This window comes from Procambarus clarkii, chromosome 35, assembly GCF_040958095.1.
Source record: "Procambarus clarkii isolate CNS0578487 chromosome 35, FALCON_Pclarkii_2.0, whole genome shotgun sequence".
Taxonomy (NCBI): Eukaryota; Metazoa; Arthropoda; class Malacostraca; order Decapoda; family Cambaridae; genus Procambarus; species Procambarus clarkii.
In genome coordinates, this window is record NC_091184.1 from 23380799 (window position 1) to 23451343 (window position 70545).

At 42.9% G+C, this 70545-nt stretch overlaps 1 protein-coding gene across 1 annotated transcript; it reads right to left on the bottom strand.

Annotated features, from left to right (window-relative positions):
- Window positions 1-13184: 13184 nt before the first annotated feature.
- On the bottom strand, window positions 13185-53097 carry LOC138371145 (tripartite motif-containing protein 59-like). Its single transcript, XM_069335979.1, has 2 exons — window positions 52967-53097; window positions 13185-13868 (listed from the first exon to the last, which is right to left on the bottom strand). Exons 1-2 carry the CDS (start codon window positions 52997-52999, stop codon window positions 13185-13187), a joined length of 717 nt encoding a protein of 238 aa, XP_069192080.1. The 5' UTR covers window positions 53000-53097.
- Window positions 53098-70545: the final 17448 nt, after the last annotated feature.

The following is a 70545-nucleotide window of genomic DNA, read 5'->3' on the forward strand; positions in this document are numbered from 1 at the left end:
TGGCAGCACAACACCACAGTAGTGATGGTGGTGGTACAATGAACTAGAGTGGTAGCACAACACGACAGTAGTGATGGTGGTGATACAGTGAACTAGAGTGGCAGCACAACACCACAGTAGTGATGGTGGTGGTACAGTGAACTAGAGTGGCAGCACAACACCACAGTAGTGATGGTGGTGGTACAGTGAACTAGAGTGGCAGCACAACACCACAGTAGTGATGGTGGTGGTACAGTGAACTAGAGTGGTAGCACAACACCACAGTAGTGATGGTGGTGGTACAGTGAACTAGAGTGGCAGCACAACACCACAGTAGTGATGGTGGTGGTACAGTGAACTAGAGTGGCAGCACAACACCACAGTAGAGATGGTACAGTGAACTAGAGTGGCAGCACAACACCACGGTAGTGATGATGGTGCTACAGTGAACTAGAGTGGCAGCACAACACCACAGTAGAGATGGTACAGTGAACTAGAGTGGCAGCACAACACCACAGTAGTGATGGTGATGGTACAGTGAACTAGAGTGGCAGCACAACACCACAGAAGTGATGGTGGTGGTACAGTGAACTAGAGTGGCAGCACAGCAGCACAGTAGTGATGGGGATGGTACAGTGAACTAGAGTGGCAGCACAACACCACAGTAGTGATGGTGATGCTACAGTGAACTAGAGTGGCAGCACAACACCACAGTAGAGATGGTACAGTGAACTAGAGTGGCAGCACAACACCACAGTAGTGATGGTGGTGGTACAGTGAACTAGAGTGGCAGCACAACACCACAGTAGTGATGGTACAGTGAACTAGAGTGGCAGCACAACACCACAGTAGTGATGGTGGTGGTACAGTGAACTAGAGTGGCAGCACAACACCACAGTAGTGATGGTGGTGGTACAGTGAACTAGAGTGGCAGCAAAACCCCACAGTAGTGATGGTGGTGGTACAGTGAACTAGAGTGGCAGCAAAACCCCACAGTAGTGATGGTGATGGTACAGTGAACTAGAGTGGCAGCAAAACCCCACAGTAGTGATGGTGATGGTACAGTGAACTAGAGTGGCAGCACAGCACCACAGTAGTGATGGTGGTGGTACAGTGAACTAGAGTGGCAGCAAAACCCCACAGTAGTGATGGTGATGGTACAGTGAACTAGAGTGGCAGCGCAGCACCACAGTAGTGATGGTGGTGGTACAGTGAACTAGAGTGGCAGCACAACACCACAGTAGTGATGGTGATGGTACAGTGAACTAGAGTGGCAGCACAACACCACAGTAGTGATTTTGGTGGTACAGTGAACTATAGCGGCAGCACAACACCACAGTAGTGATGATGGTGCTACAGTGAACTAGAGTGGCAGCACAACACCACAGTAGTGATAGTGATGATACAGTGAACTAGAGTGGCAGCACAACACCACAGTAGTGATTGTGGTGCTACAGTGAAGTAGAGTGGCAGCACAACACCACAGTAGTGATGGTACAGTGAACTAGAGTGGCAGCACAACACCGCAGTAGTGATGGTTGTGGTACAGTGAACTAGAGTGACAGCACAACACCACAGTAGTGATGGTGATGGTACAGTGAACTAGAGTGGCAGCACAGCACCACAGTAGTGATGGTGGTGGTACAGTGAACTAGAGTGGAAGCACAACACCACAGTAGTGATGGTACAGTGAACTAGAGTGGCAGCACACCACCACAGTAGTGATGGTACAGTGAACTAGAGTGGCAGCACAACACCACAGTAGTGATGGTGATGGTACAGTGAACTAGAGTGGCAGCACAGCACCACAGTAGTGATGGTGGTGGTACAGTGAACTAGAGTGGAAGCACAACACCACAGTAGTGATGGTACAGTGAACTAGAGTGGCAGCACACCACCACAGTAGTGATGGTACAGTGAACTAGAGTGGCAGCACAACACCACAGTAGTGATGGTGATGGTACAGTAAACTAGAGTGGCAGCACAACACCACAGTAGTGATGGTGATGGTACAGTGAACTAGAGTGTCAGCACAACACCACAGTAGTGATGGTGGTGGTACAGTGAACTAGAGTGGCAGCACAACACCACAGTAGTGATGGTGATGGTACAGTGAACTAGAGTGGCAGCACAACACCACAGTAGTGATGGTGATGGTACAGTGAACTAGAGTGGCAGCACAACACCACAGTAGTGATGGTGGTGGTACAGTGAACTAGAGTGGCAGTACAACATCACAGTAGTGATGGTGGTGGTACAGTGAACTAGAGTGGCAGCACAACACCACAGTAGTGATGGTGGTGGTACAGTGAACTAGAGTAACAGCACAACACCACAGTAGTGATGGTGGTGGTACAGTGAACTAAAGTGGCAGTACAACACCATAGTAGTGATAATGGTGGTACAGTGAACTAGAGTGGCAGCACAACACCACAGTAGTGATGGTGGTGGTACAGTGAACTAGAGTGGCAGCACAACACCACAGTAGTGATGGTGGTGGTACAGTGAACTAGAGTGGCAGCACAACACCACAGTAGTGATGGTGGTGGTACTGTGAACTAGAGTGGCAGCACATCACAGTAGTGATGGTGGTGGTACAGTGAACTAGAGTGGCAGCACAACACCACAGTAGTGATGGTGGTGGTACAATGAACTAGAGTGGTAGCACAACACGACAGTAGTGATGGTGGTGATACAGTGAACTAGAGTGGCAGCACAACACCACAGTAGTGATGGTGGTGGTACAGTGAACTAGAGTGGCAGCACAACACCACAGTAGTGATGGTGGTGGTACAGTGAACTAGAGTGGCAGCACAACACCACAGTAGTGATGGTGGTGGTACAGTGAACTAGAGTGGTAGCACAACACCACAGTAGTGATGGTGGTGGTACAGTGAACTAGAGTGGCAGCACAACACCACAGTAGTGATGGTGGTGGTACAGTGAACTAGAGTGGCAGCACAACACCACAGTAGTGATGGTGATGCTACAGTGAACTAGAGTGGCAGCACAACACCACAGTAGTGATGGTGGTGGTACAGTGAACTAGAGTGGCAGCACAACACCACAGTAGTGATGGTGGTGGTACAATGAACTAGAGTGGTAGCACAACACGACAGTAGTGATGGTGGTGATACAGTGAACTAGAGTGGCAGCACAACACCACAGTAGTGATGGTGGTGGTACAGTGAACTAGAGTGGCAGCACAACACCACAGTAGTGATGGTGGTGGTACAGTGAACTAGAGTGGCAGCACAACACCACAGTAGTGATGGTGGTGGTACAGTGAACTAGAGTGGCAGCACAACACCACAGTAGTGATGGTGATGCTACAGTGAACTAGAGTGGCAGCACAACACCACAGTAGTGATGGTGATGCTACAGTGAACTAGAGTGGCAGCACAACACCACAGTAGTGATGGTGGTGGTACAGTGAACTAGAGTGGCAGCACAACACCACAGTCACTTCCCTAATGTTACTGTGGTTGACTGCTGCCCTCACCACATCCAGGCCGCTCACCACATCACCGAAGACACTTGACAACTGGGCACCACCCGGGCGGTCCCTGGTGATGATGGAGAACTGGGCACTCCTGGGACCCCCCGGCCCACACAGCTCCTGCCCGGGCTGACCCCCGGTACTGCCCCTGGAGGTCAGGCAGCAGTGGGGCTCCTCCCTCACCATCATTACTCTCATAGTCTCCGCCCTCCACCCACTCCCCCGGGAGACCCTTGTCCTCCACCCACAACAGTTTAGTGTTGCGGTAGGTGTGGCCCCGCTGGCCCGTACACAACAACACAAACTGTCTGGCCAGCGGAGTGTCAGGGGTCAGCCGGATGGTGACCCGCCCTCTTGTTGACCCCGCCCACCCGAGGTCAAGGAACGCCAGGGTGCAGGAGGGCTCCAGCACGCCCACAACCTCACTCTCCTGCAGAAAATGAAATAAATCATGCTGATAACTGTGTAACAAAAAGTTTTCATATTAGTTATCATAACTCAGTAAGTCAGTAATGTCAGTAAGACTAGTGGGTGTAATAAAGTAACCTGGAGGGTGTGGGAATGGGTGGGCGTGGGCTGACGCAGGAGTGGGTAGAGGTACAGCTGTCCGTCTTGTAGAGTTATCCTGGCGGAGCGGCGGCCATCTTGGTCTTCCTGGACGGCCAACACCCGGCCAGCCTCCACCAGCCTCTTGACGGGCTCCCTCATCCTGCGGAGGTCCTCAACCTGTGGACAGTGTCAGCCCCATTATCACCTGTGGTTAGTGTCAGCCCCATTATCACCTGTGGACAGTGTCAGCCCCATTTTCACCTGTGGTCATTGTCAGCCCCATTATCACCTGTGGTCAGTGTCAGTCCCATTATCTCCTGTGGTTAGTGTCAGCCCCATTATCACCTGTGGTCAGTTTCAGCTCCATTATCACCTGTGGACAGTGTCAGCCCCATTATCACCTGTTGTCAGTGTCAGCCCCATTATCTCCTGTGGTTAGTGTCAGCCACATTATCACCTGTGGTCAGTGTCAGCCCCATTATCACCTGTTGTCAGTGTCAGCCCCATTATCACCTGTTGTCAGTTTCAGTCCCATTATAGCTTGTTGTCAGTGTCAGCCCCATTATCACTTGTAGTCAGTATCAGCCCCATTATCACCTGTGGTCAGAGTCAGCCCCAATATCACCTGTGGTCAGAGTCAGCCCCATTATCACCTGTGGACACTGTCAGCCCCATTATCACCTGTGGGCAGTGTCAGCCTCATTATCACCTGTGGGCAGTGTCAATCCCATTATCACCTGGGGACAGTGTCAGCCCCTTATCGCCTGTGGACAGTGTCAGCCCCATTATCACCAGTGGACTGTGTCAGCCCCATTATCACCTGTGGACAGTGTCAGCCCCATTATCACCTGTGGACAGTGTCAGCCCCATTATCACCTGTGGACAGTGTCAGCCCCATTATCACCTGTGGGTAGTGTCAGCCCCATTATCACCTGTGGACAGTGTCAGCCCCATTATCACCTGTGGACAGTGTCAGCCCCATTATCACCTGTGGGTAGTGTCAGCCCCATTATCACCTGTGGACAGTGTCAGCCCCATTATCACCTGTGGGTAGTGTCTGTCGGAAAATCCGACACCATTTAATATAACATACAGACAGATAATAATTGCTATATTGTATAAACAAGTTACCCATAGAAAACGTAACTTGTAGTGGAATTACCGTCTATAGAAAATGGGATATCATCACCACATACTATTATAAATTCACCTGCTATTCTGCTGGGAATTATTCTTAAATACATTAGTCTTTGGACTTTACCATCATAAAAACATCTCATATAAATTAACTTAATTATCAATATTAAAGTAGAGTAAATGTGACCCTTCTATCACTTTCTGTCATCTGGACAATGTAAGCCAGGCGTCAGGAGTGAGGAAGGAGGGGCAGCCATTGTTTATACTAGACCACAGAGGCTCACGGGAGCAAATACGGCTCCTGTTAATTTTACTTGGACGAAGTGTTATGGAAACCAAAGGTGTACCATTATTACACGCTGTCAACAAATTCAAGTTAAGTGTTCTTCCGAAACCCATTTATCTTTCATTTGTGGCCATTAATGTCAGTGTATATAGGGTTAGCCGGTTAGAGCACGAGATAGCCTCAAACTATAGGTAATTAAGCCAGGTCTTCATTGTTACATGTACAGTGTTCTCTGATATACCTGTCATATATAGGATTCTGGCTTTACAGCTAGTGCCTTTTTAACAGGTCAAGACGAGGAAGTATGCTTTGTGCATCAGTTACCAGGGTGATGGAAGCTACATCAAAGAGGGAAAATGTGGTGTCTACATCCTGGTTATACCTGGTGGACTAAGGCCTGCTGTACAAATAAGATAAGGAACCTCTTCAATGTATGTAGTCTAATACTGTAGTTTGATTGGCTGCATATATATAAATAATATAAACCCCCCTAATGTGTAGAGGTTCGATTTGTGAGATTATGAGATTATTGCAGAAATACAGTCCACTTAACATTATACAAATTGCTATCGAAGTATACAAATTAACGTAAATATAAATTCATATAAATTAAATAAATATAAATCTCACAGGTCGGTTCCCACATATTTTGGTCATCTTCGAACCGGATGACGGATTATTTGATCCTTTGAACCCACATTTGGTCATCTTAGTACCGGATGAACCAGTTAACCAGTGGATTCAATAAATAAACTAGTGCAGTGTGATTTAAACAAAGGCCAGCAGTCAAAGACGACGGCGGCGTGGCCTCGAGCGAGTCAAGCGAGCCCCGCTCAGTTCAGATCAGCCTTAGTCAGCGGTTTCATGCACACCCACAGATATTTGGTGGCGTGTTATTTCGTGAAATGACAGCGCTAATATTGAAGCCAGCCAAATTAGTGGCTGTGTCGCGAGATTGTTCACGGATTTCGTGGTGTTAAATTTCGCGAGAGATTATCTACGAATTTTGTGGACTTTATTTCGCGAGGTCACTAATAATATTTAATACTTCTAGATAATATTAGAAGTTTCATAGAGGCTAATTAAGAGGCTGTTGACCAGACCACACACTAGAAATTGAAGGGACGACGACGTTTCGGTCCGTCCTGGACCATTCTCAATCGACTTGAGAATGGTCCAAGATGGACCGAAACGTCGTCGTCCCTTCAATTTCTAGTGTGTGGTCTGGTCAACATACTTCAGCCACGTTATTGTGACTCATCGCCTGCATTAAGAGGCTATTATCAATAATTGAGTATATTATTTCTCCAAAATAGAGAATTATTTAATATATATTGCACTAGTGATCACAGTATAATATTTACTAATTGCCAACCCACAACAGGGTAGGATATTAACATTGACTAGTTGAACTATTATTGTTCATCCTAGTCCCATTATTACCATAGTCAGTTGTACTATATTCAACAACCTAACACCATTAATGAATGGTCCAGACCCTATTTTGGGTGTAATTTTTATCAACTCGAGTTGAGTTGTGTATATATAATAATTTACTTATGATCATTACACCTTTGAGTGATTAATTAGTGTCTCTACCATCCTAGGGTGATATAGAAGAGCTAACCTAAAGGTACTACCAGTGACACTGGTTTATCACTCAAATCATTAGTGTGTATGATTGTATATATATACTGTGTATTAATTTTAAGTGCTAACCTCTAGTAGAGGTAGGATTACAGCCTAGCGAGTGCAGAAATTTACCCTAGGCTACCATTAGTGCTTGTTCAGTATTATGAGCGACCCAAGTACAAGCCCCACAAGGCTTCACCAACTAGCCAGTATGGATAATGCAGGGAGAATGAAAAGAACCCTTACAGGTCTTAAAGGCCACTTAACAAGACAGATCAAGAAATGTGAAGATTTGTCACAACAATCTCAAGTTAATTATACTGACCTGGAAAGCTATTATCAAGCAGCTGCAGGTAAATTTGAGCAAATCAAATGCCAAATAGCAACATTTGTGGCTGAACTTGCCAACACCAATTTATCAGAAACAGAAATAGACGACATTATGGTTGATCTTGCGAATTATGAAGATCACACTCAGGCCACATTACAGCCTTATGTCAAATTAATTGCCCAGAACAAGGCAACAACAACAACAGTTGCATCTAATACGAGTCAAGCAGAAGCTCAACTCCCTCCAATTAATTTACCCACTTTCTCAGGAAAAGATGAGGAAGATTGGGATGAATTTTGGAACAAATTCGTTGACCTTGTAGACTCAAAACAATCTTTACCAAAGAGTAGTAAATTCTCTTATTTGCAAGGCCAATTATCAGGTGAGGCTAAAACAGTAGTATCCCATCTGAGATTAACTAATGACGGCTATGATCTGGCAGTAAAACTCCTCAAGGATAATTATGCTGATCCAGAAGTAAGAACATCACATTTAGTTCATGAGCTGTTGCATTTACCCCCACCGGAGACTTCAGCTGATTCACTCCAAGTCTTCAAGCTGGAGATAGAATCATTGATCAATGCCCTCAGCCTGACAGCAGATACAAACGGGGCTGAGTGGGTCTTGAAAATAATTGTCCAGGAGAAAATACCTAGGGACATATTGAGACAAATGAGTGCTCATTACAATAAAAGCATCTTATCCATGAATGAAATATCTGAAGGTTTAAAGTCAGTAGTTCATCAATTACGAACACATGACAAATTAAAACCACCAAGTAAACCCTCAGAAACCAATAATAGTAAATCACAGAGTACCAAAGGTACTCCAAATCAATCTAGACAATATAATTCAACACCAAAGTGGAACAGTAGCAGTGTGGGCGTATATGCAGTGGGACCCTCCAAGCCTATAGTTACTGTGTCACCCAAGAACGTGACACCAAAGGGTACTGGAAGCTATGGAACATGTTTGTTCTGCAATGAGAAACATTCAATGTACCACTGCCCTAATTTTCCTGATAGTGACGCCCGTGTTGAGCGACTCAAAGATTTGCAACATTGCACGAGGTGCCTCAGGAAACATAACATCAACGACTGTGATACCCAATTACACACCTGTAATAGGTGTAACAAAGGTCAGCACCATGCAGCATTGTGCAGAGACACCAAAACAACGTCTCCAAACCCCAAGGTGGAAGATAGCATTCCCACCACAGTACAGTACTGCAAGGTGCAACAAACAAAGAGTGTCCAATCGGCAAAGTCTAAAGGTAATACGACTTTGCCTACTGCCCAAATTACCATCCTGAATAAGAGGGCCAAGGTCCATACCCGTGGGTTGTTTGACCAAGGATCCCAGAGAACATATATCACTAAAAAGTTGGCAGATGAACTACAATTAAGGCCTGTAGCCCAGATGTCATTCAATATCTCAGGGTTTGTAACAGATGCAGGACCTCAAGTCTACCAGGTGGTACAACCATCAGTACGTTTAGGCAGGTACGTCTGTAGAGTACAAGCCATTGTGGTGGACAAAATACCAGTAGACCTACAAGTTCAAGGTCTGAGAGCAACAGCCAAATTTTTGAGAAATAGAGGAATAAAATTGGCAGATAATATTAAGTCTGATCACCTCACCGACTTCGGTCTCCTTGTAGGGACAGACTATTGTCATCGATTCATCGGTAGCCCTACTAAATATCAGGGTATAACCATGTTAAACTCTGCAGGAGGTAAATTACTCTCAGGCCCAGTATCAAACCTGAGGAGACCTATGCCTGCAGATAAACAATACCAATAGAAATCTAAATTTGTCAGCTGATTATATTTCTCCAGTAGCATTATACTAAGGAGATTACAGCTGACTATAGCAACAGAGGTTGATGTTAGTATCATCATTTAAAGCTGAAGATGATTTCATGATGCCTCAGTGGCAAATCAGTGAACAGTAACCTAAACAGCTACAAGTCACTGCGACCAATGTCACTGAACCCACTACAGTCTCAGAACCATACTTTACTTTAATGATGAGCTATTCAATCTTCTGAATCAATTAACTAAATTAAACCCCAATAAATCTGATGACTGATTTGATACATTTATTATTTAATCAAGATGTATTCCATGGGCCTCAGTGTTTATATATCAGTGACCAGTTACCTGAACAAACTTCAAGTTATATCTAATGTCACTGATCTCACTGCAGTCCCTGAATCATACTTGACTGTAGTACTTGATCACATTCAGTCTTCTGGGTTAAATAATATGTAATTAGGCTTGAATATTAGCCTTTCAAGAGTTAACAGGGAAATGAAATCGCATTAGACATCTAACCCCTGCAACTCTAGTACGGGACATCCATCCTGTACGAACAGACGCACAAATGTGTGATTACTAACTACTAACATCAAATTAATCTAATAATCCGAAGGAGGAGTATCGGTGTTCGTCTGTTCTAATTAGGACTTCGACCCTTGAGCAGCCCCTGGGGAATTATGTCGGAAAATCCACCACCATTTAATATAACATACAGACAGATAATAATTGCTATGTTGTATAAACAAGTTACCCATAGAAAACGTAACTTGTAGTGGAATTACCATCTATAGAAAACGGGATATCATCACCACATACTATTATAAATTCACCAGCTATTCTGCTGGGAATTATTCTTAAATACATTAGTCTTTGGACTTTACCATCATAAAAACATCTCATATAAATTAACTTAATTATCAATATTAAAGTAGAGTAAATGTGACCCTTCTATCACTTTCTGTCATCTGGACAATGTAAGCCAGGCATCAGGAGCGAGGAAGGAGGGGCAGCCATTGTTTATACTAGACCACAGAGGCTCACAGGAGCAAATACGGCTCCTGTTAATTTTACTTGGACGAAGTGTTATGGAAACCAAAGGTGTACCATTATCACACGCTGTCAACAAATTCAAGTTAAGTGTTCTTCCGAAACCCATTTATCTTTCATTTGTGGCCATTATTGTGAGTGTATATAGGGTTAGCCGGTTAGAGCACGAGATAGCCTCAAACTAAAGGTAATTAAGCCAGGTCTTCATTGTTACATGTACAGTGTTCTCTGATATACCTGTCATATATAGGATTCTGGCTTTACAGCTAGCGCCCTTTTAACAGGTCAAGACGAGGAAGTATGCTTTGTGCATCAGTTACCAGGGTGATGGAAGCTACCTCAAAGAGGGAAAATGTGCTGTCTACATCCTGGTTATACCTGGTGGACTAAGGCCTGCTGTACAAATAAGATAAGGAACCTCTTCAATGTATGTAGTCTAATACTGTAGTTTGATTGGCTGCATATATATAAATAATATAAACCCCCCTAATGTGTAGAGGTTCGATTTGTGAGATTATGAGATTATTGCAGAAATACAGTCCACTTAACATTATACAAATTGCTATCGAAGTATACAAATTAACGTAAATATAAATTCATATAAATTAAATAAATATAAATCTCACAGGTCGGTTCCCACAGTGTCAGCCCCATTATCACCTGTGGGCAGTGTCAGCCACATTATCACCTGTGGACAGTGTCAGCCCCATTATCACCTGTGGACAGTGTCAGCCCCATTATCACCTGAGATCAGAGTCAGCCCCATTATCACCTGTGGGCAGTGTCAGCCCCATTACCACCTGTGGACAGTGTCAGCCCCATTATGCTGGACCTGTAGCTCCAGACCCCTTCTACTGGCATGGAGTAGGTGCTGGACCTGTATCTTCAGTCACCCATCTTCTGGCAGGGGGGTTGGTGCTGGACCTGTAGCTCCAGCCCCCCTCTACTGGCAGGGGGTTGGTTCTGGACCTGTAGCTCCAGCCCCCTTCTACTGGCAGGGGGTTGGTGCTGGACCTGTAGCTCCAGCCCCCTCTACTGGCAGGGGGTTGGAGCTGGACGTGTAGCTCCACCCCTCCTCTCTACTGGCAGAGGGGTTGGTGCTGGACCGGTAGCTCCAGCCCCCTCTACTGGCAGGGGGGGTGGTGCTGGACCTGTAGCTCCAGCACCCCCTCTACTGTCAGGGGGTTGGTGCTGGACCTGTACCTCAACCCCTCCTCTCTACTGGAAGGAGGGTTGATGCTTAACCTGTAGCTGCAGCCCCCCCCCCCCCTCTACTGGAAGCGGGTTGATTCTGGACCTGTAGCTCCAGCCCCCGCCCTCTACTGGCAGGGGGTTGGTGCTGGACCTGTATCTCCAGCCCCCCTCTACAGGCCGGGAGTTGGTGCTGGACCTGCATCTCCAGCCCCCCCCCCCTCCTCTACTGGCAGGGGGTTGGTGTTGGACCTGTAGCTCCAGCCCCCCTCTACTGGCAGGGAGGTTGCTGCTGGCATTGTCTGGGAGTTTGTTGGCAATTTTAAGGCTTCAGTCTCTTCGAACCCAGCAGTGGTCTGTTTTGGTTCACTGTCTTCCTGATTGCTTTCCCGGTTGGTTGGTGGAGTGTCACCCACTCTTTGGGCCTCTGTGAGGGGGCCAGGATCCCGGGTTCAATAGAGGATCACAGGTTCAATCACCATGCAGGACAGAAATGGTTCACATGTTTCCTTTCACCTGTTGGGCCTGTTCACCTACCAGTAAATATTTATCCCAGAGGTAGGACACTATTGTAAATTGCAAGTTAAGGAAAGTCAGTAGTTGACCTTGGGGAACCCCGATAAACCTAAGAACAGGCTTCCTCTCCTCAAAACGCAACTCAATATCTTGTGATATGACCTATGAGAGAAAATAAAAAACTTACTGTTAATTGCTTCTGGGGGATCTGTCCAGTGATTTCCTGAACTTTATTCATGATGCTGGAGGCTGAGTCTCCCAGGTGTACGGGGTCAGCTGTGGCACCTGTCTCTGTGGTCGTCATCTCCAGGGCCTCCCTGATGGTCTCCTGCACCTGCCAATACCAACACAAACATTAATGGTGGAGGCTGAGTCTCCCAGGTGTACGGGGTCAGCTGTGGCACCTGTTTCTGTGGTCATCATCTCCCGGGCCTCCCTGATGGTCTCCTGCACCTGTCATTACCAACACAAACATTAATGGTGGAGGCTGAGTCTCCCAGGTGTACAGGGTCAGCTGTGGCACCTGTCTCTGTGGTCGTCATCTCCAGGGCCTCCCTGATGGTCTCCTGCACCTGTCGTTACCAACACAATCATTAATGGTGGAGGCTGAGTCTCCCAGGTGTACAGGGTCAGCTGTGGCACCTGTCTCTGTGGTCATCATCTCCAGGGCCTCCCTGATGGTCTCCTGCACCTGTCATTACCAACACAAACATTAATGGTGGAACCTGGACTATAATGAAGCATCAGGCTCTGAGTAAAGTAACTGGACTATAATGAAGCATCAGGCTCTGAGTAAAGTAACTGGACTATCATGAAGCATCAGGCTCTGAGTAAAGTAACTGGTCTACAATGAAGCATCAGGCTCTGAGTAAAATAACTGGATTTTAATGAAGCATCAGGCTGAGTAAAGTAACTGGACTATAATGAAACATCAGGCTCTGAGTAAAGTAACTGGACTATAATGAAGCATCAGAATGAGTAAAGTAATTTGACAACATAAGTAATTTTGTTTCTCTACACTGACCACAGAGTAGAGAAACACCAAGATGACAGTTTACTTTATTAATAACAATGTTTCAGGAGTTAGAGCAAAAATTTCCTATACATAAAGTCAACTCTCATCATGATGTGTCTCCATGTCAAAAGTGTTTATATAGAGGCAATACTACACTCAGTTGGGTGAGAACAATGTGAACTTCAGCAGCGTACCTTCACTGAGGTGTGGACAGTCCTGACATCTGGGAAGAGTTCCTGGCACTTCTCCAGCCAATCTTTTATTTTCGTGCTGCACTCATCAGCTGTGTCTATGGTTGTGTCAACCTCCTGTAGGGTGTTGACTGTGTCGAGGTTCCCCAACATGACCTGCAGCTGAGTCTTCCCTTCCTCTCCTTGTGTTGTCATATCCACCACACTGGTATCCTCCAGTTCCAAGAGCTTCATTGCTGACTTGTTCTGCTCTACCAGAGCATAGAGTCTGTCCTGGAGCTGGAGGTGATGAGTCTTCCAGTCCCCCAGCTGCCCCCGGTACTCCCCCAGCTGGGACAGTACCTCTTCACAGTTTTTAATGAGGCTGCTAATGCTGCTCTTCTGCTCCTGCAACATGGAACGAAACTTCTTTTTTGCGGGTACAGTTTTCTCTTGTGTTTGCTGGATATTTTTGAGTTTCCTAACAAAAGCCTCCACAGCATAGCTAATTGGGAACTGAGTAGCAGCTGTGGCAGCGTGCTGGCCACGGCAGCTAGGGCAGGTCAGCTGACCATTCTTGATAGCATTGTCAATACACTGGGAGCAGAATGTGTGGCCGCACGGCAGTGTGCGAGGCCGTAGCTGATTGTCGTCATAATCGTTATAACACACTGAACATTCCTCTGGCTTGTTATCCTGTGGAAAGAATATTTCGTTAAGCTAGATGTATTTACAACAAAAAGTAATATTACAGTACTTTATTTACTAATACAAATTATGTAATATTTACATACATTCTTTGTATTAGCTATTCTAGAGTTAATATTAGAGTTAGTTAATATTACTGACAGATTAACATATCCACAGCAAGGTCAATATTTTTTATAAACATATCCCAGAGTATGGGATATGTTTATATTATAATATTTTTTGTTATATAATTTTTTTTGGTAATAATATTTGATAATATTTTTTGGTAACATTTGCAGCAGCAGGGTTGCTTGTAAGTCATACCCAAGAGTATGACTAACAAAACCCGTCCTTACTTTCTTACTAATAATGGAAGGAAACAAACGTATTTCTTAGTCTAAGTTGGACAATAAGTGCACAGTGGGTTAAATCTTTACACATGGGTTTTATTGACCAACTCCGGATTATTCTACACTTATTAACTATGGGAAAACATGATTATGTTAATGGATTGTTGAGATTGAGTGATACTCTTCACCAAACATAAACATAATGGATGAACTGACTATTGGTCCCACACAAATCTGGGCTTAGTCATTATTTTACTGTAGACTCTCTTGGTAATATACAAATGTAGCATGGATTTTTACAATATAAGGTCTCTACACTTAATCACTTTACTAACGGGGACCAAGGTTGATGGAGTTTAAACCACGTATTACAGTACTCCTTAACCCCTTAACTGCGTTGCCTCCAAATGTGATACCCCCGCAGTGCGCAGGAAATAAATTCTCTGGAAAAAATTCTTTTTTCTTTTTAAAGTGTCAAAAACCCTTCCCTGAGTATGGGTATGTAAAAAAAAAAATCGAAATTGTACTTACTTTAGCTGCTATGGGGTCCGGAAGTTGGGGCGTGACGTCATCATTCCCCGTGCGCCCGTGGCGTAAGCTCTCGGAGGCGGTGGGGGGCTCGGGGCGGGGCGCGAGAGTTGCCGCGAATATATTTTCGTTCATTTATTGCGCACATTTCCTGATACATTTTCATTGTTTTTATGTGCCAATCCAATGTATAATGAACATGTACACTATAATATCGCAGTACAACGTCCGTACTGTCCGTAGACACTGTTTTACGTGCATTGCAAACAAGTTCACTTATCCTGCACAATTTCCAATGTATCATGCCAAATAAATTTATATTTACACTTTATATACACACTGTACAGTATCACTCACTATATACACACACCATAAACACACTCAGTACACCGCGAGTGTGTGATATGCTGCGAAACAGCCAACGGGGCAGAGTGGCACCTTGCACTCCACGCACCAGGTGCTGATACATCTTCGTTTCTGTTCTCTGCGGGTAGTGTTCCTGCATACTATACAGGCACGTTTACCCTTCTCCCGTGATGCTGTGTCTGGCATATACTCGAGCATATGTACTCCAAAGTTCTCATTACCCCTCAATCTGTCTGGAGCTGCATGTGGCATTGTTGCTTGCACTCCGCGCGGTACAACAGAACCCTCCTTGCCATACTTTACTAGCAGCTGTGACACAACATCAGCACTGAATGTACGTATAGACGGTCTCCTGCCAGATTTTACTAAGTACATATTGAAGCAGTTGAGCACTGCAACATCCATGAGGTGGAAGAACTTTTTAGTCCACTTCACAGACTTGCGCACGCACTCCACTCCACCAAGCATCATGTCACACTTATCGACGAGGCGCATGTTCACGTTATAGTCTATGACACAGTCTGGCTTATACACGGTGTTGCGTGTCTGAAAGTAGACCTTCCCACTGTCCAACATGGCACCGGTGTGAATCGTAGTCAGCATATTCACCTCGCGTCTGTCCTTCCACCGCACTGACAGCGTATTGTCACACTTGCACAGCTGGCACTCACCCACGGCTATAGCTATACCGAACACTGGCATTTCCTTCCTGTGGCTCTTCACAGTGCCACATACGCCGGTGTTGTGGGCAAGGAGGTATCTGGTCAATAAGGGGCTGGTGTAATAGTTGTCGGTGTACAGTACATGCCCCTTGTTCAGCAACGGTTCCATCAGGGTTTTTACAACACTGCCAGAGAACCCGTGTTCATCTTGAGCCGGTATGTCGACGTCTGTACCAGAATATAATATCATGTCCAAGACAATACCAGTCTCACAGTCGCATAGCACAAAAAACTTCAGTCCAAATCGGTGCCGCTTTGATGGAATGTACTGCTTGAATGCCAGTCGCCCCTTGAACAGTACAAGCGACTCGTCAATAACCACATTCTGTCCAGGTACAAAATAATCCCTGAACTTCCCTCTCATGTCACTGAACATCTTCCGTACTTTCCACAGTCTGTCGTGTCTGTCCTCATTTGCATTATTCTCGAAATGCAGGCACCTGAGAATCAAGAGAAACCTATCACGCGACATGTACCGGTTGAACACAGGCGATGGAACAAGGCTGTCTTTGCTTCAATAATCCTGGATGACAGCTTTCTCAGTGCTTCATCATCATACAGAGTGCCAGAAACACGTACATTTCGTCGATTGTCGTGTCCTTCCATCGTGTGAGCCGTGAGGCAGGTAAAATGCCTTCGTCTATGAGGCTGTGAGCGAACCTGTTTGTCTCAGTCACAAGATGCGTCATGAATACATTGTCAAAATATGCCTGAAAATATTCCATGTCTGCCATATCATCACCAGTATATGGGGATAATGGTGTAACATCAAAATCGCTATCATCAAATGTTGGTATTTGAGGGACAAATGTGGTGCAATCCTCCCACACAAGTACACCAGAGGGTTTGGTGTTGGCGCCAACACCACCACGAGCACCAAAACTACGGCTACGTCGTCCGCTGCTTCTGCTGGAGCTGCGTGAGGGTATGCTAGGCGCTGAGGCAGATTTACGTACTGTAGACCTACCACGAATAAATGATGTTGAGGAGCCACTGTCGTTAACCACATGCTGTGAGGCACGCTGCCGCCTGCCGCGGCGTGTTGCTGAGGTAGCAAAACCCTGCCTGGTAACACCACCACTGCTCGTACTCGGGTCGTCCACACTACTCGTATTGGAGCCAATGTCACTGAAGCCCGAGAAAGATTCGTCACATGTACTATCACTGAATAAACTACTAGCGTCTGGGGACATACATGATGGTGGTGATGATAACGGTGTTGACCCAGGGCGGCGAGGCAGGCCGGGCGAGGCACGAGTACCACACACACTCGCCACATCTTCCAATTCTGTCTCTTCCTCACTCGTATCAGATCTCTAAGTTAGGTCTTTCTCTGGATCATAGTCCAGGTCATCATCCAGAGCACCGTCATCATACAAAATATCGCGTATTTCCTCCTCAGAGAGTCGTTTTCCATGACCGCGGGTCACCGTGGAGCGGGAGCTCGTAGAGGATGCATCAGACATGGTTGCTGCCATGAAACTGAGGCTCCCCACGGCCGCAGGGCATGCTGAGATTTTTTTTTAAGATGGCAGACGATCACTGGGGCCCCCACCCACACATACCATACCCGCGTCACCGCGCGCCAGTTTTGAATGGAACGTGAAAAATCAAAATACCTGGAGGCGCGTTGCGCAAACCAGACGCGAGCCTGCAGGCGCGTTGCGCAGTTTATGGGTTAAAGTGGGAGAATGAGCCCAAAATAACACAAGACACACAGGGTTCTACAAACACACATTCCTAAAATTCCTATCCCTAAACTAACAAAGAAAAAAAGCACTAGTACAGTTAATGCACTTATCATTACTGTAGAAGACCACCCAAGCGTCACATTGACGTATACTGGACACTGGAGTAGTCGCCGCCTGAGTGGACAACTTGCTGCCGCTCTCCACTCTGTGTGCACTCCCTTGGTTCCAATAATGTTTCACACAAAACTCATATCCCAAAATTGGCCATTTGTATGTCTTATAGAGTTCCAGACTGTTTTCAACATTTAACACTGCTGTTTCTATATATATTTTCAACCAGTGAATGTCTTAAATAAGTGTTTCCTAAACTATTCCATTGCTTTGGGGAGGATATATAATTATTAATAATAATAATTTTCCTTTCTAAGTCACTGTGCTTTACATGTGCAGAACTGACTATTGTACTGGCAGAAATCATAAATTCATGTTTGTCCTGCCCTTCAAGAAGACCTGAACAAAATAAGTGTATGAGCACCACTTGGCAAATGGAATTTAATGTGAACAAATGCCATGTTATGGAATGTGGAATAGGAGAACATAGACCCCACACAACCTATAAACTATATAATTACCTAAGTGTAGTTACAGGATGAGAGCTATGCTCATGATGTCCCGTCTTCCAAGCACTCTGTCATATAACAATTTGAAATTACTGACGCTTTTGTCCTCCATCACCTTCTCACCTAACTTGTTCCAACCATCAACCCCACTTGTTTGCGAAAGTGAATTTTCTTATTCACTTCTAAAAAATTAAATTTTCTTTGGCACCTTTGTTTAGTTTAAATCTATGACCTCTTGTTCTTGAAGTTCCAGATCTCAGGAATTTTAGCCTATAAATTTTATCAATTCCCGTTAATATTTTGTACGTACTGATCATATTGCCTCTTTTTCTTCTATCTTTTAGTTTTGGAATATTTAACCCTTTAACTGTGCAACGCACCTGCTGGCCCATGCTTGGGGTGCACTACGCGCCTCCGGGTATTTGTATTTTTCACGTTCGATTTAAAAGTGACGTGCGGTGACGCAGGTATGGAATGGTTGGCTGGGGGCCCCAGTGATAGTCCGCCATCTTGAAAAAAAAATCCCAGCATGCCCCGTAGCCATGGAGAGCCCCCAGTTCCCAAGCAGCAACCATGTCTGATGCATCGTCAACGAGCTCCCGCTCCACAGTGACCCGCGGTCATGGAAAACGACTCTCTGAGGAGGAGATTCGCGATATTTTGTACAACGACGATGCTATGGATGATGACCTGGACTATGATCCAGAGAAAGATCTGACACAGAGGTCTGATACGAGTGAGGGAAAGACGCAAGTGGATGATGTGGCGAGTGCATATGGTATACGCTCCTCACCCGGCCTGTCTCACCGCCCTGGGTCAACACCGTTATCACCACCACCATCATGTATGTCCCCAGATGCTAGTTTATTCAGTGACAATACATGTGACAAATCTTTCTCGGGCTTCAGTGACATTGGCTCCGATACGAGTAGTGTGGACGACCCGAGTACTAGCAGCGAGGGTGGTACCAGGCGCAGCTTTGCTGCCTCAGCAACACGTCGAGGCAGGTGACAGCATGTCTCACAGCATGACGACAGTGGGCCCTCAACATCAGGTGATTGTGGTAGGCCTACGGTACGAAAATCTGCCTCGGCGCCAAGCATACCCTCACGCAGCTCCAGCAGCAGCAGCAGACGACGTAGCCGTGGTTTTGGTGCTCGTGGTGGTGTTGGCGCCGACATCAAACTCCCTGGTGTACTTGTGTGGGAGGATTGCACCACATCTGTCCCTCAAATACCAACGTTTGATGATACCGATGTTGTTGTTACAGCTTTATTCCCGAATAACGGTGATGATATGGCGGACATGGAATATTTCCAGGCATATTTTGACAATGTCTTCATGAGGCATCTTGTGACCGAGACAAACATGTACGCCCACACCCTCATAGACAGCGGCATATTACCTGCCTTACGCCTCACGCGATGGAAGGCAACGACAATCGACGAGATGTACGTGTTTCTGGCTCTATGCATGATGATGAAACACTCCGAGAAAGCTGTTGTCCAGGACTATTGGAACAAAGACAGCCTTGTTCCATCACCCGTCTTCAACCGGTATGTGTCGCGGGATAAGTTCCACTTGATTCTCAGGCGCCTGCATTTCGAGAACAATGCAAATGAGGACAGACGCGACAGACTGTGGAAGGTACGCAAGGTATTCAGCGACCTGCGAAGGAACTTCAGGGATTATTTTGTACCTGGACAGAATGTCGTTATCGACGAGTTACTTGTACTGTTCAAGGGCAGACTGGCTTTCAAGCAGTACATCCCTTCCAAGCGGCACCGTTTTGGACTAAAGTTTTTCATGCTGTGCGACTGTGAGACTGGTATCGTCCTGGACATGATCTTGTAGTCTGGTACAGACGTCGACATACCAGCTCAAGATGAACATGGGTTCTCTGGCAGTGTCGTAAAAACCCTGATGGAACCAGTGCTGAACAGGGGGCATATACTGTTCACTGACAACTATTACACCAGCCCCCTGTTGACCAGATACCTCCTTGCCCACAACACCAGCATATGTAGCACTGTGAAGGTCCTCAGGAAGGAAATGCCAGTGTTCGGTATAGGTATATCCATGGGCGAGTACCAGCTGCGCAAGTGTGACAATATGCTGTCAGTGCGGTGGGAGGACAGACACGAGGTGAATATGCTGACGACGATTCACACCAGTGCCATGTTGAACAATGGGAAGGTCCATTTTTATATGCGCAACCCCATGTATAAGCCGAACTGTGTCATAGACTATAACGTGAACATGCGCCTCGTCGATAAATGTGACATGATGCTTGGTGGTGTGGAGTGCGTGCACAGGTCTGTGAAGTGGACGAAAAAGTTCTTCTTCCACCACAAGGATGTTGCAGTGCTCAACTGCTTCAATATGTACTTAGTGAAGTCCGGCAGGAAACCGTCTGCTTGATACCTGCTTGATGGGGTTCTAGGAGTTCTTTTACTCCCCAAGCCTGGCCCGAGGCCAGGCTTGACTTGTGAAAGTTTGGTCCACTAGGCTGTTCCTTGGAGTGGGCCGCAGGCTTACATACCCACCACAGCCCAGCTGATCCGGAACTTCTCTTAGAAAACAGTCCAGTTTTCTCTTGAAGATGTCCACGGTTGTTCCGGCAATATTTATTATAGTCGCTGGGAGGACGTTGAACAACTGCGGACCTCTGATGTTTATACAGTGTTCTCTGATTGTGCCTATGGCATCTCTGCTCTTCACTGTCTACATGTACCTTCAGTGCCAGTGTTGTGTCACAGCTGCTAGTAAAGTATGGCAGGCAGGAGTCCGTAGTACCGCGCAAGGTGCAAGCAACAATGCCATACGCAGCTCCAGACAGATTGCGGGGTAATGAGAACTTCGAGGTACACATGCTGAAGTATATGCCAGGCACAGCATCACAGGAGAAGGGTAAACGTGTGTGCATAGTATGCAGGAACACTACACACAGATCACAAAAGCGAAGATGCATCAGCATCTGGTGCATGGAGTGCACGGTGCCACTCTGCCCCGTTGGCTGTTTCGCAGCATATCACACACTCGCAGAGTACTGTGTGTGTGCAACCCGTTCTCGCAAATTCGTATAGTCAATATTGACTTATTAACTACGTGCATAGGTGATATACTAAACATAATAGATACCCTTAAAAAGCTTCATAGAAAACACCAACCTTACCTAACCTTGTTAGTATCTTAAGATAAGCATTTTATAGCTTCGTAATTACAATTGTTACTTAACCTATTATAGGTATAGGTTAAGTAATAATTGTAATTACGAAGCAATAAGATGCTTATCTTAAGATACTAACAAGGTTAGGTAAGGTCGGTGTTTTCTATGAAGCTTTTTAAGGGTATCTATTATGTTTAGTATATCACCTATGCACGTAGTTAATAAGTCAATATTGACTATACGAATTTGCAAGAACGGGTTGGTGTGTGTATATAGTGTGTGATACTGTACAGTGTGTGTGTATATATAATGTAAATATAAATATATCAGAGTGATAAATTGGAAATAAGTGTACTTGTTTGTGATGCACGTAACACAGTGTCTACAGACGGTACGGATGTTCTACTGCCATAATATAGTGTACGTGTTCACCATACATTGGATCAGCACGTAAAATCTAATAAATTGTATTTGGAACTGTGCGCAAAAAATGAGCAAAAATATATTCGCGGCAGCGCGCGCATCCCGCCCCGGGCGCCCCACCGGTCCCGGGAGCTTACGGCATGGGCGCACGGGAAATGATGACGTCACGTGCCACCTTACGGACCCCATAACAGCCAAAGTAAGTACAATTTTGACATTCCATTGCTATACCCAAATACAGGGAGGGGTTTTTGACACTTTTAGAACAAAAAAAAAAAAGAATTCTTTCCTGAGAATTTATTTCTTGTGCATTGGGGGGGTCATATTTGGAGGCCGCGCAGTTAAGGGGTTAATGTCTCTAACCACTCCTCGTAGCTCTTGTCCTTAAGTTCTGGGAGCCATTTAGTTGCATGTCTTTGCACCTTTTCCAGTTTGTTGCTGTGCTTCTTAAGATATGGGCACCATACAACCACTGCATATTCCATTTGTGGGAGTATGTCTCCCAAGATTCTCCCACAGCTGACTGGAATGGCTCATTGCAGTGCACAGTGCACAGACTTTGTGCACAAGGTCCTATTTCTGTTAACCCTGGATAGTGACCTGGCATGCTGGGTATCTCCAGAATGCCCACTTAACCAGGAACACTTTCATAATATGGAGGCCGCCGTATGTCCAGGCAGGAAGTAGATACAGGGAGTTAAGCATACTTGCCACAGGGTCAGTGAGTACATTGGCTGGGGCCAGCGTGAGAGTAGAGGGGAGACGCCAACGACCGTCTGACCTCTGGGGTCAACTGGCGCGATGAAGAATAACAGCTCCTGCTACTGATCATCGAACGGTCAATATGATTGGTTCCCGCTCATTTGCTGCAATGCTATTGGTCAAATTGTAACTCTTTTTGTGTTGTGCCCACGGGACGCCCTGAGCTTCAGGAAAAAGCATTCTTGTGAGGGATCTCTTGCAAAGTGGACGTGTAGCTGTTCTGTCTATCAGCCAATAGACTGAACACCGTCTATTCCTCACCGTCAAGTTAACTCAGCGCCTCTGCGATATACCACACACTCGCCCAGAATCACGAGTGTGAATATATTGTTCAGAAGCCTAAAGTGACAAATCTCCAGAGTGAAACAGACTGGTATCAGGTAACCCCTGGTGACAAAGATCGTTGTGAGTGACTTAGAGTGAACTAAGGCAGTGCTGCCGCCTAAGTAATCTGTGTGTGACTTTACCACAGTGTACCTGTACCACAGTGTAGTGCATGGTGCCATATAACCTGCAGCCGCCAGCCGCCGCCGCCCTCACTGTACAATGTGACATCACCACCCTTACTCACCGCCAGTGCCAAGAGTGTATGCGTGTTTCTGTACGCCCTATTGCGAGTACCCTCCGTGTCTACAAGAGAAACCAGCTGTCAGGCCACCTACGAGTTCTTGCATAAATGTGCCTGAGTGAGTGAGTGAGTAAAGAGAGGTACCTTATCTGTAAGTACAAGATCTTGTCATTGTTTATTGTGTCTGTGTTGATCTGAGGTATCAACCACAGTTTTCACCTTCTCATACCTGTCACAGTGAATCGACGGTGTATGCGTGGTTATCTGTGTGGTATCACGGCATTTCACTCGTCTTTGAATGTGACCTTCACATACACCACACATTTAGTTATCGTGTGTGATTATTATTGTGCATGTTATTGCCTGTCCCATTGACAGTGCCATTGTGATTTATTGCATATCATCATTACCGAGTATCCGGTTGGAACTCTTTGTGATTCCTTTGCATACCGGCAGTTAGGTTGCTGTATTAATGATTGGCTGTCAACTGTGTTAAGTTAGATGTTTCTCCACGAGTGGATACAGGTCGTTAGGCAGACGTCAAGAGTCTCGCTAACATAACCATAGCTTTGCTGACGCCAATCTAAAGTAAATCAAACACCCTGTGTATTAGTGGTTAAGTTAGTAAACTACTGTTAAGCTTTAAGTGGTTTTTGCGTTGAACCACTTCTGAATACTGCCAATATTACTCAAGCCTTCAGCTCTAGGTGTCTTCAACACCGAATTGCCTAATTCACTAAACTATAAATGTGATGAGGACCCTAGGAGTCCCTTAAAGTGTTACATCATTGAGGAGATTCCAACGATCGACGTGGAGCAGGACCAGGTGAGGCTAGTCTGAGAAGAGACCCTCAAGGACTCTAACTCGACCTTGCTCCCAGGCCCTGTACGGTTGCTCTCGTATTTTCTATTCTGCTAATTCCGACAGTTTCGTGAAGCGTCTGCCACATGTACATTGGCGACGTACGCATTGCGGTCGTGAAAGCAAAAAAGAAAACCCCCACACCATTCCAGCTTTGGTCTAACAAAAGTTGTGAACAATATCTTTAGTATCTTGCCATCCAAGTGTTTAAATTTTTTTTTTAAGTTAGAAAGTATAGCATAGGCTCCTCACACAATATTTTTTATGTGGTCCTCAGGTGATAGTTTTCTATTTAGAACCTCTCCTAGCTCTCTTTCTTTATCCAAAGTCTTTATCGATTTCTCACATTTCATAGAGGTGTCTAGATATGAAATGAAAAAAATGCTAAAGGAGCTAAGTAAGAACAAAGCATTTGGCCCAGGTGGAGTTTAACCATGGGTCCTGAGAGAATGTGCATCTGAGCTCAGCATTCCACTTCAACAGACCATCATATATAGACCTGTCCCACTATGCTACCTATTTCAGACTCCCAGTTGATATTAGAGGCAGCAGCATTCTACAACAGTGGCAGCAGGGAAGATCCCATTAAATATAGACATGTATATCATTGACAAGTGTAATAGTCACAATATTGGAAAAAATAATTAAAACTAAATGGGTAGAACCCCTAGAGAAAAACTATATAATAACAGACAGACAGTATGGTTTTGGATCTGGAAAATTCTGTTTAACAAATTTACTCTGTTTCTAGGATCTAGCCACAGAGATTTTATAGGAAAGATATGGTTGGGTATTTTTATTTTGGCTCTCCTAATATTTTGGACAGCATTGATGAGTATCTCCTTGAAACTGCTTTGGAGATGACCCCTAACCAATATTGGTACTTCTTCTCATGGTCATGCTTTTTATTAACCCTTAAATTGCACATCGCATCATATGATGCTTTGACCAACTTGCAGTAAATTGCGCATCGCATCATATGATGTTTTGGAGTACTATGCAAGATTTAAATGGCCCGCTGATACAAAGGGTTCACCACACCTTCATCAGGGCTCTTGTAAACAGACGCCATTTTTTTAAAAGTCGTGGGTCAAATTCCCGGGTGTTAGGGGCCTCAGTATTGAGTGAGCCACCAAGCCTGACGCACGCAGCATGAGCTCACAGCACTGCTGTTCAGCTTGTGACCACAGTATCGCCTAAAAATGCCATAATTTACTTGTTCATGCAATTATGTAGCGATGATATTATTACAGAAGACCCCTGACTGATAAAACTGAGCAGGGTTCTGATAATAACAGGATTGTGGTGATATTTAGCGCTGTGCTCCATGTTGGGAGGATTAATGCTGAGGGAGGGGAGGGTAGTGGCGTTGTCTTCTGACTGTGTGTGGCCACCTTTTATTGACTGCACTCACCATACCAGCTTAGTGGTTTGTTATGGTGAACACGAATGTAGATACTTATATATAACGTCTGTATATAGTGAATAAAAGCAAAAACAGTATGGTGGGAGGAGAATGTGGGCAAATGAGGTGTTGAGGGAGGGAGTGAGTTGCTGGCTGGTGTGTGGCGGTCACTCCTCGTTACTTTTTGACTCATAATAGCAACTTAGTGGTTCGTTATGGTGAACAAAACATGCAGATACTTATATATAACCTGTGTATATAGTGTAATAACTGACAAAGTATCTGTTCACTGTTTGATGAACATAATTGAATCAACAATATGCACACCATATTTTTGAGTACAGCGATGATGCACTCATTTTATTATATAAATATATCACACTACACACTATTGAATAATATTACAGCAAAAAAACTACGAAAAATCAATCAGAGACATTGAAATAATTAGGTAATTATCTCTTTGTGGCAACTCCGGCCTAACAGCTGGCAAGCAACAGACCGCCTGGGACGCACGCTGAGTCAGCGCCTGTTTTTTGCCAGACTTTCCCGCCCTGTAGCGGGCAATATATGCCACTTACGATTTTTTTATTATTTTTCCCATGATCAGTGAACACAAGTTAACAGGTTAGGAAGAAAAAAAGAATTTTTTTTTTTTTTGGTATGTGCCTGTGGGTGTCAAATGGTATATAGCCATGTGCCATTTAAGGGTTAACAGATTTAGGTATACCCTTAGTAAGCCATGGATTGTTTAACCTTTTAGTTGTGACTTGTTTACTTAGCATTGGACAGTGGGTATTATAGATGCCAACACAAACAATATGGTGGAAGTGCTGATAATCAAAACAGGGATCCTAAATGTAATTATTGTCCTTGTATATAAGTCACCAGAGGCAGCAGTTTAAACACAAACTAATGAAAATAGAACACTGCTTAGAAAATCTCACAAATCCAGCCCCAAATATCATCCTGCTTGGGGACTTCAACCTACGGCATCTGAAATGGAAGACCCTAGCTAATACAGTTCTATCAGGGAGAATTCCTAGAAGTAGCCTAAATGAACAGTCACATGTAAATGACCTGCTACAGATGTGCAACAGGTTTGCCTTAAATCAGCAGAGTTGAACCAACTAGGAAGGAGAACACGCTGGACATCATTTTCACTAATAATGATGAATTGATCAGGAACATAATGATTACAAATACCTGTTACTCAGATCACAACTTAATTGAAGTTCTGATAAGCATGGGGAATAGACCTTCAAAACCAGTCTTGATTCCCCGTGGAGGAGATTTCAGCAAATTCAACTTCAATAATAAACAGATAAACTAGGGGCAAATGAACCAAGACTTCACAGAAATAAGATGGGAAGAACAGCTAAAAAATGCAAACCTGAACCAGTGCCTGAAAAAAATAAGCTCAGTAGCACTAGAAATATGCTCAAACCGCATATCCCTAAGAAATATTACAGGAAGAGATGCAGATTGGAATGAGAACGTCGTTCCCTCTATAGGCGAAGAAAACAAATCACGGAACAACTTGAGAGTCGCACCCTCTCTCATGAACGGCGAAGAAGGTTAGGTAGAGAAATAGAAACAATTGAACTAAAGCTACAAGAATCATACAAAACCCAGGAGAGGCAAAGAGAGCAAAAGTCCATCAGTGAAATAGAGAGAAATACTAAATATTTTTTCTCCTATGCAAAATCAAGATCAAAAACAACATCTAGCATCAGGCCCCTGCGAAAGAGATATGAAACTTTCACAGATGACAACAAAGAAATGAGCGAAATACTGAGGAAGCAGTATGCGAGCCACTAAACACACTAAAGATTGATAACTGTTATGATCTCAGCCTGCAGGAGAAAAGAGTCTCCCCTTGAGAGTCATTCTACCAGACTTGACCTAAGAGGTTAAAGAGATATAGACCTGGATATTTATATAGTAGACATTTGATTGAATTTGACTAACGGTTTGCAAGTGTAGCGAGTAGATTATCCCAATAATATACTCGCTCCAAATGCATTGTTAATATTCCTGTCAACCTTTGGAGATGAATGAGGTGAGGCGTTGCCCGGGCAACACGGTGAGGTGTTGCCCGAGCATATAAGCAGCGGAGTAGCGAACATTGGCTAGTCTACTTTCAAGTGTGGTCTAGAGCAGACACTTGCGAGATACTGTACCGACGCTCAGTGCGCTGAACTCACACCAAAGTATCACCTGTGTACTTCTGTATATTCGACCAAATATATATATAGTATCTTAGTGTCTGTGTTTATTTGTCACCATACTTTACGTAACAATAGAACCGTTACACAAGTATGGCAGTGAATTAGGATATAAATAAATGGCTAGTCATGAGATGTGGAGAATTTATAAGGACGTTGACCTCACTTGAGCACCAGAAATTGTGATGGGGATGTTGAGCTCCGTTGGGCTCCGGTTAGAAAAGAACCCCCTAGTTGATGTACCTTCAAGAGGAGGAAGGAAGTGTGCAAACGTTTCCGCTGTGGAATTAATCTGGAAACGTGTGGTCACGAGTCCTGGATGGCAGGAAGAGTTTTGAAGCTGTCCAGAAACATTTTCGTGGGCAGCTGCGTGTACGCTCTGGTCAGGCGTCATCAAGTGAGAGTCCTCACAAGAGACATTTTTGTGGTAAGCTCAGTTTTAATCACAACAGTGATTGCCTGAAGTTGGTCGTGTGCCCAGCAGCCATAGCCAGTATTTATTGATATGTTAGGCAAATTTTAGTGAAGCAAAAAGTTCAAATAAGAGAGTAAAGATGGAGGAACATCCTGGAGGGCGGAGCGACGTCCGTCCCCTCCGAGCACTCGTGGGTGACTGAGAGAGCTTAGCTCCTGGCAGAGTAGCTGCCTCACAGCGGCAGGCGGAGAAACCGCTCAGCGGGCGAGGCGGAGGATGGATTCACACGAACGGGGGAGTCCATACTTACGGTGTTCGTGAAACAGGGAGATGTCGGGTGAAACATTTATTGTGTGTAGTTCATTAAAGTTATATGATTGTAGAGGAACATATTTATTGGCGTATCGATGGGTTGCAGGTTTGTTCTGAGGAAGGAGTTGATGGGAGTACTCTGAGGCCAGAGAAGAAGTTAATAAGTGGAACTCCAAGACTGTAGGAGTAGATGATGTACTCTGTGAAAGAGCAAGCCCCATAGTGAGGAATTGGACCTCAAATTGTGTGAAGAGGACCAGTCAAGTGAAGTCTCACATGCTTCTGTGGAATCAGTGGTGGAGTACCACTGCAATCCAAGGAAAACTTCATGGTGCAGCAGCCTGGAAGAGCTGTAGAGGATCCTATCTTGAGGTTATCTTGAGATGATTTCGGGGCTTTTTAGTGTCCCCGCGGCCCGGTCCTCGACCAGGCCTCCACCCCCAGGAAGCAGTCCGTGACAGCTGACTTAACTCCCAGGTACCTATTTACTACTAGGTAACAGGGGCATTCAGGGTGAAAAACTTTGCCCATTTGTTTCTGCCTCATGCGGGAATCGAACCCGCGCCACAGAATTACGAGTCCTGCACGCTATCCACCAGGCTATGAGGCCCCCTTTAAATAAATTACTGGGCTCGACCTGACGGCCATCCGGCCACCGGCGGCAGACCACACTCTGAGACCGTGACTTTTCCTAGTAGATGAACCTGGAAGAACCTGTTGATGTCAGGGTAGTGAACTTCAGATGTGGGAAGGACGTTCTTATTGACTACTTGTAGGGAGTTGGTAGAGTGCTTGAGTGCCATTAGCATGCAAGACGCAGTGAAAGGTGGGTGATTGATTATCATTTTTATGCCAAGGAATACTTATACTGAAGTTTATAGAGTTACAACTGTAGGCTGGAGCAACTGCAGAGATAAATATGTTCTAGGCCTGATAGTGCCATATTTGTTTTACAAGGTTAAACTCACTAAGTGAGGTTGGTAGCATAAGTGCAGTCTCCGTGGTGTAGTGGTAAGACACTCGCCTGGCGTTCCGCGAGCGCTATGTCATGGGTTCGTATCCTGGCTGGGGAGGAATTACTGGGCGCAATTCCTTAAATGTAGCCTCTGTTTAACGCAACAGTAAAATGTGTACTTGGATGAAAAAACGATTCTTCGCGGCAGGGGATCGTATTCCAGGGACCATAGGATTAAGGACTTGCCCGAAACGCTACGCGTACTAGTGGCTGTCCAAGAATGTAACAACTCTTGTATATATCTCAAAAAAAAAAAAAAAAAAAAAAAAGTGGCAAGCCAGTAGTTAGGCTACCACTTGGTATAAGCAACTGATAGAGTCCTGATAGTAATGGTTTGCAACCAGGTTATAACATCATAAGGTGTTGAAGTTTATATACTTATATACTGTATGTGAGTTTTATATATGTTCTGTGTTGTTATTAAATGTTCATAATCATTAGGTGTTTGCCCTTGTCCTAGTGAGGCTTCCCAGGAAAAAGAAAGAAAGAAAGAGAGAGAGAGAGAGAGCGCACTACAGCTGTTGACAGAGTAGTACAGAATAATAATTCAGGAAAGGGGATTGGGGGCATCATACCATCCGAGGAGATAGTGGGGAGTCACGGCGGCTCAAGTGGGTGTGCACATGACAACGAGGCTGGTGTTGGAGCCGCATCCCCTACAGATGTGATGCTGAGCCCTCTCCAAAAGTAAGAAGCATGCAGGGTGATCTCCTGATTTAAGTGTAAGCACTCTACAGAGGTTTTGGGTTTGGTGGGTTGTCCGGGAGAGACAATCTATCAACTCACAACATAATAATATTATTACGAATACCACAACGTAAAATAACCCAAATGAATTTTTCATGGATATGATACCAACATCAAATCATATATCAGATGTCACCCTATCTCCACTGGATTTTGAAGAAGCCATAGACAGTATGCCTATGCACTCTGCACCAGGCCCAGATTCTTGGAACCCTATATTCATCAAAACTGTAAAAAAAACACTATTGCAGGCGTTTCACATTCTTTTGAGACAAAGCCTAAATACTGGCGTTATTCCTGACATACTAAAAACAGCAGAGATAGCACCACTCCATAAAGGAGGAAATAAGGCAGAGGTAAAAAATTACAGACCGATAGCACTAACATCGCACATCATAAAAATCTTTGAGTGCTAAGATGTATGATTACAAAACACATGGAATCCCAGCATCTCCATAACCCCGGACAACATGGTTTCACAACAGGGTGCTCTTGCATATCACAGTTGCTGGACCACTATGACATGGCATTAGATGCCATGAAGACAGACAAATCGCTGATGTAATTTATACAGATTTCACAAAAGGCTTTAACAAATGTGACCATGGTGTTATTGCACATAAAATGCGTTCATAAGGAATTACCGGAAAAATAGGCAGATGGATCTACAATTTCGTGACTAACAGAACCCAATGTGCAAGTCAACAAAATAAAATCCGGTCCATCGACCGTGAAGAGCTCAGTCCCTCAGGGTACTGTGCTTGCTCCAGTACTCTTTTCTCATCTTCATATCGGACATCGAGAAGGACACAATCTATAGTACCATACCATATTTTGCAGATGACACTAGGATCTTTATGAGAGTAGACAACATAGAGGACACAGCAAACCTGCAGATATAAATCAAGTCTTTCTAGGGGCTACAGAAAATAATATGGTGTTGAACGAAGATAAGGTCCAGCTTATGCGCCACGGAAAAAATTAAAATAAAAAAATGGAAACAATGTACAAAACACAGTCAAATCATAACATAGAACAAAAAAGCAATGTAAAGGATTTGGATTTACTCATGTCAGAAGACCTTACCTTTAAAGAACACAATAAAGAAGCCGTCACAACTGCAATAAATATGACAAGTTGGATAAAAAGAACCGTTCACACTAGAGATGCTATACCAGTGATGATCTCTTCAACACGCTAGTGCTCTCTAGAGCGGAATACTTCTGCACAATGACAGCCCCTTTCAAAGCTTGTGAAATTGCTTACTTGGAGAGCATGCAGAGATCCTTTACTGCTAGACTCCACTCAGTAAAACATCTAAACTATTGGGATCGACTAAAATGCCAAAATCTGTATTCTCTTGAGCGTAGGCGGGAAAGATACATAATAATTTACACGTGGAAAATAGTAAAGGGGCTGGTCCCAAACCTGCATACAGAAATAATATCATATGAGACCAGAAGGTATGGCAGGATGTCCAGAATACCCCTGTTGAAGAGCAGAGGTGCAATAGGTACTCTAAGAGAGAAATCTATTAATATCAGAGGCCCGAGACTGTTCAACAGACTTCCACTACACATAAGGGGCATAACTGGCCAACCCCTCACAATGTTCAGGACAGAACTTGACAAGCACCGACAAAGGATACCTGATCATCCAGGCTGTGACTCATAAGTCAGACTGTGAGCAGCCGCGTCCAACAGCTTGGTTGACCAGTCCAGAAACGAGGAGGCCAAGTCGACGACTGGGCCGCGGGGACGCTAAGCCCCGAAAACACCTCAAGGTAACCTCAAGGCAAGGCTCAAAGTTTTGTGAAGACATGTTTGCACTGCAAGGTTGATATTCACTATGTCACCTATTTCAGACTCCCAGTTGATATTAGAGGCAGCAGCAATACAGCTGCTTTTAGAAGTTTCATTGTGCAGCTTAAAGCTTATCTTCATTGTATCTAAAGGTGGTTTATTAATGTTGGTTAGAAGAAATAAAGGGTAATTGTCTGTGGTCCTATCAGTGATTATTCCTGAGGTAAGTGGAGAGGTTATGTTAGTCCAGATGTGGTCAAGAGTAAAGGCAGTCGTTTCAGTAATTCTAAAAGGTTTAGTAATTAGGGGTATGAACAAGCAGGAATTCATACAGTTGAGGAAACTAGCAACTTGAAGGCTCACAGAGGTCAATATTAACTCTTTTGCTGGCCCGGCGGGTGACCTAGCACACACACCACAAGGAAGGCTGAGCATTGGCCATGAGTGTACAAACCACACTCAAATGTTTATACTGTACTCTTTTCAGCTTTCTAACCTCAATTTTCATGCTACGTCATTCATTTTGCTATCAAATTGTTTACAATATAAAGGGGAACATTTAAAACCAGTCCCATAATATTTGGACAATAAAGGGAATTTTTAAAAATGCATTAATTGATGACGGCATTACCTTCATCAGGGACTGTGCATGTTTCGGTTTTATGATGTCGATACCCTCATCACACCGCAAAACCCCTGATATTATTAGTTGGTTTTTGTTAAGCCCTGGGCTGCTCTTGCAATTTTAGCCTGCATCACGTCTTATAAAAGTGTTCATTTGTGTTCCCTGATCATGGGAAAAATAGAAAATAAATTGTGACATATTTTGGCCGCAATAGGGCGAGGAAGTCTGGTAAAAGTGAGGCGTTGACAGAGTAATCGTCGGAGGCGGTCACCTCCACCCGAGCTGTCAGGTGGGAGTTGCCACAAAAATATTATTACTTAATTATTTCAATGTCTGATTTTTTCTGTTTTTTTCGAGTAATATTATTCAATAGTATGTAGTGTGATATATTTATATAATAAAATGTGTGACCCATCGCTATACTCAAAAGTATTATGAGCATATTAGTCCTGCCCTGTTGATGCTCTATTACTCTCTCATCTATCCTTATCTCAACTATGGTATTTGTGCTTGGGGTTCTTCTACCCAAAATCATTTACGTCCTCTAATTACCCAACACAAAGCTGCTATTAGAACAATATCTAAGTCTGGCCCCAGACATCACTCGGTACCCTTACTCAAATCTCTGAATATGTTAGATATTAAGTCACTGCACATCCTCTCTTGTGTACTCTATATATTTAAAACTCTGAATTGTAATGTCAATCCTGACCTTCAACGCTTCCTAGAAGGTTGTAACAGAACTCATGTGCACCACACCAGAAACAAATACTTATTTGATATTCCAAGAGTTAGACTTAATCAAACTAGGAATGTTCTACAAATCAAGGGACCCAGAATGTGGAATGACCTTCCCAATTATGTCAAAAATTGTACCTCTCTCAACCAGTTTAATATGAAAACTAAGTACTACCTAATTAACTCCATGTAACCTACCTTACTTCTAAATGTCAACCCAGGTCATACTATTTAAAAAAAAAAAAAAAGGCTGTTTGTTAACCAACTTGTATATTGGCTATTTTGTACCATGTTACCCCCCCCCCTTTTTTTTATCTTTTATTTTTTTTTTCATTCAACACAATTTATACTTTAAGCTCAATTACTATTAAGTTTTAGTCTAAGTGGTTTTTTTCCCAACTCTCCTTGAGCGAAACACTATGCGTACTAGTGGCTTTAGGTATTGTATGTACTACCTCTGTCTTTAAATCTATCAGAATGTTTGTACTGTAACGCTGCAACTATGTATGTACTGTTCCTAAATAAATTATTATTATTATTATTACTATATTATTCACTTATTATGTTTATCTATATAAATAAAAATGTAAATGTTCGTTTGTTCAAAATTGCTAATCTCCAAAAGTTCTTCACAGATTGCTTTGAAATTTTGACAACGTTCCATTCACAACAGAGCATGTTTTTATATTCTTACTATATAGATGTCACGCCTGTAACGGGAGAAAACATGCTATTCTTGAAAAACTGTGTTTTCCCATTTTTTTATGTGAGGGGAAATCTTCGAAACCTCTTTACCGATTGCTTTTAAATTTTGACACGATGTTGCATTTGAATAGGCACGTGTTTTTATATGCCTAATATATACATGCCTCATCTGTGACAGGTAAAAACATACGTTTTTTTTAAAAAACAGCGCCATCTGTTGCACGTAATAGCAACACACGCTATACCAAATATGTTACAATTCCATTTCAATGTTTCCGATTGCATTGATAAATTTAATTTTCAAAGATTTTGATTTATTTTCATTTTGATTTAATTATTTTGTGTGACATTGCATTGGAATTGAGCTGTGTTGTTTACCATACTGTTCATTGTGGGTATAGTTTATTTTGTTATTTTTTTCATTTTCATTTTTTTTAACTGTTCTACTTTTTTTCAGTGATGGGAACATCAGATCATTTGGGAACGCATTGGATGAGGGAGTGGGGAATGGTGGGGAGGACAAGGGGACAGGAGTGGGGAATGGTGGGGGAAGAACGAGGGTGAGGATAATGGTGGGGAGGTCGAGGGGTACGGGGGAGTGTAGCATGGTTAGGAGAATGAGGGGATGGGGGAATGGAGAATGGTGGAGAGGACAAGGGGATAGTGAAGTGGGGGATGTTGGGGAGGACGAGGTGATGGGGGAGTTGGGTATGGTGGGGAGGACAAGGCGACGGGGGGGGATGGGTATGGTGGGGAGGACGAGGGGACGGGGAAAGGGGGGAAGTGGGGAGGACGAGGGGACGGGGAAAGGGGGGAAGTGGGGAGGACGAGGGGACGGAGAGTGTGGAGGATGGTGGGGAGGACAAGGGGATGGGGAAGGGAGGGAGGAATGGTGGGGAGGATGAGGGGACGGGGGAGTGGGGAATGGTTGGGAGGACGAGGGGACAGGGAAGGGGGGGGGGATACCTCCTCCAAAGGATACCTGATCAACCAGGCTGTGACTCATATGTCAGGCTGCGAGCAGCCGCGTCTAAATGCCTGGTTGATCAGTCCAGCAACCAGGAGGCCTGGTCGACGACCGGGCCGCGGGGACGCTAAGCCCCAGAAGCACCTCAAGGTAACCTCAAGGAGGTCTGACCTGAGGCCTAATCTGAGGTCTGGCCTGAGGCCTGGTCTGAGGTCTGGCTTGAGGTCTGGCTTGAGGCCTGATCTTTGGCCTGGGCTGAGATCTGGCCTGAGAACTGGCCTGAGGTCTGGCCTGAGGCCTGGTCTGAGGCCTGGCCTGAGGCCTGGCCTGAGGTCTGGCCTGAGGTCTGGCCTGAGGCCTGGTCTGAGGTCTGGCCTGAAGCCTCATCTGAGGTCTGGCCTGGTCTGACCCAAGGCCTGGTCTGGTCTGCCCCGAGGCCTGCATGGTCAGGTCTGGCATGAGGTCTGGCCCGAGGCCTGGCCTGGGGCATGGCCAGAGGTCTGGTCTGAGGTCTGGCCTGAGGCCTGGTCTGAGGTCTAGCCTGCTTGATGGGGTTCTGGGAGTTCTTCTACTCCCCATGGGGACTACTATGGGGAGCCGGTCGGCCGAGTGGACAGCACACTGGACTTGTGATCCTGTCGTCCTGGGTTCGATCCCAGGCGCCGGCGAGAAACAATGGGCAGAGTTTCTTTCACCCTATGCCCCTGTTACCTAGCAGTAAAATAGGTAGGTCAGCTGTCACGGGCTGCTTCCTGGGGGTGGAGGCCTGGTCGAGGACTGGGCCGCAGGGACACTAAAAAAAAAAAAAAGCCCCGAAATCAACTCAAGATAACCCAAACCTGGCACAAGGCCAGGCTTCACTTTTGAGAGTTTGGTCCACTAAGCTGTTGTTTGGAGCAGCCCACAGGCCCTCATACCCACCACAACCCGGTTGATCATGCATTCCTTGGAGGATACCATCTAGTTTCCTCTTGAAGATGTCCATGGTTGTTCCATCAATATTTCTTATGCTTGCTGGGAGGACGTAGAACAACCGCGAACCTCTGATGTTTATACAGTGTTCTCTGATTGTGCCCATGGCACCTCTGCTCTTCACTGGTTCTATTCTGCATTTTCTTCCATATCGTTCACTCCAGTATGTTGTTATTTTACTGTGTAGATTTGGGACCTGGCCCTCCAGTATTTTCCATGTGTATATTATTTGGTATCTCTCTTGTCTCCTTTCTAGCAAGTACATTTGGAGAGCTTTGAGACGATCCCGATAATTTAGGTGCTTTATCGCATCTATGTGTGCCATATATGTTCTCTGTATTCCCTCTATTTCAGCAATCTCTCCTGCTCTGAAGGGGGAAGTGAGTACTAAGCAGTACTCAAGATGGGACAACACAAGTGACTTGAAGAGTGCAACCATTGTGATGGGATCCTTAGATTTGAAAGTTCTCGTAATCCATCCAATCATTTTTTTGGCTGCTACAATATTTGTTTGGTTATGCTCCCTAAACATTAGGTCGTCGGACATCATTATTCTCAAATCCTTGACATGCTGTTTTCCTATTATGGGAAAATTCGATTATGTTTTATACCCTGTATTATGTTTTAGATCCTCATTTTTGCTGTACCTGAGTACCTGGAATTTATCACTGTTAACCCTCAAACCGCTAGGGGCCCAAATGGAATTCACACCCACAGGCGCAACAAAAAAAAAATTCAAAAAAATTCTTTCGTCTTATAGAAGTGTTCATTTTTGTTCCCTGATCATGGAAAAAATAACAAAAAAATCGTAGGTGGCATATTTTAGCCGCAATAGGGTAGGGAAGTGTGGCAAAAAACGGGCGTTGGCAGAGCCTTCGCCAGACGAGGTCTACTCTGCCCGAGCTGTCAGACGGCAGTTGCCACAAATATATTATAACCTAATTATTTCAATGTCTCTGATTGATTTTTTCTTAGTTTTTTTGCAGTAATATTATTCCACACAGTGAATTGTGGTATATTTATATTATAAAATGTGTGAACCATCGCTGTACTCAAAATTATGGTGTGCATATTAGTGATTCAATTATTATGTTCATAAAACAATAAACAAATAGTTTTGCTGTTGTTACACTATATACACAGGTTATATATAAGTATTTGCATGTTTTGTACACCATAACGAACTACTAAGTTGGTCTTGTGAGTCAAAAAGCAACGAGGAGTGACCGCCAAACACCAGCGAGCCACTCACTGCCACTCCCTCCTTCAACACCACCTCACTCACCCTCATTCACCTCCTACAATACTCTTTCCGTATTTATTCACTATACACGGACGTTATATATACGTATTTACATGTTTTGTTGACCATAACTGTACATCTAAGCTTGTATGGTGAGTAAAGGCCACAAAGACATAGCTACTCACAGTAGCTATGATCGGCGGCGATCGGCGGCCGCCCTCAAGGCCAGACGCACTAATATTTGTCCTTCAACAATATTGTTTGTGGTGTTATTACGCTATATACACATATTATATATAAGTATCTACCTGTTTTATTCACCATACCTGAACAAATAAGCTGGTATGGTGCCCAAAAACCATAGTGGCCATCAGTAAACACCATGCCAAGACGTGCAGACGACGCTCCTCCCTCACCAAAATGGCGGCTCCCAACCTACTCCTCTCGCTGTTATCACACTCTATACACACGTTATATATAAGTATCTACATTTGTGTTCACCATATCGAACCACTAAGCTGGTATGGTGAGTGCAGTCAATAAATGGTGGCCACACACAGTCAGAAGATGACGCCACAACCCTCCCTCCACAGCCTTACTCCTCCCTCCATGGAGCACAGCGCTAAATATCACCACAATCCTGCTATTATCAGTATCCTGGTCAGTTTTATCACAGTCAGGGGGCTTCAGTAATACTATCACTACTAAATAATAGCAGTATCATTTATATTATGGTATTTGTAGGCAATGCTGTGGTCACAAGCTGAACAGCGGTGCTGTGAGCTCGTGCTGCGTGCGCCAGCCTTGGTGGCTTGCTCAATACTGACGCTGTAATACCCAAGAATGTTGGCCTGGATTTTTTTTCTAGGTGGCATCTGGCAACTAATGGTCGTGGCTGTACTATAGCTGCCCCTATCCCAGGCGGGGCGTTTAAATTATAGCGCTAGACACGAAATCATATATAAATGATGTGCGCGGTTTCGGTTTTGTCACTGATATCATTTATATATGATATATGCGGTTTGAGGGTTAAAGGGCTGCAGAGCCATGAGGGCACTGAGAGTCAACTACAACAATAAAGGAAAATTGACAGCAAGAAAGCTGTTGACAATGAGCATACAAAATAGCACAAAGTTCTGCTGTGGAGATGCTAGTCTCTGGATGCAGGCGACACATAGGTGTGGTCAGGAAAAAGAACAGAGTAGGCTACACCATCTGCAGACTTTGACCCATTTGTGAAGACGGAAATGGAGCGGAAGTATGAAAAAAAGTGTGCAAGGAAAAGTACGACATAAGCGAGAGTGAGGAGGGTGTTGTAGGGACTGTGCAATGTAGCAAAGACAGTAGCGATCATGGCGATCCTGTAGATACAGTATGCCTGTTTCATCATACCGGCTTAGGGTAGGAGTCAAACGCAAGGCACCAGAGCTGAGGTATAACCCATTATGATGCAGAGCATCAAGACAGCAAAGAGTAGAAGGAGAGGCAGACGAGTAAGCAAGACAACCATACTTGAGTTTAGGCAGCACGAAGGTGGAGCGTGCTCGTATCAGCTCCCAAGGAAGTATAACTTACCTTAAGTAAACTAAGGACTTTAGAGCATCCAACTCAGAGGTTAGAGATATGGAGAGACCAAAACAAACGAGTTTCAAAGATTAACTCCGTAAGTTTAGCAAAACCTTTGCACAAAAGGGGATTACCATAAAGCGACAAAGGGGGATGAAGAACGACCTACTTCCGAGTAAAAGTCATCGCAAAAGTTTTAGTTGTAGAGAACTTGATGCCATGATTGGTGTCCCAGGATGACACGGCATCAATCGCAAGTTGAAGTCGCCGTTGAAGGAAAGGCAAGTCATCACCTTGACAGCAATGGGTAAGATTGTCAACATAGAGAGCTGATGAGATTCCAGAGGGAAGGGAGTAAAGAAGACCTCTGAGAGCAACCAGGAAAATTAGTAAGTGCTCAGAACACTACTGTGAGGTACACCTTCATATTGCCGTAAAGAGGCAGAATGGTACAAACCATCACTAAAGGAACGATTAGAGCGGAAGCTTCGTAGGAAGAGGAAGAGATTACCACGAATGGAGTTGGGACAAAATATGGTATCTCCAGGTGGTGTCATATGCCTTTTCCAGGTCAAAAAAAGGACAGCAACAACAGAGGTGTTTGCAGTAAAGGCAGTACATATATAGACCATGTTCACCAAGACATCAGTCATGACACTTGTAAAAGCCAAATTGAGAAGGTAAGTGGTGGCGATAGTGTTTTAAGAACAACATCATAATGACATTGAACATACGTTCAAAGAGTTTGCAGACGCAACTCGTGAGGGCAATGGGGCAGATGTCCTTAGCAGCTATCCCTAGAGACCCTGGTTTTTGAATAGGATAAACCACCACCTGAAGCCAGTTCTCAGGGACAAATGATGACTGCCAGATAAGGTTAAACAGATTCAGTATATACTGAAACCATGCATTGAGAGAGGTGACATTCATTAGGAGATGTTTCGCTTTCTGAGCCCGCTGCCATAGAACCGCAGAGAGTCAGGGCAGACTGGTGTTCGGAGAGAGAGATCATTATAGAGAAGCTGGAGATGCATGCGAAAATCTATAGGACAAGATTCATGAAGGTGCTTACGAATAAGGAAAGATGAAGGAAGACTAGAACTGGAGCCACCAGTCGAAAAAGGGGAACACAGTTCGATGCGACTGACACAGGATCCGCCACAATTGAATCATGGAAGTGAAGGACTGGCGAGACATCTGGAACAAACTTACTCGCAATCTTACGGATTTTCTTCCAGATCTGGGGCAGAGGAATATCAGACGTAATGGTGGAGACAAAAGATTTCCAACTCTCACGTTTAACCGTACGGACCGCAGTCACCTTATAAAACAAAAAAAAACAGCTGTCTGTCTGCATCTGTCTTTCTTCCAGGCTGCACTCTTACAGAGGACAGTCGAAACGCCCAGCATTCCACCTGGGAACGCACTTCCGCATGCCCCTAGAGGTAGAGCAAGGAATAGAGTGAAGGGTAGCGTCTTATATGGTGTGATGAAAAAAGGAGTAGGGCTCGACGATGAGGCAGATAGGAGAGGTCAAAAAGAGTAGCATGTAGAGTGAATAGATTCCAGTCAGCCTTGGCAAACTGCCACCTAGGGAAGGAGAGGGGAGGGTGAAAAGAGAAAAAGGTGACAAGGATGGGGAAATGGTCACTGTTATGGAGGTCACGAAGAATCCACCACGTGACATCTAAATACAGACAAGGCGAAAAAGAGGGAGGTGGTGATGAAGAACAGGAACTACAGGAGGGGTAAAAGTCAAAGCATGACAACAGGCGAGAGGAAGGATGTTGCAAAGACCGCGCAAGATATCAAAGACAGTGGCGATCACGGTGATCCTGGAAAGATAGGAAGGCAGTATCAACATGCAAGTTGAGGGTGGGAGTCGAACGAAAGGCACCAGAGCTGAGGCGCAACCCAGTACAGTGCAAAGCATCACGACGACGAAGAGTAGGAGACGAGTAAGCAGGGCAACAATAATCGAGTTTAGACAGGACGAGAGACGAATGTAAAGAGAGGAGTGTGCGGCTATCAGCTCCCCAAGAAGTATGGGACAAAACCTTAAGGATGGTAAGGGTCTTGGAGCATTCAACTTGGAGGTAAGAGAAATGAGGCGACCAAGACAAACGAGTGTCAAAGATTAACCCCAAAAGCATAGTGGACTCCCTGAACACAAGGAGATGACCATAAAGCGAAAGAGGGACAAAGAACGACATGCTTCTGAGCAAAAGTCATAGCACAAGTCTTAGACATAGAGAACTTGAAGCCATGATAAGTGGCCCAAGATGACATGGCATCAATCGCAAGTTGAAGCCACCGTTGAAGGAGAGGCAAATCATCATCCCAATAGGAAAGGGTAAGATCGTCGACATAGAGAGCGAAGAAAACGCCAGAAGGGAGGAAATAAGACCATTGAGTGCAACTAGAAAAAGAGTAGTACTCAGAACACTACCTTGGGGTACACCCTCATATTGCCTAAAAGGGGCAGAGAGAGTGGCACCAAGCCTAACTCGAAAGAAACGAGAGATAAAGCTTTGGAGGAAGAGAGGGAGATTACCACGAAGGCAAGATGAATGAAGTTGTGACAGAATATGATATCTCCAGGTGGTGTCGTAAGCCTTTTCCAGGTCAAAGAATACGGCAACAACAGAGGTCTTCGCAGCAAAAGCAGTACAAATATAGACCTCCTAGTTTGCCAGGATATGTTGTGCTGCGGCACTTGTGAAAACCAAATTCAGAAGGGGAGAGGTGGTGAGTGTTCTAAAAACCACATCAGACAAACGTTAACCATACGTTCAAGAGAGTTTGCAGACAACTCATGAGGGCAATAGGGTGGAAGTTCTTAGGGAATGTCCTGAAAGACCCTGGAAACATAACAGGGAGGACGGAGAGGACAACGGCATCGAGCCAGTCCTCAGGTACTGAAGATGACTCTCAGACCCGATTATACAGACTCGGTAAATACCGAGACATGCACAGATGGAGATGGTGAAGCATCTCATAATGAATGCCATCGGAACCCACTGCCATAGAACCACAGAGGGACCGGGCAGACTTAAGTTCAGAGAGAAGGGATCGTTATAGGGAAGGCTGAGATGAGTGCAGAAATCTAAAGGACGAGATTCAAGAACAGGCTTACGAAGAAGGAAAGATTAAGGAAGATGAGAACCAAAGCTAACAGACGAAAAGTGGGAACCCAGTTCGGTCACAACGTGCAACGGGTCCACCACAAGAGTACCACGGAGGTGGAGGACCGGCGAGACATCAGAAGCAAACTTACCCACTATCTTGCGGATACCCCTCCAGATCTGCAGCAGAGTATTTTCGGACGTAATGGTGGAAACATAAGACCTCCAACACTCACGTTTACCTGTACAGATGGTTCTACGGACCACTGAACTCGCCTTCCGAAACAAAAGACAAAAATCAGCCATCTGCCGGCGGCGGTGTCTCTTCCAGGCTGCACGCTTATAGCAGACAGCCCAAGCACAGTCCACATTCCACCAAGGAACGCACTTCCATGTTTCCTGAGAGGTAGAGCGAGGAAAAGAGTGGAGGGCAGCATTGAAGACGGTGTCATGAAAAAGGAGGAGGGCACGAGGGAGAAGCAAAATGGAGAGGTCGGAGAGAGTAGCACAGAGGGTAAATTGATGCCAGTCAGCCTCGGCAAACCGCCACCTAGGGAAGGAGAGGGGAGGGTGAAAAGAAAAAAGGTAACAAGGATGGGGAAATGGTCACTGCCATGGAAGTCATCAAGAACCTGCCATGTGAAATTCAAGTAAAGTGACAACAAGCAAAGAAAAAATCAAGACAGGAAAGGGTGCAGTCCAAGAGTCCAAATGAGTGGGCTCATCAGAATTCCTTAGAGACAGGGAAGAAGAGAGGATGAGCGGTTCGAGAAGGCGACCCCGGCTGTTTGTCAGACCATCACCCCAGAGGGTATGTCGACAACTGAAATCACCCAGCAGGAGCACAGACTCTGGCAAGGAGTCCACTAGGTATTTAAGATTGGGAAGAGAAAGGGGCACATTTGGGGGGAGATAAATGGAACAAACTGTGTACCATTTACGCACAAAGACACGGGCAACAGAACATTGGAGAGGTGATGGAAAAAGTAAGGGGATGAAGGGAACATCAGAACGAATCAAAAGCAGAAAAGTTATTGGTCCCAGCAAAATCTGAAGGGGGGGGGGGCAGGGGGAGAGAAAGGAATAATCACGGAAGCGACCAGGACGAGCACCAAGCATCGGCTCCTGGAGACGGACACAAAGGAGCGAAAACTGTGAAATCAAAAGTTGGAGTTTATGGAAATTGGCGTAATATCCATGAATATTCCATTGAAGAATAGACATCGACAAAAAGAGAAAGGACAGGAACAGAGAACAATGAATAAAAAAGGTTAAAAAGGAACACAGCATGTCAAAGAAGTGCAGGATCAGGATCAGGGTCAGCGAAGTCAGGGATAGTGGGCATGGGTAAACTGAGTAAAGATGGAGGGAAGGGAGTGGGAGGACAGACCACAGGCAGATGAGCAGGGTCCAGAGGAGGAAGCAACCGAGAGGGACTGTCAAGGACCGCAGGAGGGGCAGAAACCGGGGAGCACACCTCAGCAAGGGCAGGAACCGAGAGGGTAGCAGGGGCCAAAGAAACCTCCAAAGCAGGAACAGGGGGCTCGACCACCGAAATGGGAGAGGTGCAGTGATAGTCAGAGGTAGGGGGCGAGGATGAAAGTGAAGCTTTCTTACCAGCCGGGGAGGAGGAAGGAGATAAGCCAGGCTTTCGCTTCTAACTCAGAGACAGGTGTTCCAGCAGCAACGTACTGGGCAACAGACTCAAACGTCTCAACAGAAGAAGAATGAGAGCGAACAACACGATGATCACTAGGAGAAGGATGGACATCAGCCTGCACAGACAGGCGGCGTGGAAAGCTAAGAGAGAGAGGAGAAGGATGGGAAGGAGGATCAAAGGGAGTTGAGAAAGAAGACACAGGAGACATGACAGACTGGGTAGAAAGAAGGGGAACCCCAGACAGAGAACCAGGAAGGGGACCCTTCGGGTCAGAATGTAAAGGAACAGGGGAGCAGGTGGTGGGCGTATCTGGGTCTAAGGCCTGGAGACTGTTGTGAGACTGAGGAAGGTGGGAAGGACGAGGAGAGGAAGAGTGCAACACGTGAGCGTAAGAAACCCCAGCGAAAGGGGAAGGAGGGGGATGGTGAACTTGGCGCCTCGCCTCAGGAAAAGACAAATGTTCCCAGTGCTTCAAGTTGAGGACAGCTGCCTCATGTTTGTAATGGATACACGCGCGAGAGAAGGTAGGGTGGGCATCACCGTAATTGAGGCAGCGAGCCTGGGGAGAAGTGCACTCCGACTTAAAGTGACCTTCGTTCCCACACATAGGGCAGACAGAGAGAGAATACTGGAGCATTTGAGGGCACCATGTCCGAACTTCCAGCATTTATTACAAAGCCGAGAAGAGGGTATGTACTCCTGAATGGAGCATCTGGCACCAGCAAGAATAACAGAGGGCGGAAGTGTCCAACCATCAAAGGTAATTTTCACAAGCCGAAGGGACAGACGGCGACGGCCACGAGGGGGTCGTGAACGTGTAAACCTGGAGAACAGAATGGTCTTGAGCCTCGAGGACATGTTTAATATCCTCGTGGCAGTCCTTGAGGTTCCTAATACCGGTTGTAACATGGTGTGGGAGGAGAACAGTGCCAACACTGGCACTTAATTGAGCATTCTTGGAGACCCAAACAGGGGGGTCACCTCAATGTAGGACAAAGTCGCCAAGTGGACAGCTGCATCCCAAGAAGAAGCAGCAGCAACATGCGTACCGAGATGGGTGGGGTTAAAAGTAACAGAGGCATCTACTGAATCAACAAGGTGCCTATGGAGGGAGAAATTGTCAGGAGTAGAATCTAAATGATGGAGGTCAAAGTACTTAGTCCACGTAGCAAGATCAAACAAGGCATGGTATGAATTGATATGGGAAGGAAGTATGCGAGAGCAGCCATGGCGGGGACGGTGGTGAGAACCCTCTAGAGAGAGAGAGGGGGGGTCATAAGGTGCAGTAGTCACAATGAGAGATGGAGTCGTACTAGGGGACGAGGTAGTCACCACAGGGGGCTTGGGGCTCAACCCAACCACAGAAAAGGAAGGGGAGCGGGGGAGTAGTCCAGTCTGGGCCCAATGTAGCGGGGGCTACAGAGCCCAGTCTTCCAGCACAGTCCGACTCAGAGGCCTGGTCACCCACCCCCCATGAGCCTGGGAAAGAGAAGTCGTTTCATTATCCATGCAGCAGTCTTTCTAAAAGTTTGGGGCCTGGATCCAAGGGATACCACCTACCAGGGCAGCCAGGGAGGCCGAGCGCGGGCCAGTGCAGGAAGGGTGCATCGTCCCCAGCGGTGCCTCCCCCCCTTTTTAACAAGGAGTCCTACTGCATAGTTCATTCTCCCACACTGGTGCAAAGACCCCACTCCCCCTATTGCCCCAGCCTGGACACCCAGCCATCCACTCAGGGCTACCCCTCCAGCGGGCAGTCCGATGGCTCACAAGGCCCCTACGTGGTGCCTATCTGCATGTACAACACACACAGAGGGGACAGGAGAGTGGGCAAAGGCAACCCTCACTAGTCCCAGGGTGGTGTACGTGAGCCCCTCACCACGACAAGGCGACACCACAGAGGGAAGAGGCGAGAAGAGCAGATGTACTCCTGAATACAGCATCTGGCACCAAGAGTTACGGAAGACGGAAAGGACCTATCAAAAGTGATTTTCATTACACAAAGAGACTGGCCATGACGACCACGAGGGAGGGCGAGTAACATATTAATAAGAAGGATAGAATGGCCTTGGGCCTCAAGGACATGTTTATTATGGTAGTCTTTAAGTTCCTTATCACCAATTGCTACATGGTATGGAAGAATAACTGTGCCAATCCTAGCATTTATTTAACCAGGCATTTTTTGATATTCGAATCAGTGTCTCCCCAATGCAGGACAACGAGGCTAAGTGGACAGCTGCTTCCCGAGAAGGAGCTGCAACAACACGTGTACCAGTATGGGTGGGGTTAAAAGTGACAAAGGTATCCACCAAATCAACTAAAGTAAGAGTAATTAGGTCAAGTAGGGAAGTAGGTCTGTATATTAAAGAGGAGCTGGAATGCACAGAGCTCCTGAATTTGACCAATGAGGTGGTAGAGGTACTTTTAGTAGGTAGTTTATGGAACTCACTCCCTAGTGAATTGAAAAACTGTAAAACTTTTGCCTTATTTAAAAGCAAAACCAAAAAGTACCTAACTTCATCTTCTTAGTTTCCTACACTGAGCTTTAAATTTGCTCTGTACCTAGTGTTACCCAATCTCCTAATTTTTATGTAATTTCAAACAACCTTATCATTGTGTTCATTGCTGTCTTCTTTTATGTGCTAGCCATATGCTGTATTGTGACTACCAATTTTTGTCAACTACCATTCAAGCTGTCATTGCAACCAATCTTATATTGTTTCTGCTGTATTATGCCTACCAATTTTTTTTTTGTCAACTACCATTCAAGCTGTCATTGCAATCAATCTTAGCTACCTATGTGCTTTAATATACTGTACCTACAATTTTCTCTCATCTTTTTTTCATTTCATGCAATCTGTTATCATTTTTTGTCTATAATTTTGCAAGTATTTACCTCCTTAAAATTTTCTTAGATTAAGGACCTGCCCGAAACCCTGCGCGTGCTAGTGGCTTTACAAGACTGTAATTACCATATTTGTATCCTCACATTCCTTATGTACATTCTTGTATATGCATAAATAAATAAATAAATAAATAAATAAATAAATAACTTGGAATCAAGGTAGAGAATATAAATCTAATTATTATTCTAATATACAAACCGCCAGATGCAACAGTTCAGGAATTCACTGAGCAGATCCACAAAATAGAAAATAGCCTTGATAACCTAGCAAACCCAGTACCAGATATTATCTTCCTTGGAGACTTCAATCTACCCAGTTTACAATGGAGAATAGTAAACAGTAATACTATAGCATGAAATCAACCTGGAAATAACCAATCACAGGTCAGAAAACTACTGAAATTCTGTGACAAATTCTCGCTCAGTCAGCAGATTACAGAACCGACTAGGAATGAGAACACGCTGGACCTCATATTCACGAACAGTGATGAGCTAATCAGAGACATTACTGTCTCGGACACTACGTACTCGGACCACAAGCTCATTGAAGTGCAAACTAACATTAATAACGGTAGTAGGCCCAAGAGAAACAACAAGCGAGAAGGGCTATTCAATAAATTAAATTTTAATAATAAAAGGATAGACTCGGAGAAAATAAACAGGGAACTTACAACATTCAATGGGAAAATGTTTAAGTAATAAAAATCCTACACAAGGTCCAACGTAGAAAGAGAACACAGACGACATTACAGAAGAAGAAAAAAGTTAACAGAAGTGCTGAAGCAGACACGACTTTCCATACAAAGAAGGAATAATTTAAACAGGGAGATTGAAGAAATCGAACAGACTGAAGCATTCATATCAACTTGACGAAAGGCAACTAAAACAGAAAGCAATTCAAAAAATAAAGAAATACCCAAAATATTTCTTCACATATGCTAAATCAAAAGCAAAAACCACTGCCAGTATTGGACCTATTCGTACTAGTGAAGGTTCATACACTGAGGATGACAAAGAAATTAGTGAAATCCTAAAAAAGCAATATGAGGACATGTTTAGCACCCAGATACACAGCATGAAAGTGGAAGATCCGGACAACTTCTTTACGCGTGATATACAAACCCCTGTAAATATAATTGATATCAACACGAGCGTGGCAGGTTTTGAAAGAGAAATTGACAATATGCCCATGCACTCAGCCCCGGGTTCAGACTCATGGAATTCAATATTTATAATGAAATTCAAAGTGCCAGTAGCACAGGCACTCAGTATAGTGTGGAGAAAGAGCTTGGACACGGGGGAGATACCAGATGCGCTTAAAGCAGCAGACATAGCCCCTCCACACAAGGGAGGTAGCAAAGCACTGGCAAAGAATTATAGACCAGTTGCACTTACGTCCCACATAATAAAATTACTGTATTTGAGAGAGCGATCAGGAGTCAGGTCACTAGTTTCATGGAGACCAATGACCTCCACAATCCAGGCCAACATGGATTTAGAGCAGGAAGATCATGCCTCTCACAGATACTTGACCATTATGACAAAATCACTGAGGCATTAGAAGAAAAACAGAGTTCAGATGTAGTATACACAGATTCGCAAAGGCATTCGATAAATGTGACCATGAAGTGATAGCACACAAAATGAGGTCAATGGGAATAACTGGTAAAGTAGGACGCTGGATACTCAGTTTTCTGTCGAACAGACCAGAGAGAGTAACAGTTAACCATATAAAATCGAGTCCAAGCGCAGTTAAAAGCTGCAGTACCTCAAGGTACAGTCCTTGCACCACGGCTTTGCCTTATTCTCATATCAGATATAGACTCAAATACAAGGCACAGCTTCGTATCATCCTTTGCAGATGACACAAAAATCAGCATGAAAATTACCTCTGCTGAAGATATTGAAAAACTACAAGCAGATATTAATAAAGTTTTCGACTGGGCTACAGAAAATAACGTGATGTTTAACAGCGATAAATTCCAGGTACTAAGATACAGTAAAAGTGAGAACCTTAAACTTAATACAGGGTACAAAACACAATCAAATTTGCCCATAGTAGGAAAGAAACATGTAAAGGATTTGGGAATAATGATGTCTGATGACCTAAATTTTAGGGAGCATAACCAAGCAAATATTGCGGCAGCCAGGAAAATGATAGGATAGATTACGGGAACTTTCAAATCCAGGGATACCATCACAATGGTTGTACTCTTCAAATCACTTGTGCTGTCCCATCTTGATTACTGCTCAGAACTCACTTCCCCATTTTGAGCAGGAGAGATTGCTGAAATAGAGGGAGTACAGAGAACATATACTGGATACATAAATGAGATAAAGCATCTAAATTATTGGGATCGTCTCAAAGCTCTCCGAATGTACTCCCTAGAAAGACGATGGGAGAAATATCAAATAATATACAAGTGGGAAAATACTGGAGGGCCAGGTCCCAAATCTGCACAGTAAAATAACAACATACTGGAGTGAACAATATGGTAGAAAATGCAGAGTACTGTACAACCAGTGAAGAGTAGGGGTGCCATAGGCACAATTAGAGAGAACTATATAAACATCAGAGGTCCATGGTTGTTCAACATCCTCCCAGCGAGCATAAGAAATATTGCCGGAACAACCGTGGACATCTTCAAGAGGAAACTAGATAGTTTCCTCCAACGAGTGCCGGACCAACCGGGCTGCGATGGGTATGTGGGCCTGTGGGCTGCTGCAAGCAACAGCCTAGTGGACCAAACTCTCACAAGTCAAACCTGGCCTCGGGCCGGGCTTGGGGAGTAGAAGAACCCCCAGAACCACCATCAACCAGGTATCAACTAGGTGTTTATGGATGAATAAATCATCAGGACGAGTAGAATTAACATGACCGAGATTAAAATACTTAGTTCATGTAGCAGGACTAAACAAAGCTTGGAAGGTATTAGAACCGGAAGGCATTGTGCAAGTGTGACTGCGGAGAGGACGGCACCGAGCACCCTCAGTAAGAGGGGGGGTAAAAGGCGCAGTTGTTACAATGAGAGATGAAGCCACTCCATGTGATGAGGTGGTCATCACTGGGGGCTTGGGGCTCAACCCTGCCACAGAGGTAGAAGGGGAGCAGAGAGAGGTAGTCGGGACCTGGTAGACCAAGCTCTCACAAGTCAAGCCTGGCCTCGGGGATTAGAAAGACTCCCAAAACACCATCAAGCGGGTATCAAGCAGGGAAAGTCTGGAGCTGCTTGGTCTGGGACCAAAGTAGCTGGGGGTTACAGAGCCCGGCTTTCATCACAGTCTGACTCTGGGCCCTGGTCTCCACCCCACATCTGAGAAGTTAAAAATAAGTGTCAGATATCAGCATGTAAATGAACAGGTAATCATTTCATCAACAAACAAGCCCTCATACCCACCATGACGCCACAATTAGAGGATAGGACACCCGATAAGACGTGCCCCCCTCCCCTTAAGGGTGCATCGTGGATATATGCCCTGCAATCACCACTTTAAGAACCATCAGTCCATCAAGATTGGGCTCAGCAACGAAGGAAAAGAGTGACAATAAAAGTGTCCCTTTGCTCAACAATTTCGGGTACCACAGTTTTACTTGCGAGAGACTGTGCCTCACCTAACACCCAGGGTCAAAACAGAAGACGACATCTAAAAGAATGATCAAGAATAGCAAAAAGTCGCTGGGAAATAGCAATTAAAAAGGAGAATTGGGAAGGAAAAATTAAACTTAGTAGGAAAAAGCATTCAGCACAATTAGTGAAGAAGGCAGCAGGAGCATAAGGCTTCAAAAGGACAGAGGACACTGTCCCATGGAGCATCACACTCTAGCATCTGCCAACCAAGCCCCCTCACGATGGCAACAGGCTGGAAAGGGAGGGAGAGATGAAAAAGATGAGAGGGTGAAGATTACTGCCCGGTGAGACACCAGTGTTAATGGGTAGAGTGGGAAAATTGGAATTATTCACAGAGACATACTGGAGCCTGTCACTGAGGTAAGATTATAGGTATTGGAGGGAGTGATCTCTTACTCCGTAATGTTGTAATTTAAGAAAGTTAATGTGTTTACAATGTCAAAACGTCTTATGTAGGTCAACAAATAAATGAATAAGTTTTCCAAGGGCTGCATAAATGAAATTAATCATACTAACTGGGCATGATTGGTCCTGTTTTGGGCCTGAAGCCATTATGGGAAGAACTAAGTATAAATAGGAGTAAGGCTGCGTGTAAATTAACTTTAAAATAATTTAGACAAAATCGGCAGAATTGATATTGGTCTATAATTGTTGACTTCAGTGAGATTGCTGATTTTATGGACTAAGGTTACTCTTGCTTTTTTTCTCAAAATATCAGGAAAGGTTTAGAGTTCAAATAATTTGTTGTAGAGCAATGCAATGGCTGGAGCTAAAAATCTAGAGGCTTTTTTTTGTAAATTAGGGGTGGTATCTCAACATACAGTATCTATGCATGGGGTTCATTCATCCACTGCAAACTACCTCAAACCCATCATCACCCAACAAAAATCTGCTATCAGAACAATAAAACTGTCTTCAAACAACACACAACCTCTCTTTTTAAAATCCCTGAACATGCTACATATACACTCGCTCTACACATTCTCTTGTGCTATTTACAACTACAAAACCTTGTTCCTAAATGCTAACCCTGATCTGAAACTCTCCATTGATAGACGTAATAGAACCCACAACCCACAAGCATAAATATCTCTTTGATATAATTTTTTATATAAATTGAGTCAGGATAAAATAATTGCCAATCAGACTAATATAACTTTGAATCAGGCTTTTTCACCCACAGGGTTATTGATCAATGGAACTTCTGACCCACCAAACCCATAACTGCCAAAACTGTGCTGAATTTCAAAATATACCTGGAAAAAATCATGAAGGCAAACTGGGAGGGGGAAGGCAACCTTCAACAAGCCGACGACTTCCAGTTCTCACTGAGGCCACTCGGGTTAGTGGCCCTCAGGTAAATTGGGTAAAATATTATTCCCAGACAATATTACAGCATAACTGATAAAGTTAGGCTAGAGTAATAAATTTCTGGTAAATTTAGAGTGATAAATTTTTAGAGTAATATAAATTTAAATTTCATATTAACTTCACTAACAGTTACAAATGCGAGTCTGCCTTCAATAAACTCTTTGGTGAAATATTTATAATCAAGAGAGGAACTCATAAATAAGCCTAAGCAAAAAATAAAAAATGGACATCAGTTTGCATATGAATCTGATGAGAAAATTCCTTGATTAGTATACATTTACTTACCAATGAAATGGTCTCATCTTAAGTATATCTCAGACTGTGTTCTTCACCAACTCCAATGCTAAATAATATTACAACAAAAATGTCCATAACTTAGCTACAGAGTATATAACATTTTAAATAAAATTCCACAGGAAGGAAAAAAAGGAAGCACATTATTTACATAAATATGAAGAAAAACATTTAAAGCTTTGTTTTACCTGTGCTAAATTAAAGAGATATGTCTATACAGTACTTATAAGCAATTTTGAGTTTTCCTAGTGACAGCTTCTCCAGTTCTTGCTTGATCATCTAACTTTCATAAAAGAACAATATAATAAAATATCTTCATATCTTTACCGTTCATTGTGAAGTGTATTTGTCAAACAAAATATAAACCTACAGTCTCCGTGGTGTAGTGTAAGACACTCGCCTGGCGTTCCGCGAGCGCTATGTCATGGGTTCGTATCCTGGCCGGGGAGGATTTACTGGGCGCAAATCCTTAACTGTAGCCTCTCTTTAACGCAACAGTAAAATGTGTACTTGGATGAAAAAATAGATTCTTCGCGGCAGGGGATCGTATTCCAGGGACCTGCCCGAAACGCTACGCATACTAGTGACTGTACAAGAATGTAACAACTCTTGTATATATCTAAAAAAAAAATTACCTCTGAAGAACATCCAACTGACATTGTGATAGCACACTGTTAGATTAAAGGTAAGTTAATATACCATTATGTGCCTCATTATCCTTCAACATTCTCTTAATTATCTTTCACACTCAAAGTGTTTAGCCTATCATCTGCATGTATCATCTTGTGCTTCTTCATATGTCCAAGCTGACTGAATCTCTTCCCACACTCTGGACACTCGTGAGGTTTCTCACCTGAATGCACTAACATGTGAGTAGTCATACTTCCACGTTGACTGAATATCTTCCCACACTCTGGACACTCATGTGGTTTGTCACCTGAATGCAGTAACAAGTGCTGTATTATATTTCCACGTTCTCTAAATTTTTTGCCACACTCAGCACATTGTAAAGGTCTCTCATCCGCATGCACCATCCTGTGCTTCTTCATATTTCCAAGCAGACTGAATCACTTACCACACTCTGGACATTCATGATGTTTGTCACCTGAATGCACTAACATGTGCTTTATTATAGTTCCACGATCTCTAAATTTGTTGCCACACTCGGCACATTGTAAAGGTCTCTCATCCGCATGCACCATCCTGTGAGTCTTCATATTTCCAAGAAGACCGAATCTCTTCCCACACTTTGGACACTCGTGGGGTTTAGCACCTGAATGCACTAGCATGTGACGCTTCACATTGTCAGGACGGGTGAATACCTTCGGACACTGTGGACACTGGTGAGTCTTCATCTTCTTTATGATAGGTGCAGTTTGTGTCAAGGTTTTCTCTTAATGCTCGTGCTGGACCTCACCGGCGGGCGCTACTAAAATGGCGGCGGTTGTTTACCCTCTCATCACCTAAGCGTTCCAATGTTTTTGTCTGGTTCCACATATCATTTTTCCAACCTCTTATTTTTGTTTATATCTAGTCATTTAATATTAACACTTGTATTTATTTTCATGTTTTTGAATCAAAGAATGTACTTGGAATTGTTTCTTTAAACATAAGGCCACTCGTTTATACTTTTTGAAGGAAACAGCTCTCTCACTGGGATACAAGATACTCCTTACATTGACAACACTAATTTTTTTGCCATTTCGGACACCAGTTTTGGACGTTTCGCTTAAAATAAAAATAAAATAAAATAAAATGTTTATTTAGGTAAGGTACATACATACAATAAATTTTTACAAAGATTGGTTGACTTATAGGTATAGCTAGTACATACAATGCCTAAAGCCACTATTACGCAAAGCGTTTCGGGCATGATAAACTTAAATGACAAGCTTAATACTAATTGAGCATAATGAGTAGAATGAAAACAAAAAATGAAAACATAGATGAAAAAGCAGCACAAATACAATTATGTCGACAAACAGCGCTCTTTAAAAAAAACAAAAACAAAAAAAAAAACACGTACGTGTTTGCATAATGTATGGATTTGCATAATACGAATTATAATCTGAAAATATATACATATAACAATGTATAACCATGAATGAAAAATCAAACAGGAAATTACTTAAGCACTTACGTGATAATCAATTCAATTTCTTTCTTTATTATGCACCCCATACCCATCCCGTGGGCGGTGGTGTAAAGGATTACAGAGGCATATAATTGGTTCAGGAACTGAACCCTCTAGTTCGTTTAGCTAAGCAAATAACAATGTTTGACGCTAGTTACAAAATTAACAATGTTGCATACACATGTACACACCCTCATATATACATGTACATATATATATATATATATATATATACGTATACACATATACATACACATACATATCTAATCACCCACACAAATACACACATCAATAATCTTTGTGTCACAAGTGACACAAAGAGGTGTCACAAGTGATCAACAAGAGGCTCACAACAGTCACTATACAAGGCACTTAAAATCTATAGTGAGTCACACAGTTACTAGTCTTGCTCCACACCCACCCAACTGGGCGGCAGCTTTACAGTCATGTGCTCCACACCCACCCAACTGGGCGGCAGCTTTACAGTCATGTGCATGCATTACCTACAGTAAGCAAATTTTGGATACTTCACTAAGATTTCGGGCAGCACATCATTATGAATGAAGTACTTACACAATTCTTGGACACTATTGATGGTGTTATCTCTAAATTCCGCAATTTTTTCACATTCCATTATATAATGACGCAAAGTATGCGAATAGTTCTGCTGACAGTTTACATAGAATTTTTGATTGCCCCCCAAGCACCTAATTGTGCTTGGGGGGTTGAGCTCTGGCTCTTTGGTCCCGCCTCTCAACTGTCAATCAACTGATGTACAGATTCCTGAGCCTACTGGACTCTTATCATATCTACATTTGAAACTGTGTATGGAGTCAGCCTCCACCACATTACTGCCTAATGCATTACATCTGTTAACTATTTTGACACTGAAAAAGTTCTTTCTAACGTCCCTCTGGCTCATTTGGGTACTCAGTTTCCACCTGTGTCCCCTTGTTTGCGTACCACCCGTGTTAAACAGTTTATCTTTATCTACCTTGTCAATTCCTCTGAGAATTTTGTAGGTAGTGATCATGTCTCCCATACTCTTCTGCCTTCTAGTGTCGTGAGGTGCTTTTCTCGCAGCCTTTCTCCGTAGCTCATGCCTCTTATAATTAATTAGTTCTGGGACTAGCCTAGTGCCATATCTGAACTTTTTCAAGCTTCGCCTTGTGCTTGACAAGGTACGGACTCCATGCTGGGGCCACATACTCCAGGATTGGTCGTACATATGTGGTATAGAAGGTTCTGAATGATTCCTTACACAGGTTCCTGAAGGCTGTTCTGATGTTAGCCAGTCTCGCATAATCACACACTCACGTGTGTGTGTGTGTGTGTGTGTGTGTGTGTGTGTGTGTGTGTGTGTGTGTGTGTGTGTGTGTGTGTGTGTGTGTGTGTGTGTGTGTGTGTGTGTGTGTGTGTGTGTGAGTGTGTGTGTGTGTGTGTGTAAAATATACACTGAGGACAGGCAGCTTGTGCATGTCTATTCGTTAGGTGTATATCGAGGTCCACCTCCAAGGTCGAACTACTGACCTCCACATTCACCCTGGGCACAAGTAGTCTCGAACTACTAACCCCAGGAGCAGGAGACAGTAGTTCTATTAACTACTTTACCTACAGCATAAAGAAGAATTCCAGAAACAAGAAATGGCAGTTGTTAACTGCTTCTGGAATCCTTCCTCGAATGTAGATGTTGCAAGGTTCTTTGATTATGTAAGTTAACAATAAAGAACTAGATACAAATTAAATGTGTGCTATAAAATATGTGTATGTGACATATATTCATATAAGCACAGACGTTGCGGTATTCAGAGTAAGGACAGTTTTTCCTCAGACCCATGCTCACAGTTCCTAGAAACCAGGACAATTTAGTAATCATGCGAAACTGCGGCATCTCTTACCGAGTCCATTTTGAACAAAAGGTAGTGAACAAAAATATCGAGTACATACAAGCAAAATATATATTCAGGCATTAAGTGTGCAACTTCATCATAGTGAATACTTCATCATAGTGGCTGTACAAGAATGTAACAACTCTTGTATATATCTCAAAAAAAAAAAAAAAAAAATTAATTTATTTTCTATAATTTTTTTCTTATGAAATGATAGAGCTACCCATTTCATTATGTATGAGGTAATTTTTTTTTATTGGAGTTAAAATTAACGTAGATATATGACCGAACCTAACCAACCCTACCTAACCTAACCTAAGCTATCTTTTATAGGTTAGGTTAGGTTAGGTAGCCGAAAAAGTTAGGTTAGGTTAGGTTAGGTAGGTTAGGCAGTTGAAAAACAATTATTTCATGAAAACTTGGCTTATTAGGCAAATCGGGCCTTGTATAGTAGGCTGAGAAGTGCGTTCTGGCTACTAGGTACGATATATATATATATATATATATATATATATATATATATATATATATATATATATATATATATATATATATATATATATGTCGTACCTAGTAGCCAGAACGTACTTCTCAGCCAACTATGCAAGGCCCGATTTGCCTGATAAGCCAAGTTTTACGAATTAATATATTTTCTCTAATTTCTTTCTTATGAAATGATAAAGCTACCTATTTCATTATGTATGAGGTCAATTTTTTTTATTGGAGTTAAAATTAACGTAGATATATGACCGAACCTAACCAACCCTAAATATTCTTTCTTTCAACCTTTCAAATATTCTATCTCTAATGCTAAGTATATTTAATTCTTTCCGCATGTTGAGAACTTTGGACAGTTATAGGACATTATATTTTGCCTTTTTTCCAGTCTATCAATACTTTTGCCATTCTGCAGGACCAAAGCTGGTGCATGATAGTCTATCAGAGACCTTATATACGCTAAATACATCATTCTTGCTATTCTAATATTAACACCATATTTCGGGCTGCACCCCACTACAGTTCTGAGAGCCTTGAGTCTGTCTCTACATTGTTGATGTAACTTATTGACTGCAGTTGAGGTACAAGGGACAGAGACACCAAGGTATTTGAAAGAAGAGACATAGTCTATTGGTATGTTGTCTATCTTAAGTTTTCGTGGTCCACTTTTGCGGTTGCCAATTTGTCTGTTAAATACCTTAGTTTTAGCAGCGTTGATTACAAGACCAAGGCTCTCACAAGCTGTATGTATACAATTTAAGACTGTTTGCATTTTGCGGTGGGTTTTAGTATGTACAAGGATGTCATCTGCATATCTGATAGTGATGTTTGCCGGACTAGTTGGGATTGATTTTAGTAAAGCATTAATTAGAACATTAAACAAGGTAGGACTAAGTACTCCTCCTTGTGGGGTGCCTAGTTGCATTACTTTAGTTTCACTCTTGTAGCCTTGGAACAGCGCAGAGGACTTCCGGTTGGTAAGATAGCCTCGTATCCACTGTAATAAATGTCCCCCTATATCCATTCTCGCTAATTCATACATAATCACTTCCCTATTAGCAATATCAAAGGCATTTTTTAAATCAAGAAATGTTGTGTACTTGTGCCTTTTATCTCCATGAACAGTAAGAAAGGTTGTGATACAGTTGTGTACACTTTTACCATGTGTGAAACCATTGATATCAGGTGACATGTGCTCTTTAGTTCTATACAATAATCTATTAAGCACCATTCTCTCAAAGAGAGAATGGTGCTTAGTTGATTGTCTACTATTCTCTCAAAGGTTTTGCACATGCAACTGGTCAGTGAGATGGGACGGAAAGCATCCGGTTGGCCAGGCTTTGGTACAGGTACCGTAAGACTGGTGGTCCATGATACAGGCAACTGCCCAGAGACATAGCTGGCATTAAACAATTCTAATAATGGGTTACCGGGTACACGATGTAGGAGTCTTAGAATATCATAGGTGATACCGTCCTCACCAGGAGCAGTGCTACTGCCCCTGGAAAGGGCTGCATCCAATTCATAATCTGTATATGGAACATCACATTCATCATGTTGCTTGCTCAACATGAAATTTATGAGAGAATTTCTGTCTGTGGACCTCGCCTGCAATTTCTCCCCAGTGCTAGCTGGTAGCATTCCAAGGCTGGAAACCTGAGCCCATTTTGCAATTAACTGATTGGCTTTCTGTAGCGGGTTTGGGTGTGAAACTTGTCTACTATTTTTACCAATAATTTTGTTTATGCCTTTCCAGGCTTTGCCCAGGGGAGTATGCAGGTTAAGTCCACTAACAAAACCCTCCCATTCATTTTGTCTCAGTTCAGTCATTCTCTCCCTTGCCGCTGCAAGCGCGGCCTGAAACAGTTTTAACATTTGAGGAGTTCTAAGGCTCTTATATGCTTTACCTGTTGACCAGACCACACACTAGAAATTGAAGGGACGACGACGTTTCGGTCCGTCCTGGACCATTCTCAAGTCGATTGTGATGAGGACAGGTAGGGACAGGTATTAAATAGGCAAGAGAGAGCTGAGGAGCACTTACCTTGGCACTTTTTCCCCTGCCCACCTTCGTCACTCTCAGGACTTCATAGAAAGACTGCGCCTGCAACCCTCTTGTAAAATGCTTAGTCTTGATGTCGACTCTCTGTTCACTAATGTTCCGCTCGATGACGTTCTCTCTTTCCTCAGACAGAAGGCGTCAGAGGGTCTCCTTCCTCTCCCACTTCCCACTGACGTTTTCCTCGATCTCATTAGACTCTGTGTTGAATCTAACTCTTTCTCTTTCAACGGTAAATATTACACTCAAACTTTCGGTGTCGCTATGGGTTCCCCTCTCTTCCCTGTTCTTGCTAATTTCTACATGGAATATTTCGAAACTGTTCTTCTTCCTTCTATTGATACTCGTCCCTCTCTCTGGCTTCGCTATGTTGATGACATTTTTGCTTTATGGCCTCATGACCTTAATCTTTTCCAGCCTTTCCTCGCCTCTCTTAACAATCTGGCTCCTTCTATCCATTTCAAAGTGGAGTGGGAATCTAATTCCCTCTTTCCTTTTCTTGATGTTCATGTTCACAGCTCTGTGTCTGGGTTCTCTTTCTCTGTCTACCGTAAACCCATGCATAGTGGCATGTACATTCACTTCTTTTCCTACCATCCTCTTTCTGTTAAGAAAAGTGTCCTCGTCTCTCTCTTCCTCCGCGCTCTACGCATCAGCGACCCTCAGTTTCTTGATTCTGAAATTGCCTTTATCTACAAATCATTCTCTCGCCTTGGTTATCCTTTGCATTTCATCAACTGCGCCCACTCTCAAGCTAAACGAAATTTCTTTCATCCTAAACCTGCTTCCAACACTAGTAGCACTGTACTATGCCTTCCCTTCATATCTGAACTCAAAACTTTTACCAATACCTTTCGTCCTCTTGACATTAAACTCGCCTTTCGACAAACTAACACACTTCGTAGCAATCTAGTTCACACTGCTCCTCCTGCTTCTAATGCTGCTGGTGTCTACTCTATTTCCTGTTCATCTTGTCCTCTCCAATACTTTGGCGAAACTGGCCGTACACTGAATGACAGACTTAAAGAACACAAGAGAAGTGTTATGTCTGCAGACACTAACAATGCTCTCTTCTGCCATGTGAGGGATTCTAATCATCCCATTGATTGGTCTTCCTCCAAAATAATCTTTCCTGCCTCTACTCTACACAGACGCCGTCTTGTAGAATCGGCTCTTATTAACAATGTACCCAACATGAACTTGAGTCCTGGCTTTGTTGCTGTGGACTCTTCCCTTTCACAGTATATACTCAAATGCTCTAATCTTTCTAACAAACGTGACTTAACATAAGCTTTCCCCCTTCCATTTCTTTCTTTCTCTTTCCCTTTCTTTCTCTCTTCTCCCTTTTTCTGTTCATTGTCTTCTACGCTCCCTTGCTATCCTCTTCTTATTCCTATTACTATCTCCTTCGGTGGTTATATTAGGAGCTGCCTCGTATGGGCCAATAGGCCTGCTGCAGTTCTCATTACTACTATCCCCTACACCTGACTTTCCTCCTCAGCTCTCTCTTGCCTATTTAATACCTGTCCCTACCTGTCCTCATCACAATCGACTTGAGAATGGTCCAGGACGGACCGAAACGTCGTCGTCCCTTCAATTTCTAGTGTGTGGTCTGGTCAACATACTTCAGCCACGTTATTGTGACTCATCGCCTGCATGCTTTACCTGTCTGTCTAGCAATTGATTTAAGCTCTTTCAGTTTAGCATCATCATAGTACTGGTTGTGTCTGACCTGTTTACCAGTACTTCTTTTTGTTTGGCGTGACTCACTATTTTTGATGGCCTCATAGGTATATGGGTACCTCCGGTCTCTTACCCTCGACCGCGTCGGTACCTTTATGGTCAGGAAGCCACGGATATTTACAATGGGGCCCGATCAGTCAATATGATTCCTTTGACATCACTCAACTTATGTATTCTGTTCTCGTATTGACAATTTGAATGATATCAAGAATATTTTGAATATCTTCTGACATAGATGGTGCTGTAGTTGATTGTTGTTCATGACCTGTCCAGTGGGTCGAGACTGGTCTCATTAGCATCTCTCAGATTAGTGGGAAGAAATTCTTGCTGCAAGAATGTGTGTTCTCAGAGCTAACTAGGGTAACTAGAATACTTATTTCCTAAATAAATACTTTAATTGTAAATATTTGAAAATATATGGTATGTTTCCCAATTTCTGACGATATAAAACATATTGTGGTTTATAATTAAGTTCTTAATAGTGATCCTATCCTGCATCATAATTTACATAATATCTACTTCTGTTTTGTGTATTAAAATGACTACTTTTTATGTTAATTTATTTCTGTAAATGATGATGATGATAAAGTTCAATAAATGTAAGTAAGAACATAAGAATGAAGGTAACTGCAAAAGACTTATTGGCCCATACGAGGCAGCTCCTCGTATGGAGCTGCCTTTGATAAGTAATTACCAAAGAAGGCACCAAGCCGGGAAGGCTGTGTAGCACAATAAAATAAGTCTACTGCTCCTGAAGAGGACGGTATTACTTACAGTTTACTGAGATTAGTCTCACAAGTACCAGGTAATCCACTTTTAGTGTTGTACAGAATGAGTTTAAGTGAAGGAGTATTACCTGATGATTGGACAGTGTCATTGTTCCCATCCCCAAAGCACACTCAGATAATTATAGACCCATATCTCTAACATAATTTTGTCTATTAGCACAGTTTTCGGCGTGAAGGCATTGAGTAGATCTCGACAATACAAGAAGTTTCAAGCTAAACTTTCTAATATGCTACACTCACCTAAGGTCCGTAGAAGAGCGAAATCTGATTATGCATTTTGGTTCTACAAGGTAGCCAACTCCATCAAAATATTAAATATGTACCCAACTCAATTAACGATTAATCAACCAATTACTCCATGGGATAACTTGGATCTAGCAGTTGATTTTGTAAATGCACCCAAGAAAGATAATGTACACTCTACATTATTAAAACAGTTAACACTGAAAAGCATCACTGAGAGTACTCAGGGTATGGGTAACGATGTGTGTCAGTGCTATACCGACGGTTCTGTAGAAGAAGGTGGACGATGTACCGGATGTGCATGTAATATATTTGAACAATCTTCTCTCGTACATACATGAATGAAGCGCGTCAATGATTGGGCAAGTACAACTCAAACCAAACTTGCAGGCATATACCTTGCCACTGAATTTTTAAAACACAAAGGCAGTGGTCTTATATACTGTGATTCGCAGAGTGCACTCCTGGTATTGAACGCACATAGTAGTGACACCCAGAAAATAGTCAGTGATATTCGAATGAATATTTTAGCTGCCAAAGAAAAGAGATTTGAAATTAAATTCCTATGGATACCATCACATGTTGGCATCTCAAGGCATGACACTGTTGATATGCTTGCAAAGACAGCCTGTAGAAAACCAGTGGTAGAAATTTATATGGGTGTTTCATTAGCAGTGACAAAGAGAATACTTAAGCAAACATCTAATGAAAATCTCACCGACCTAACAAATTCACAAAGACCTGAAAATTGTAGCATTAAATATTATGATAGATATCGTGCGGAGACATTCACATACAGGATTAATGGAACAAGAACCCAGCAATGTGATGTTATAGTGGCCAGAATACGCTTGGGATATAGACGTATCTGGCAGCTTTCTCAAAACCCAAATGTCGAGTACACAATGTGTCAACTTTGTGAAAGAGAAAATATGCACTCCCTTGAACCTTATATTGTAGAATGTCCCATACTGACTGACTTTCGCCCTCCTGGGCTAAGGTATGCTGAACTGTGTAATTACTATTTGAGTACTGGAACACTTGATGATATATTGAACTTGTACCCTAGATTGACCATGTAACGTATCAATTATACAATGAATGTATGTGATGTAACTCTATAACCTGAGCTTGTGAAAGCACCTTAATCACCTTCAGTGATTAAGTGCTTAATTGCACACTAGTTTCTCTATCAGTTATCTCACCTTGTCAGAGTAAAAGAGACAAATATATGTGTATGTATGTGTGTATATATGTATGTATATATATGTATATGTACGCATACGTCTGTGTGTGTATATGTATGTGTATAAAGTATATGTGGAAGCTGGTCAGAATTCAATTTCACCTTTGTAAATGCACGTTAATGACACTATGTAAAAGACACATCGAACACTTTATGTAGGGCATACGTAAATCTGTGTATTTATGTATTTACGTATGTAGCTTAGCCTAGCATTTTAAAAACACTACAATCACCTTATGTGGTTGATTGTTCAATAAATCCCTGAACTATATGTTTAACAAATCTCTAACCCTATCAATGGAGTTAGTTAGTTTAGTTCTTATATTATGCACCCTATACCCATCTTGTGGGCGGTAGTGGAAAGGGTTAGAGTCCATGGCGGACTGAAGAAAATGTATATATGCTGGTTAGCATTGTTAATGTGTGGCCACGTCTGTGGTAGAAAATAATACAAAAAATCAAATAAAGGTATTATTGAAACTTTATAGGAAAACATTAAATCCTAAATATATCTTTAATATTATACTTGAAATATTGTATACTTTGCTCTCTCCATCGTACTTCTGCACCTGCTGGCAAGTGGTTCGGTGCAGTGTGCAGGTGATGTTCATTACTGGGTGAGCTGGCAGGTGGTGCTCACCTGCCAGCTCACCCAACGAAAATTTGGTTTTTAATACACTTACACATTTATTGGGTCTTTCCTTCATCTTCATTGAAGCACTAGGGTATTACAGTAAGTGTTTTAATTATAATATTTATTAACGTTATTATTTTTAATTTTTATTATTATTAGTATTATTATTAACAGGAGAGGATCGAGTGTGTGTGTGTGTGGGGGGGGGGTATAATGGTACACATGTCCACATCCCAATGCCCGCCCTTCCAGGACTGGGGGTGCTGGGGTGTACAATAAACTATACCCACATCCGGCGGCAGCTTGTCGAAGGCGGAAGTGTAGCCTAGACAATTTGTCATGATAATTAGTGATGACTCTTATTTTGATTATGGGTCCGTAATCCAGTTAAGCTTTTATTCTTAATTTATATTACAATGCTGGTAAAATACACTTCTTGATGATGAGTATGGAGTACAAATGAACTCATTGTGTACCCAAGTTCAAGTATGTTTATTGAGATAAGCAATAAATACATCTCAAAGGGATAGAGTAGCTTAGGCTATTTCAACCCCCCTCTAATTCAAGTCCCTCAAGGGGCGCACAAATACTGTGACTACAAATAGACAAATAACATTACAAGAATCCAAACAAGAATTGTGTACCCTATACTCACAGGATGAATATAGGGTACACAATAAACTACCACTCACATCATGGGTATGGGTTGCACAAGAAACTATCGCGCAGAGGATGAATATGGAGAGCAAAGTAAACAAAGATTCACACGATGAGAAAGGGTTGCGCAATGTCCTATGACTCACAGAATGAGTATTAGCTGCACAATAAACTACAGGTCACAGGATAAGTATGGGTTGCACAATAAATTACAGGTCACAGGATGGGTATGGGCTGCACAAACTACCGGTAACAGGATGAGTATGGGATGCACAATAAATTACGGGTCACAGGATGAGTATGGGTTGCACAAACTACTGGTAACAAGATGAGTATGGGATGCACAATAAATTACCGCACAGAGGATGAGTATAGGGTGCACAAACTGGTTGGGTAAATGGAAATGGTTGGGTACATTTCCTTTCACCTAATGCGACTATTCATGTGTCCGGACACCGGCGATTGTGTGGTATTGGCTATTTATTTAACCATAACTTTGCATTCATTTAATAATTATATTAAGATATGTTTTCCTTGAAATGTAGTTACATTATCGTCTACATGGCTTTATTCTGACATAAAGACCTATGGCATTACTTTGCATATATGCAAAGTAATTATAAAATTGATTGGCTTGTGTGGAGGCCTTCACACTCCCTGAGCGAGCCATCAAGTAACTATAAAAAGCCATATATCTTAACTTTTAATTCAGTTATATTTATGCCAAAGTATTAACATGCAGCTTATATTTATGTCTTTATGATGACATAGAACACTTCGTTTATTACAATATCTAGATTAAATTAACATTGATCTTCGGAAGGTCATAGTTCCCATATCGGTAAGGAGAGCGTCGGCCATGAAGCCTTGTTTAAAGTATGAATATTTTTCTTCTCTAATAAGGTATAATCTCTGTGATGGATTCACAAAAACTATTTTATATCTGCCTTTCTGATAACATATACAAATATAATCTTTATTTGTGAATATTTGTTAATTAAGCAATATATCAGAGGGCGTGTAGGGTTCGGTGTTCAATGAACGAAAAGGACTGGATCACTGTGTACAGGAGGCTGATATGGCAGCAAACACTCTCCTGGCGACCATATTTCTTGGATAAGTCGCTCCACACAATTGTCGCTTGGACCGTCGACTTCCTATGGCGTCACCTCTCACATATTTACGTCTAATTTCGTTATGAAATTAGATTATTTCAGAGTAAAAATAGGTTTGATCATGTTCTATGTGTAGCACCAACATTATAGTAAGTAAATATGCCATATTTCTTCATTACTTACGTAATGCTAGGACGATTTGGGTAGTTTTGGCCTGATTTGGGGTGATTGGGCAACCCGTTCTCACACAAGACAGCACATATATGACTTAATGCTTAAAGTCAATATGTTGAATATGAATTAGTAAATATGTGATATATTCCCAGTTACTTTTTTTACCAAGGCCCAAACTCTTCCTCACGTACCAATTTACGTCTCACAGTACCCGTCCGTCAACATAGATAGCAGAATATTCGTGTTTGGTTCAATTATAAGGAAAATTGTAGTTTTCAGGTCCCACATGGGTTGTGAAATTTACCTACTATTGTCCATGCTCTTAGAATATTACAGATCAGCTACTTCCTATTGAAGGCTCGTAGTTTTGTTTTGAGAAATATTAGTTGTTCTTAGTAAATTATAATAAGCACTATAAATTATTACATAGAATATCAGTGCTTCACCAATCAATATTATATACCATAGTTTGTGCTTTACAAATATTTAAAGGATGTTTTGTAGGAACGCTAACAGAAAACGATGTTACATATGAATGTCTATGGGGTAAACTACTACAAACAGGACGGTATTGTGTCTACTATACCAACTATAGCTAGGATGGGTATATTGTCACCTACCGCCTGTTAGGTTGGAAAGGGGTCCAATACCACCCACAGGATGGGTATGAGGGTCACATCCACCCACAGGATGAGTATGGGGATCACATCCACCCAAAGGAAGGGTATTGGGTCCAATATCACCCACAGGATGAGTATGGCGTCCACTACAACCCACAGGATGGGTATGGGGCTCCAACCACCCATAGAATGGGTATGGGGCTCCAACCACAAATAAAATGGGTATTGGGTCCAATAACACCTACTGGATGTGTATGGCGTCCATTGCCGCGCGTCGAGCTCGAAAACGATTCTTCGCGGCAGGGGATCGTATTCCAGGGACCATAGGATTAAGGAATTGCCCGAAACGCTACGCGTACTAGTGGCTGTACAAGAATGTAACAACTCTTGTATATATCTCAAAAAAAAAAAAAAAAAAAAAAAAAAAAAAACGCAGCATTCATCTCAGAACCATGCCTATTTCGTACAGATTCCTTTATAAACGTAAGAGTTTTATATGTCACAAGGAAGATAGAAATATAAGCTTCATTCTAAATACCTTACCATGGGCATATTTAAATTTAAACCGAAGATACGTGTACTTTTATAATAGCCGAGCTTTGACCCCGGACAGATTGATCGACCGAGCAACTCTCTCTCAGAACAATGTTAGTTCACGTGAATTCGTTAATAAACATATATGTTTTATATGTCTCAAGAAAGGCAGACATATAAGCTTCACTTTAAACACTTTACCATAGACATATTTAAAGTTCTAATGAAGATACATGTATTTTAAAAATTACGGAGCTCCCACCCCGTACAGACTGAACGACAGAGCAACTCTCTCTCAGATCAATGTTTATTTCACGTAAATTCGTTAATAAACACAAATGTTTTATATGTCTTAAGCAAGATAGAAATAAGAGCTTCATTTTAAATACATTACAATAGACATATTTATAGCTCAAGTGAAGATACATATGTTTTTATAGTAGCGCTCAGTAGCTTGTCGGGCATGGAGTGCAGACGCCTACGCACTTGCCGATATATTGTATAATTAACAAAGATACGCTAATAAAGCCTAAAATCTTATATGCCTCCAGAAAGACCGAGATATGAACATTATTATGATTGCACCAAATGAAATATATCATGTTCGAGAACAAAGATATATCAATTTTAAATTAAGTTTCGACTCTTGCTCGGGCGAGAGAGATGAGGCGACTCTCGCCCCATCTATTGGAGATTCTGTCCACTAAAGACCCAAAGCTACTCAAACCCTCCTAGCATTATTTAAGTAATGAAGTAATATGGTATATTTACTATAATGTGGGTGCTGAATGCAGAACATGAGAAAACATATATTTACTCCAAACTAATATAATTTCATTATGAAATAAGTAAATAAGTAGCATCAAAGGAAGTCGACGGTCAAAGCATCAATGTTGTGGAGCGACTTATCCAAGATATATTGTTGTTTGGAAAGTGTTTGTTGGCATATCCAGTTGTCGGACTTCTCTGCACAAATTATCACAAATTTAAATTATAATGTTAACAAGTAGAATACGTATTTTTAATAAAATCTAACATAACTAGCCAGAAAACATTTAACATTTATTAAAAAATATATGTTTGGAAGTTAAATCGACTTCATAGGACAATAGTTGTGTTATATATACTCGTTATTCGTTGACATGCGTTCGCTACTTAAACTACCATGTACTGTACTTATGTAAAATCTCCCATGTCTCTTCGCTCATCTCACCGAACCCTACAGGCTCTGTGATATATTGTTTAATTAATTGAGATTCACAAATAAAGCTTATAATTGTATATGTTATCAAAAAGGCAGAGCTTATTTTAGTTCATTTATTATGCACCCCATACCCATCCTATGAGCGATAGTGGAGTGTTACAGAGGCACATAATGGGCTCAGGGACTAAGCCCCCACAATTCATATAGCCAAGCAAGTTATAATCTTGATAAGCTAGTTACAAAAGTCAATGTACATTGTCACATCAACAATGGGCTCGAGACCAACCACAAGTACAGTTTATAATTTAAGCAACTGACATATATGGAGGGCTAGTGTCACAATTGATATGTTTATCCTACACATAACCCCCTCTCCCCCATCCAATAGGCAGCGGTGGATAGGTTACAATCAAGTCGTTTTTTGCGTTTTATTCAGAGATTAGATCTTATTGGGTGAGGAAAGATATTCATATTTTAAAGAAGGCTTCTTGGCTGATGCTCTCCATTGATGGAAAATATACAACCTTTTGAAAATCAATGTTAGTTTGATCTAGATATTGTAATTAACGAAAGTATTTATGTCATCTGAAAGGTAGAAATATAGGTTACATTTAAAATCCTTTGTCATAAATATAACTGAAGTGAAAACGAAGATATATGCGTTTTGATAGTTACTTGATGGCTAGCTCTGTGAGTGTGAAGCCCTGCACACCAGCCAATAAATTGTATAATTAGTTTCCATATATTTTAATTAATCTTAAAAATCTATATGTCAGAAGAAAGGAAGATGTAGCCGTTAATGTGACAACATTTAAAAATATATATATCTCTTAAATAAATAATACCACCTTATCGCCGGTGTCCGGGCACATGAAAACTACCTAGGTATCAGTATGCAGCCAGGCGGGGATCACAGGCTGCACAATACTGATAAATTATGTAATGCACTACTTGTGGTCCATCTCGAACCCATTTATGATGTGACGACTTATAGTGAATTTTGTAACTAGCTCATCAAGATTGTAACTTGCTTAGCTAAATGAATTGTGGGGTTCGGTCCATTCATTTTCTTTCTTTATTATGCACCCCATAATACACATCCCGTGGGCGGTGGTGTAAAGGATTACAGAGGCACATAATCGGTTCAGGAACTGAACCCTCTAGTTCGTTTAGCTAAGCAAATAACAATCTTTTGACGCTAGTTACAAAATTATTAATGTACACATACTTATGCATACATGTACATATTCATACGTATACATATATACATACACATACATATTTAATCACCCCCACAAATACACACATCAGTAATCTTTTGTGTCACAAGTAATTCAACAAGAGGCTCACAACAGTCACTATACAAGGCACTTTACATCTATGAGGAGTCGCACAGTTACTAGTCTTGCTCCACACCGACCCAACTGGGCGGCAGCTTTACAGTCATGTGCTCCACACCCACCCAACTGGGCGGCAGCTTTACAGTCATGTGCTCCACACCCACCCAACTGGGCGGCAGCTTTACAGTCATGTGCTCCACACCCACCCAACTGGGTGGCTGCTTTACAGTCATGTGCTCCATACCCACCCAACTGGGCGGCAGCTTTACAGTCATGTGCATGCATTACCTACAGTAAGCAAATTTTGGATACTTCGCTAAGATTTCGGGCAGCACATCATTATGAATGAAGTACTTACACATTTCATGGACACTATTGATGTTATCTTTAAATTCCGCGATTTTTCACATTCCATTATATAATGACGCAAAGTATGCGAATAGTTCTGCTGACAGAGTTTACATTTAGTCAAATCTACATCATCAGATGTTACAAACTTCCAGAGGTACTTGTAGCCGAGCCTAAACCTAGCAGTTGTAACATCTAGAAGTCTGCTAACATTATTGGATGACCCAAAGACGAGCGATTCATCAAAGTTTACACAATATTGTGAAATTGAGAGTCAGTGTAGTAACATAACATAACATAACGTAACATAACTGCGTCAAATCCGTCAACAAAACCAAGATGCTATTCATCAGTGCTTCGTTAGAGATGGTCTGATAAAGGTGAGAAAAACCGCAGAGGGCAAAATGTTTACAATTACTAAAGAAGAAAACCTCAACACTTTCCTCTCCCAATGTGGTTTGTCTCACCTTATTATCACTCCCAATGAATTAACTTAATTAACCCCCTGTCAACTAGTGGGGCTAGGTATCCTAAGTCTCCTTGGTTCATTTTCTGACTTAATTTTTAACTTACTCTTACCTAGTCATTTACCGAAATTATTTAATTGAGTTATTAAGTAGTTCTTCAGGTCTTTTTAATTATACAGTCATTACTGAACTATCTATAGTTATTAATCATTAGCTTAAATTTGCCTATGTTTATTATTCAACTTTTCTTTGATTTCATTTATTACCTAGGTTGCCTAGCCTCGCCATGCTCCCTTACTCCATTGTACCCCTGGCTTTGCCTGCATCTCAAATTGCAAATTGTTACTTACAGTGTACCTGTGAGTACTCGTAAACAATCTACCTCATTTTTGCTCAATTTGTTTTTTTTGTATTGCTTAGTCTTGCTTATATTTTTTGTTTTGTATTTCCATATCTTGTGTTTTGTATAGTCCATGTTTACATGTTTTTTCTTTAATCTCATTAATTGCCTAGGTTGCCTAGCCTAGCCATACTCCCTTACTCCATTGTACCCCTGTAAGCCCCTTTTGTGTTTGTTTTGTACAGTATTGTGTATATATTTTTCCCTATTTTATAGCTTATTTCTACTTATTTCTGATTCTACAATCAGCTTTTTTTATGCAGTCAAGTATAGACCCAGAACTTAACCTCTTATCCACTATCTATGACAATAATCACTTTAATGATCTAAATTGCAGATATTTTGCAGCACATGATGTAAACAATGTATTAACTCATAATCACAATATCTCTGTAATCAATTTGAACGTTAGATCCCTAGGTAAACACTTCGATGATGTTAGTGCCTTGATTGAAACTATTGGCAACAAATTCTCTTTTATTATACTTACTGAAACATGGTTGAAAGAGGATACTACTCAACTCTTTAACATGCCTAACTACTCAGCAATTCACAACTGTCGTCAACTTCAGAGAGGTGGTGGCACTGCTCTTTACTACCACCATGAACTAACATGCTTAAAAGAAATTAGAACTAGAGACTGCTATGGGGAGTATATCTTCGCCAGCTTCAGAGTCAAGGGTGCCGAGTCTGTCCTGTCTGTGGGTGCAGTCTATAGAATTCCCAACACTGATGTGTCTGTATTCAACTCAAACCTTAGAAATCTAATACTTGATAACAGACTGAACAAAAACCACCTAATTATCGC

Bases quoted from the DNA above. Each gene is read 5' to 3' on its own strand.
- LOC138371145 (XM_069335979.1), bottom strand. From the start codon at position 52,999: ATGAAGACTCACCAGTGTCCACAGTGTCCGAAG. The intron at 13,869-52,966 runs GTATTCACCCGT...TTCTTTCCACAG, and splicing joins AGTGTCCACAGTGTCCGAAG to GATAACAAGCCAGAGGAATG.